Raw genomic sequence first — 69831 nt, 5'->3', positions numbered from 1 at the left:
GATGATGACAAAGGAACAGGGTCTGACCTCTCCCCCTTCCTGAGCTCTGAACTCCTATTGGCTGCCTAACTTGCAAGTCCTTCTGGGGCTGAAGCCTCTCTAGATGCCCCTCCTGAGCCCTGGGGTGTGCCCCGTTCAGCTCTCCATGGTGGCTAAAGCCCCCAGGGCTTCTGTGCTGGCTTGGAGAGGGGGTGGGGCTCCCCAGGCCTGGGGGTTGGCAGTTTTTTCTACCCTCTCCCCAAACTTTCAGACTGGACCACTTAAGAATAATGAGGTCCAGGTGGTCCCACGTGAGCCTGGATCCTTGCTGCCTGCGGGGCCGAGCCTCTCCTGTCTGTCCCACCTCCTGCCGTGAGCAGCTAATGACAGCCAGAGGCTGGAAGGTGAAGCTCCCCTCGGCTGTCAGGCAGGCCGGGCGGGCTGCAGGGCAGGACAGGCCAAGGGCACCCCTGTGCTGCCCGGTTCAGGGCACCCAATCACTGCACCATGCCCCTCATGGCTGTCTGTCCAGCCAGGACCCTGCCATAGGCACTTCCCATGGGACCGTGGGGAGACCAGTCAAGACTTCTGCCTCCTTGGTCCAGCTGGGCTGCCTCCCCATCTCATCTGCCAGCAATGAGGCTGCAAGCCGGTGCGGCACCTTCAGGGAGCTTCAGTCTGGGAAGAGGGAGGAGTGCCGAGGTAGGTGGCTGCACAGCAGTGAGAATGCTCTGAGTGCCACTGATGTGTGTGCTCTGTGGCTTTGTGGCTCAGTGACTCAATGTCTCAATAACTCGATGGCCCAGTGGCTCAATATCTCAATGTCTCAGTGGGTCAAAGTCTCAGTGGCTCAATGTCTCAGTGGCTCAATGTCTCAATGGCTCGGTGGCTCAGTGGCTCAGTGTCTCAATGGCTCAGTGGCTCAGTGTCTCAATGGCTCAGTGGCTCAGTGGATCAATGTCTCAGTGGCTCAGTGGCTCAATGTCTCAGTGACTCAATATCTCAGTGTCTTAATGGTTCAGTGGCTCAGTGGCTTTATGTATCCACGTCCCAGTGGCTCAATGGCTCAGTGACTCAATGTCTCAATGTTTCAGTGGTTCAGTGTCTCAGTGGCTCGATATCTCAGTGGTCAGTGGCTCAGTAGCTCAATGTCTCAATAGTTTGGTGGCTCAATGGCTAAAATGACTAGTTTTGTGATATACTTTCACCAGAATAAAACAAAACATGTCCAAGGTGCTACAGGGAGGGAGGAGACCCGGAGCACCCACCTGCCACTTCCCATCCGCCAGGCAGCACCCCTCCAGCTGGCTCTCTGGGAGGGCTCAAGGCCTCCAGCCTCCCTGGGGCCCCCATCTGCCTCCAGGAGATGCATCCCCTCTCTCCTGCCCCGAAACCCTTGAGGCAGCCCTGCCCTTGGTACCTGCAGAGGAAGTGGCCCAGCCTTGGCCTGCTGTGGCCTCTGGAGGCAAGATGTGAGGGTGCGCAGAGTTCTAAGGCCAAACCCCCCAGGACAGGGGTTCCAGCGACCGAGGGACAGAAACGGCCAGTGTGTGCACACCAGTAGGAGACAAGGCGAGAGCATGCTCCAGAGCAGCTCCCAGGCAGAGGGCGGGCGGAGGACAGCCCAAGAGGCAGGAGAGGGGTCACGGTGCTGGAAGTGCAGGGCGAGGATGGCAGAATGGGAAACATAGAGTGCCTTGTCAGGGACAGGCCCAAGGCCACAAGTTAGGCGGGCCCATTGGCTATGTGGCTCGGGGTCCCACCCTGGCAGGCAGGGGAGAGAATTCTGAATTTTTTTAATGAAAAGGATAGTTGAAGCTGGGTGGGGTGGCTCCCACTTTTAATCCCAACACTTTGGGAGGCCGAGGCAGGCGGATCACCTGAGGTTGGGAGTTCGAGACTAGCCTGACCAACATGGAGAAACTCCATCTCTACTAAAAATACAAAATTTAGAAGGGTGTGGTGGTGCGACCGTAATCCAGCTACTCAGGAGGTGAAGGCAGGAGAATCGCTTAAACCCGGGAGACGGAGGCTGCAGTGAGCTGAGAGAGCTCCAGCCTGGGCAGCAAGAGTGAGACTGTCTGAAAAGAAAAGAGAAAAGGCAAAAGCCTAGCTGAAAACGGGTGCCTGACAGCCGAGTGTCGGGCCCTGGGGAGGAAGGGGCAGGAGTGGACTGGCCAGGTTGTGGGAGGCTGCGGGCAGGCGGCAGGTGGAGGAACAAAGGCCGGCCTGGCGGTGCCGGCCTGGGGGCTTATCGCACAGCTCACCGCTCACCCATGCGGGCAGGCTGCGGCCCCGGGGCCCCGCCCGGCCTCCAGATGCTCACTTCCAGCGATAAAGTGCTGCTTGCACAATCACCGACTGATTGAAATCTGCACAGGCGGGTAGATGTGGCCACCCCAGGAGAGGAGAGGCCTGGGGCCTGCCATCCGGTCTTGCGTCATCGCGCCCCGCCAGGTGGAGAAGGCCCCGCTATCAGCAGCGAGCCTGCGGCTGTTCCTTATCCTCGGGAGCCTGGGGATCATCACTCCTCCTGGACCCAGAGAGGCATGCGTGGGAGGGGGTCATGGCCATCACGCCACTGTGCACACCTGGCTGGGGTTGCCCTCGGGCTCCGACCATCTGCCCTCTTTTGCGTCAGAGCCGCCACCTGGCAAGCAGCCCCACTGGCGCCCCTTCCAGAAGGGCACGGAGCCGTGGGCAGCCCCCTCCCTCCCAGCAGGCTGGGCTTGGGACGTGCAGGATGTGTCTGTGTCTGTGTCTGTGCAGCCCGGGGGCTCTGCGGCACTGGCTCGGCCCCGTGCTGTGCTCTCATGGGTAGGAGTCTGGGCCAATACCTTGGTACACACGCTCCAAGCCAGGTGGCCACAGCATGGCCCAGTGGGCTTTCTTGGCAGAGCCCGGGGCCAGGAGGACTCAAGTGACGCTGCTGGGACCCTCATCTGATTCTCTCCAGGGCTGGAGATCCAGGGAGGGCGTGGAGCAGGGCTGTGGCGGGGGCCCTGGGTGGCCTTCCCTCACCACTTTCCCATGACGCCCCTGTAATCGGGGCTCTTATCCCTGGCTCCCCTGTACCTCACAGCTGCCTAGACACAGCCCCGCCCATGCTTGGGCCTGTGGGGAGGCCCCAGCAGTCCTTTCCCATGGCTGGGCGGGGGCCGGGCTGGGGGGCAAGGAATTTGAGGAGGAAACAGCAGTGGCCTGAGAATTTAGAAAATGCATCCAGCTGCTTGGACTCTGGGGAAGAAGCTGGCAGGAGGATTAGGAGAAGTGGAGGGTGATTGCATGGTCCTGGGTGGGCCGTGACGGATGGGGCAGCCGGGGTCTCCAGCATGAGAAGGGGAGCCTTGTGTGTGCCGGGCTAGCAGCTGTCCCCATCCCTCAGCCTGCGCCCCTCTCCCCTCGGCTGCTAACCAGAGACCTCTGAGCCCCGCTGAAGGCGGGAGCCAGATTTGGCTATAGCGCACCCCCCCCCCCCGCCTGGTAACAGAGACCTGGGCCCCCATGTCAGGATTCTCATCCCCATCTGCAAAACGGGGCTTGAGAACATGTGTTGAGTGGGTGGGGGAAGCCCCAGGCATTCCCAGAACCCACATCTCAGACCAGTTCCACCTCCTCTGCCTGCCACCCGCTTCTGGGGCTCCTAAGTCTCTCCTTCTAGTGAAGGGGAGGCCTGAGAGCAGGGGTGTACAAGCCGAGGGGTCCCCTGCCTCAGGGCTGGAGCTGGCTGTTGGGTCTGCCCACGCCCCTGGCCCAAGCCCCCTGGTTAAGCTGGGGCTAGTCACACGGTTCATCGTGGGCCTGGGCCTGGGTAAGACAAGCAGCTGCTCAGAGGGGCCGGGGGCTTGGGTGCCTCCTCTGTTCCCCACACGGTCCCTCAGTCAGGCCCTGCCCAGCCATGCACAGCTCTGCCGGACTGGCCCCTTCTGGCCCTAACTCCTTAACTCTCCTGTGTTTTTCTCCCCTGTTCTGGGGTCCCTGGGCCTAGAGGGATGGCCACCCCTCCCCGTGGGCCTAGAGGTGCCCTCAGGGCTCCACTGGCGTTAGGTAGATGGAGTCGTGTCCTGGCAGCCCTGTCCCCACCACAGTGCCCAGTGGAGGCACAGCTGAGGGTAATGCGATTACAGCTGGCCCCACCAGCTCCAGGACCACCTGCAGCACCACAGAAGCAGAAAATCACTCTGGTCACGCAGGCGGGCTCTGCTCCGGGGCAGGGTGGGGACAGGAAGGCCCACCAAACCCCTGTGCCCCGGCCCCTGGGAAGCTGGGCACTGTGGGTGCAGTGGCTCTGGGGTGGCTCCCGTGAACTGGGCTGCTAGGCCCCTGGGGGCAAATTGTGAATTGGCTTTGAACCAGGAAAGCAGGGCTTGGTGGGGCAGGCAGAGAGAGTGTGGGGTGGCCCCATGGATGGCGTCGCCTCGACCCTTGGCTCCTGGCGTTTGCTCAGCTAACTTTGCAGAGAGACACCGGCGATAAGGACGGGGTCGTTGGCTTCTGCGCAGCCCCGCAGTGGCCCTCGATGGCCTCATCCTCCTGCCCCCACCAGCCTGGCCCCAGTCTCTTCAGGCCATTGTCTCACTCCTTCTGGAAACTTCTAAGCAGTGCCTGGGAAACGTGGCCATGCCCTTGTTTTTCCACCATTTTAAAGCTTTCCCCACCCACCAAGGAGGGGCAGGCATGCCCGTTTGGCGCCGCTGGGGCTGCCTGCATCCCTTGGCCTCCTCCCTTGGGGTACAGAAGAGCTCTCTGCACAGGTCCTGTGTCCAGCAGCCATCGAGGTGCTTGCTGGGCCTTTAGGCACCGGGGAGGGCAGCTCAGGGGCAGCTGCAGACATGGGTGCCTGCCCCTGCAGGAGCATGCCTCGTGCTGAGACAGCGTGCACAGGGGGCAATCTGGGCCTTGGTCCCCCCGCCCCCCGCCTACAGCAAATGAGGTGCTCTGCAGGGCTGCTTAACTATTCAACCTGGCCTTCCCACGGTCCCTCTGGAGGACAAGGGAGGGCAGGATTGCAGGGAAGCCGATTCCCAGCCCCTCCCCAGCCCATAGCAGAGTGGTCACAAGCGTGGGAAATGCCAGCCACATGCCGCACTTCGCTGAACTCAGCACAAGGAGCTTCCTGGGCCTTTGATGTCCCAGGACCTGCGGCCTTTAGTGCTTTGTGGGCTGGGAGGCAGGAAGCCGGAGCTCTGGGGCTGCCGCAGCCCCTCCCGCTCTACAGCACATCCTTGCTCTGAGGGTGGCAGAGGCAGGTCCAGGCCTTAGGGACCTGGGGCCAGGGCCCCCCAGGGGAAGGGAAGGGCCTGGTGCTCCCATATCCTGCCAAGGGGAGCTGCTGGTGGGACCCCCAGGAGAGGGACTGGGAGGGATGTCCCCGCACCTTTCACCTTTCACCAGTTGGTACCGGTGAAGTATGGCACCCAATGGTGAGCAGAGGAGGGGCCTCTTCCGGGAAGCCCCAAGGGCATGCCAGGGTCAGCAGAAGGGGCCGAGGGGGTCTGGTGAAAGCAGGAGGCAAGATTTGGAAACCAGGTTCCAGGGCAGGGTCAGGGCCAGGGTCAGAGCAGCTCCAGCATGGCTCTGCTGCCCAATCAGAGTGTCCCGCCCAGCCCCTGGGCTGCAGGCAGGGGTCGCACAGAGGATCATGGGTGGCCAGGCAGGAGCAAGGCTCACCGAGCATGTGGCAGGGGACAGGCCTCCAGGAAATCATCTGGGCCAGAGGCCTCAGAGTCGGCTTTCCCCCAGACCCAGGGACCCAGCCTCTGCCTGCAGGGTCTGGGAGGCCAGGGGGCTGAGGACCCTCCACTCAGTCCAGGTGGGGCAGGGGCTGTGGAGCCCGCATGGCTGAAGTCCTCCAGGAAGGCTACCCGGAGGCGGGGGTGTGGAGACTGCTGGGATAGGCCAAGGCAGCCGGCAGCTCCCAGCAGGAGTGGAGGTGAGAGGGTGGCCTGGGGCGCGGCGTGCGCATGGCAGCTTGTGTCTGCTGGACTCAGCGAGGTGCTAGAGCCAGTGAGCCAAGACAAGCTGTCCCTGCGGGTGTCTGACCGGCGGGCCCCCGGCTGGGGGTGCGGCGGCACCCCACTGGGCACACAGTGAGGCCCGAACAGAGCCCAGAGCCTGGCTGCCATGGCCCGACCACCACAGCCAGTGCTTCCCCAGGCTGCACCTCTGGGCCCTGCCCCCTCCAGGGGCTCTGCGGGGTCTGGGAAGGGCACAGCTGTTGGCCTCCCCACATTCCAGACACAGGGTCAAGCAGTGTGGGAGGCTGTTTTTCTTTACAAATGTCATCTGAAAACAAACACTTGCTGGCTCAGCCTGGCTGCACCGACCCCTCAGAGAGTGGGGGCAGGGACCAGGCCTGGCCACCCCCATCCAGGTGGCCAGGGACTCTTCCAGGCCAGAGTGGCCTCTGACCCTCCTTTGCTGCCCGTGCCACGCCGGCCAGACCAGCATCTTCTCTGGCCTACTGGCCACACCCCATTTGCCACCTGGAGCTGGAGAAAGACCTGCCTGGCCCAGCCAGTGGCCAAAGGCTTTCTCTCACTGGCCATCCCTGGCTCAGCCCTATGCCCAGGTCAGGTCCAGTGGGTCTCTCTGTGGAGGGAGGGGGGGGCCTGGGGTATCTGGGGGTGGTGAGGGGAGTCCAGCCCTTCCCCGGGCCCCATGTGGGCACCACTCCTCCCCCTACTCCTCCCCCCACTCCTCCCCCCACCCCTCCCTCTACTCCCCCAACACTAGGCTCTGGGAGTGGGTAGGGCCCTCCTCCTCCAGAGCTGTGAGGTTTGTCTTCCCGAGGGCTCACAGAGGGTCCCCGTCCATGGCCTCGGCCTGGAACCAGAAGGCTCTGAGGCTTCCTGGGGGGCTGTGCGGCCTTGCACTCTGGGTCTCCCCCGAGCGGCAGCCCTCTGCTGAGCCAATGTGGCACTTTGTCCCCTTGGAGCAAAAACCAGCCCCTCCATCCCTCCCAGGGTCCATCTGAGCCCAGACCCCAGGATTTCGAGGGAGTCCAAGGGTGGTGGGGACCACCCTCCCAGAGAAGCTTCTTTGCATCCCTGCTCATGGTCCTCAGCCCCAGGTGCACCAGGGGTCCTGCAGGAAGCCTGTGGGCCGGGACTGGGGGGTGTGTTTGGGGCAGCGGTATCTAGACCCTGACCCGCCTGAGGGCTGGGAGCTTGGACCGCAGGCCTCAGGAGTCAGGAGAGCCGCATCACTCTCCCTTCCCCTTGCCACAGTGGCCCCAGGCGGGAGGGAATGGACACTCGCCCTGTGTGGCTGGGTCTGTGGCTGGGCTGGGGGTCACCCTGAGATGGTTCCCATGGGTGCTCCCCTGGCTTCTCAGCACTGTGTGGAGGGGAATGCCCCATGCTTCCCACCCTGTCTTCATCTGCCCCCACCCCGAGCTCCGCTGGGCAGGGAGGAGAGGGGCGCCTCTGTGGGGCTCAGCTACCCCAACTCCCACAGGACCCTTGGCCCAGAGTCCCCAGGAGGGAGCAGCCGGCAGCGGTTTCCGCCGTGGAGATGGGGTGTCTGGGCTGGAATTCACTCCTCTCCAGGTGGAGCCGCCATGGGACCAGGAGCTCCGAGTCACTTTCTTGGGGTGGCGTGCGGGATGGAAGTAGGGCTGCATTACCTAAGACCTGCAGGGCGGGCCGGCTTCTGGAGGTGAGAACTTGCTGGGGTGTGTCGTGGGTGAAAGAGGAGCACCAGCCTTGAGGGGGCATCTCCCAGTCCCCTCTGTCTCCTGGGCCAGATGAGTGAGGCGTGGTGGAGCCACAGGGTATCGAAACAGGGACCCCCTCAGGTGCATGGGGGCTGGGAGGTGTGTGCAAGTCCCTCCGCTTCACCAAGAAGGGACTTAGAGAGTTAGATGGTGTTTCTGAGTTAGGATGGCAGGCTCAGCTCACCTCGTCCCAGAGGTGCTACCAGCAAGGGCCAGGCATGGCATCCCTGCTGGGCACACGGCATCATCCTTAGAGACGCTGTGCATGGGAGGGAGAAGAAGCCCACTCCCCCCTGAGGCAGCCTTTTCGACGGCCAGGGACCCCTGAGCACCCTGCCCAGCTTTCCCCCGGTGCCCACTTGGGGCCATGCTCTGTCCATCCTTTGAGCGCTGTGGGATCCAGGATCCTGGGACTTGGAGCTCTGTCCTGCCCGTTCTGTGTGTGCTGGGGAGTGGGCAGGAGTGGACAGAGATCTGCCCTTCTCTGTGAGTCCCAGCTGTGGGAGGCTTCACCTTCTAGAAAGTTCCTTCTGTTTCTCTGTGCCTACCATGAGGCTCGCCCTTTCACCTGAGGACTGTCCTCTTGCTGGTAGGCTCACTGCGTGGAGGAAAAAGGGCTTCTGGTTACCTTTCCGGCAAGCACAGATACATACATTGTCACAGGGTAGTTGAGACTGTGTTATTGAGCCCAGCGGGCAGCCTGGGAACAGATCCTGGTTTGTCACCTTACTGGATGCAGGAGCTCAGGGGCAGCTGTGATCACACATGTGCCTCAGTTTCCTCATCTGTAGAATGGGATCAGTTTGCATGAGGCTCCCAGGCAGAGCCTGGAACCCCTGAGCCTGAGAGCAGTTGTCACCAGGCACATGTCCACTCAAGCAAGACCTCTCCCCAAGCCCGGCTTGTGGTCCTATCCCCTTTAGTTCTGGCGGTGGGGACCCAGAAGACAGAGCACATCGACCTCCCGGCAGCTGGAGGCCACAGTGCCCCGAGTTTGGGACATGCCCCACTCTGCATGTCCCGCACTTCCTGCAGGCTACTGCCCAGCCCCTCTCACTCACAGAATCCCATGGAGCCTCCTGAGAGATCTTCAGACCCAGGGTGGGTGGGGGCTGGGGCCGCCCTTCCTCCGGTGCCGCAGGTCTGTAATGGGCCTGGGCTGTGAGCTGGTGCCAAGAAGGACAGAGGCATCAGGCCAGGCCAGACGCCGCAGGCAGAGGGCTGCAGGGCCGTGATCGCCGAGGCCCAGGCCGTCTGACACAGGCTGCCTGCTGCTCGGTCAGTTGAAGCCCTCAAGAATTAAAGTAAAACAAGTTTTTAAAATAAATTTTTCTACTTTTTTGTTTTTTTTTTGAGACAAGGTCTCGCTCTCTTGCCCAGGCTGGAGCGCAGTGGTACGATCACGGCTCACTGTAGCTTCAACCTCCTGGGCTTCGGCGCTCCTCTCACCTCAGCCTCCTGCGTTGCTGGTACTGAGATCCACGCCGCCACACCTGGCTGATTTTTGGCAGAGATGGGGTCTCACTGTGTTGTCCTGGCTGGTCTCCAACTCCTGGACTTAAGCCATCTGCCCACCTTGGCCTCCCAAAATACTGAGATTACAGGTGTCAACCACCACGCCTGGCCCAAAATAAAACGATTTAAAGAGGAAAACGTGTATGTGTGGTGGGAAGAGAGGGGCGAGGGCTGGAAGGAGCTGAAGGAAAGAAACCGTGAGGAACAGACTGTGCCCCTGCCCGCCTGGCCGCTCCCAGCCCTTCACCTCGGAGCTGAGCAGGGGCTGGGGGACGACACGGGGAACCTTTTCCAGGGAAGTGACTCTTTTCAAACCGCGCCCCCGCCAAACACACACACACCAGGCCTTTCCTTCCTTCTTTCTCACAGGCTTCCTTAGCGTTCATCACAAAGTTCCCGGGTAGGGAGGGCGGCGGGCAGCTGCCGTTTGGGACACACAGGGGGCCTCCTGCCGCTGGGCAGACTCTCTCCCTGGCTTTCGGAGAGGCCAAGGGGAGCCCAGGCCTCCTTCTCATACTGCATGGGAGTGGGGGATCCCAGCTGGCAGCAGACACCCCTGGGAAGGTGGCGGGCCAATAGCTGTTTGCAGAAGGATGGGGCCGTTGGGGCCAGCACGGGGACACGGACTCAGCAGACAGTGCCTGGCCAGCAGGATTGTGGGCTCCCCTTCCTTGCTGAGATTCCATGAAACGCACGGGGCGGCTTATGGGGGTGCAGGCAGCAGGGGTGGGACCACTCAGATGTGGGCATGGCACAGGGTTCATGGATGCCTACAAGGGGGTGGCCTCGGTAGATGGGGCGACGTCCCTGCGGCCATGCACATCCACAGCATGTTGTTGGTGACAGCCCTGACAGGTGGCAGGGGAGCAGGCTCTGGGCCCATCTGACCCATGAGCACAGGGTGGCTTTGTGGCCTCAGTCCTTGTGAGCGTCTTTCTAAAGTCAAGGATGTGCTCCCCAGCCAGAGAAGGCATGCTGGGCTGGGCTGGGCTGAGCTGGACAGGGCAGGGCAGGGCTGGACTGGGCATGGCTCAGCTGGGCAGGGCTGGGCAGGGCTGGGCAGGGCTGGGCAGGGCTGGGCAGGGCAGGGCTGAGCTGGGTAGGGCAGGGCAGGGCTGGACTGGGCATGGCTCAGCTGGGCAGGGCTGGACTGAGCTGGGCAGGGCAGGGCTGAGCTGGGTAGGGCAGGGCTGGGCTTAGCTGGGCAGGGCTGGGCAGGGCAGGGCTGGGCTGGGCTGAGCTGGACAGGGCTGAGCTGGGCAAGGTTGGACTGGGCAAGGCTGGACTGGACAGGACTGGGAGGGGCTGGGTGGAGTGGGAGACAGTATTCATCCCGCTTAGTGGCTTCCTCCCACAGGAAGTCTGGGTGGCTTTTTCTGACCATCCCTCAATGCTGGGGGTTTAGGCTGGGCAGGTGAAGGTAGGGGCCTACTTCTAGGCTCCAGACCCAAAGCCTTCCTGCTGCTCAGCAGAGAGGATGGGGGTGGAAGATCTGAAATTCCATGTCCTTGGGATCCCATCTGCCCGTTCTGTCTGCTCCCCAGCCTGCGTTGGCGTGCACAGGTGACACATGTGACGTGCACATCTTCCATCCTGTTGTCCATCTCCGTCACCCGCCACCCACGTCGTCCCCACTGTCTGAGGCTGGCAGCCTCTTTGGGCAGGGCTGTGTCTGGCCAAGTCCCAGGACACATGAAATTCAGCCTTAATTGGGTTGGTGGGTGATGGAGTCCCAGATATGGGAGGCTCAGCCGGACCCTCTGGAGCTGCCCCCGCGGAGAGGGATGGGGGCAGGGAACCTTGCCTGGGGCCGTAGTGCAGCTGCCACCTCCCGCCTCATGCAAAGGCCTGGGAGTGGGGCCCAAGGCAGCTGCAGCCCCACAGCCTGGCCTTGACCCTGAGCTGCCCCACAGCCCCCCTGCTGGCTCCGTGCCCACTGGGAAAACAAGCTCCTTATCTCCAAAGCTTCCTGTGAACTGCAAACAGCCACGTGTCCCTAGGGAGCCACTCTTGGTGAATGTGCCCTCTGTCCCACGACCCAGGGTGAGGCCGTTCACCCTCAGGCGGGCGGGGGGCCACCGGGACTGGAGACTCTAGGACTGGGATGAGGGGAGGGGACCCGTGGTGGGGCAGAGCCAGGCTGCTGCTCTGACCCATGGAGACCACTGCATAGGGAGGGCGAGGGAGAGGAGGGGACGGGAGAGGAGGGGACAGGGTCTGAAGCCAGCCTGCACAGGAGGGCTGGGGTCGGGGTGGGGGATGGGGAGGCCCAGGCCAGGAAGGCCGGAGCTGTGGGGGATAGCTAAGAGGAGAGGTTTCTGGGTGGCGGCAGTAGGCAGGGACCCTCCCAGAGGCCCCAGGTGTTCCTCCCTCCCTCTCAGACCCCTTTCTGCCTCCTCGGGCCTAGAGCTTCCTCCACTTCCTTCTCCCCACCCCTGTCTTTCCCCTCTCTCTCACCCGCTCAAACATGCTGTGACCCTTCCAGGGCCCCCGGACATCACTCACTAGGTGACAGAGGTTGACAGGCAGGGAGTTGAGGAATGGGAGGCAGGGCGGGGGCGGCCAAGCCTTTCCAGCCGCCCCCCTCCGCTTGCCCACAGACTCGGGCCTCCCTGGGTGTCCCGGGTCAGCACACACATCCCAGGCGTTTCCTTCCCACCAGGAGACAGTCCCCAGCCCCCGGGCGGCCCAGATCCTCCTGCTCAGGCTGATGCATCCCACCTGGGCCCCAGAAACCTCTTTGGAAAGAGGCAGTCACCTCGGTGGCAAGCACTTAAAGGGACCCCAACAGGCCGATGTGTCATGGTGACGGTGGGGTGTGCCTGGAGAGAAAAGGGAAGTCTCCCCAGCTGGGCCCGGGGGCTGCTCTGTGGGAAAGTCCCATGTGGTCCCAGCCCCAGGGCTCCAGCCTTCAGACTCCTGGGGGTCTTGGTGGCCTGACAGAGGTTGGTGGCCCCTCAGTGGAGGCGAGACCCGTCCTGGGTCACCACTGCACACCGCCCTGCTGGGAAGCTGGGGTTCCCAGCCACATCCTGACTCGGAGCAGGCATCAGGCCACACCCTGCTCCAGGAGGCCTCGGCAACCTCAAGGCGCCCCCAGCCCTCAGAAGGGTGGTCCCTACTTCGAGGGGACCACACAGCCAGGTGGGCAGGAACAGACACCACGGCATCTCTTCCCTGTCCTCCCTCTCACCAGTGGCCCACAGTGCAGTCCCAGTGACGCGGGCAGAACTGGGGGCAGGGAGGGGAGGCCCTCGCTGGCTTCACAGAGGTCTGGGAGGGGCCCGCCCTGTGCAGAGAGGCCCCTGAAGCCCTCCAGAGCCATCAGCCCACCCGAGGTCCCTCCCAGAAGCCATTCTGGGCCCCCTGACCCCATGAGTCTGTGCCACAGAGGTGTGAGTGCCCCCAGCCACAGGACCTCCAAGATTCTTTCTAGAGGGATGAGGAGGGGGAGGGCAGGCCTGTGGGCCCCACAGTGTCTGGCTGGGGACGCTCAGAGGGGGCAGCCACCATGGCGGGAAGTCAGGGTGGGCAGAGGAGCAGTGGCGCCAGGACCCCGGGGCCGTGCCGCCACCCCAGACCCTGAACAGTGGGCTAGTGTGTGGGCCTGGGGCTGAGGGCCCCGGCTGGGCTGGGTCTCGCTCCATAAACCCTGGCTGGCCGGAGCTGCAGACATCACAGTGTTGACACAGGGGTGACGTCACTGCCAGCCAATGGGGAGCCCCTCGGGGGCCCTGCATGAGCCTTTCCGTGCTCCTAGGCCCCTGCCACACACGCCACATGCTCTGAATGCAGCCTGCGTAAACCGGTTTTTCTAAATGTCCTTTGGGGCCCTGCTTCCCCCCGGGGCCCCATCTCCTGCTCATCCCACCCCACCCTTGGGCCCAGCCTGTGAGCCAAGTGGGAATAGGGAGTGGCAGAGAGCCCTGGGCCTGCCTGCTGTCACAGGCATGTGGGCCCCAGACCCCTGCACATCCACCCCACCAGCCTCTCCTCCATCTGCTACAGCCCTAGCTGCCACCATGGCTCCCCGTGCTCACCCCCCAGGCTGTCTCTTCCGGAAAACGTTCCTCCTGGGGGTGCCTGGAGCCCCCTCTCTGCTCCTTGTCGACCTGTCCGTCTTCGCCGTCCTTCCCCATCCTTCCCTGGCTCCCTGGTCCATGCTCTGAGAGCTGCCTACGCATCCTGCACATGCGGCTACCCCAGGCAGGGCTGGACCCCCGCACCTCTGTGCCCCCAGGGCAGGCCCCCCTCTCTGTTGAAGGTCAGTGTTCCCAGGCCTCCCAGCCACCTTTCTGCTCTTCTATGCCTGGGCCCAGCCTCCGCTCCCCGGGCTCCAGGGTGCCCGCTGCTGTGCAGCCTCCCCGGGCCAGGCCTCCATGAAGCCTCAGAGCCTTGTGTCTCCCCAGACTTCCCCAGGCAGCCGGGTTTCTGCAGTGAGGGCCCCACCGTCAACGTCCCCTACAGCCCTGCCAGTTCTTCTCCCTGGGGGTCCACATGGCACTCCCTTCCCGGGGGCTTGCTCTGCACCCACTGCTGGGCCGCCCTGCCCAGGGGCTCGGCCCTCCCAGAAGCCATTCTGGGCCCCCTGAGCCTGTGCCACAGAGGTGTGCCTGCTAGCAGAGGCCCCGGCAGGAGGGAGGAGGAGCCTGCAGCTCCCAGCGCCCCTGTGTGTTTCCTGGTCCAGCCCCAGCCCCGCGCCGCTCCCTGTGGACCCGGCCTCCCGCCTGTGTCCAGCCAGGTGTTGGGTGATGGAGCAGGGCTCCCTAAGGACAAGGAGCACAGTGTCTGCTTTCTTTGCAAGCACAGTGCTGACAAGGAACAGAATACCCACAGCGACTGCTTCCAGGAAACGGCCGCAGGGCGGGCGGGAGCCTGCGCGGAGAGCAGCCCCTTCCCAGCAAGCCGGCCTGCAGGTGGGCTTCCAGGAAGGGGCCCTGCTGGCTTCCCTCAGCCCTGGAAAGTGGCCAAGCATGTCACTAGGAGCGGGCCGGGGAGCGGGGCGAAGGGGGGAGAAGGAGAAAAGAGAGGCCCGGAGGAGGGAAGGAGGGATGGGGGGCAGGCCTGGGCTTCGCAGCCTTAGGGGAGAGCAAGGCCAACCACAGCTCCTTCCTGAACCTTCCAGGCCCCCTTTCAGGAAGTCACAGATCTCCACTCAGGTCTTTGGCTCTGTGGGGCTTGGCAGGCATCACACACACACACGTGCACATGCACACGCACACACGTACACATGTGCACACACACACACACATGCACACCCACAGGCACCTCTGTCTGGGGAGGCCATTCCCTGAGACCCAGCTGGGGTCCAGGTTGAGGTGCTGGCGGCCTGCCTCCTCTGTTGGGAGGGCCGAGGAGGACACCCACCTGGACCCACCGTGCCCTTAGCTCTGAGTGGCCAGATACCACCCCCATCTCTAGAAAGAAGAAAACCATTTGTCTTTCTGGGAGCTGGGGGTGGGGTAGGGGCTGCCCTCCTCTTCTTTGAGGCTTCCCAGGGTGCATGGTAGTCAGACCCCAAAGTCACTTTCCCCTGTTTAAGGGACTTCACTCCCTTTGTCAAGTTGGAATTTTCTGCCTCATCAGTGGTGTACCATGTGCCCTGACTCTACCCACCCCAGCTGCCTCTACTCCCTGCCAGAAAACGTGCTCCTAGGTCATGGAGTTCATGCTGAGCCACAATCCCACCCAAAGGCACAAGACACACGCGGCCAGGCTCGGGGTCCATTCTCCAGGGAACATCACCCCGCAATGAGGCCACCATCACACCATGCCCCGAGGAGTGTCTCCGGGCTGGATGGGCGGCCGCAGCACGCGAGCAGCACCTCGAAGCCCCTTCTCTAGCGGGGTGACTTGGCTTTCACTCAGCATAAACTTGCCACCGAAATGTGGGTGGGTGGAAGGTTCAGGAGTGAAGACCCGGCGCCTGGCAGGGCGGGGAACGTGGCAGCAGCCTGGGCACCCTCAGGGTCTCCCCTAATGTTGGAAGTTCCTCCCTCCCCAGATTTCCCCCCACCTTTGCAGCCAGCCACTGCCCCCACCCACCACCCCCATGTCGGGGTTCCGGAGTGAAATTCAAGCCCCGGTTGGCTTCTCTGCACTGACGTCAGCACGGGCATTTCAAAAGCGCCCTTGGGTGTCAGGACGCCTGGAGCCTGTCTAACAACCTTCTCTAAGCCCCTTTTCTAAAAAGCAGGAAATCGGGTTAGGGCAAAGATAAACACACATTCCAACCTGGCAGCTCAGAGCTGGGGGCTCGGCAGCCCCTCCAGGGTGCGGCAGGAGGCTCCCAGACAGAGCACTGCTGCAGGGTCCTGGGCCTGGGGCTCCCTGCCTGCTGCCTCACCCTGAGGTTTGGCCCAGAACGCTGCTCCCCTACCTCCTTGTCTCAGGGCCCAGGGCCCAGACCCCCTCCGGCACTCGGGCTACCCTGGTGGCATCACCCAGGAACTGCCCTAGGAGACCTGTTCTGAAGCAGGGAGCATAGAAACGCCGGCCGCCTGGAGGTAGGCAGTACCCCCGCGTGCACGTCCTGCTCTCCGAGGGCGGCCAGCCTGGATGCAGCCATGGGCAGTGCTGGGAGATGGTGGGGCCGCCAAGAGGCCTGTGTCTTCCCCAGCGGTGTGAGAAGGAGCAGCCCCGTTCCTATACAACTCCCAGGTGGAAACCCCAGAGTGAACATGTGTCCTTCTCACACCCCTGGGCTCAACTGTGGATGTGAGCAGTGTGCCTGTCCTCTCCAAGTGACCAGGAGTAGACAGCCCCTAGGAGCTGCCGCAGGTGACAAATGCCGGGATGGCCTGCCTTTCCCATGGCCCCAGTTCCCAATCGTCCTTCCCCAGGTGGGGATTTGAAGTGGGCAGGTAGGGTTTTCTGGGTGCCCTCTCCCCCTCCCTGCAGGTCTCCTGCCCGGCCACCTGGGGAAGCCGGCTGTAATCTCTTGAGCCCCCCTTTGCAAACCTGCAGAGCTGGGTGTTTATAGTAAAGGCCGTTTATAGACCTAAGTCTTGACATGTGATGGACGTGTTCCTTCATCCTGCCGGCAGAAACCCACTTGGGTTAGTCAAATTGGCCTGTAGGGTCAGGAAGATGAATGTGGCCTCACCCTGGGCTGGCCCCAGCGACCTCTGACCTCCTCTGTGAGATGGCGGCAGCCCGAGGGGCACCATCCCAGAGGCTTCGAGCACTCCCTCTCCAGACGCCTGCGTGCCTCCGAGGGGGCGACCGCACCCAGGTTTTGTACACAAGTGTGTACCTGGAAACCCTGGGTCTCTGACAGACCCCAGGGCCCACAGCCGGGTGGGGAGGGTACAAGAGAGGGTGCAGGGGGGAGACCAGACCCAAGGGGTGTGGGGAACCACCCTGCTCTTCCGCCCAGGACACTGAGACCCCAAGGCCGGCGGGCCGGCAGGGGAGGGGCGTCCCTAACCGCCTTCCTGTCTGTTCTTTGTCAGTCGGGGAGGAATTTTCCTGACAGCTCTGAGCACTGGGAATGGGGGTGGAGGGGAGGGGGGAGGGGGAAGGAATGGGGAGGTTGGGACCCCAGCCTTATTTCCTAAGGCTGCCCCGCGTTCCCAGCGCCTGTGCAGCGAGGGCCCAGGAGCTGGGAGGCCTGGCTGAGGCAGCTCCTGGCCTCTGGCCGCTGTGGGGACGCTGTCCCCAAACCCTGAGTGGGATGTCTTGGCACCCGGGGGCAAACCCCTGCACACCGGGGTTCTTGGGGCTCCAGCAGCTGGACCCCCGTGAAAGACCCCGTGCGCCCCTCACCCTGGGCCCTCCCACTCCTCCTCCCCGTGGCCATGGTCAACTCCTTCCTTCTTCCTCCCACTCCCCGGCCCCCTGAGCACCTCCGCCCCCAGGCCACCTGCATACTGAGAAGCCCACCAGCTCCCATCCCCACCCACTGGCTCCCTGTGGGGGTCCGTCCCTCTGGGGAGACACCCCACAGCCAAAGGGCAGTGGAAAGGGGACAATGAATGTCTGCATGGGCTGGGGGTTCGGGACCTGAGGGGTGGGGTCACCCAGAGCACCTTGTGGGCCTCCCAGAGCAGGCACAGCCAGCCCTTCCCCAGTCACCTAGCCCACGCCTCAGGGGTCTGGGCCAGCACCAAGGTTCATTCTGATGGGACTTTGGGGTGGCAGGAGGAACTCACTGGGGGTGCCTGATCCCTGCCTCAGAACCCAGGACCCCTCTGCCAGCCCAGGCCCCACTCTCTCTGTGGAGCCCCTGGCCCCTCCCCCACTGCCCTGCCTGGTGCCCGCCTGCCTTGCACCCCTGATGTCCACACCCCCTCTGCTCCCCCCACCTCAGGAGGCCTTCCCTGTGTGTGCTGTGCTGCACTCATCCCAGAATCCCTTACCCTGAAACCCCCACCCCCTTTTCATGTGCTTCCCCTCCTCCTCCCCCAACCCCCCCCATCCCACTCCAAGGCTGGCCTCCCCCACATTGGGCCCACAGCCCGGATTTCAAAGACCCCGAGACAAGTTGCTGTAACTGAGTTTATTGATGATGAGTCCAGGGCTCCTGCTGAAGCCCTGGTGGGGAGGGGCACAGAGCGAGATGGGGCCTAATGGAATGCTTCAAGGCTGCTCCTTGACGTGGGAGCCTGCAGACTAGGCGAGGGTGGGCAAGGCCTCACGCACACGACCCGCACACAGTCACCCGGCCCAGTTGGAGGGTGGCCGGGCCCCGGGCGGGCGCTCACCAAGGTGGCTCTCACTCACACACACTCGCACGGAGACTCAAAGCCATCTACACAACTCCAACCAGTGCAAATGACTTAGTGCAAATTAATTCAGAAGGGACAGGGGAACAGAGTTGTGGAGGCTTTGAATCTCTCAGGAAGAAAGACAGGAAGATTGGAAGCAGAGAGACAGAAGGATGAAAAAGAAGAAGAGGGAGGTGGTGGGACGGGGTCATCCCGCTGGAGGAGCTCAGAGCTGGGATGACGTGTTGGCTGGTGGTCAACCGTCCACGGCAGGGCGTGGCCACAAAGATGGAGTCGCTGGTGGGGGGTGGGTGCTGCGGGTGCCGCTGTTCTGATGGCATCTTTGGTGTTGGGTTGATGAGGTCTCGTTCCTTCAGCTTCACCTGCAGATTGCGACATGTGGGTCAGGGGGGCAGGGTGCTGGGGGCCTGAGGCTTTCAGGAGTGCGGGGCTCACCTTCCGAAGCCGATTCCTGAGTGAGGGTGTGCAGTGGTTTAAAGTGCGGTGTCCCGTTATCAGAGGTACTTGCAGACGTTTCCAGATTCAAAGGCCCAGGCGTGAGCTGGGTGGCACCATTTCTGTGGGTGGGGGAAGAGTGAGGTCCCACTGAGTTCCTGCAGCATGACCCCCAACCCCCCCAACAGGTGTGGCAGGAGGCCCCGCACCTTGCATTGTGTGGGTTCTGGGAGTCCAAAGACCGGCAGTAGTGCCGACCCCGTCGGGGAAGTCGAGGAAGAGACCCGTTTTTTGCCGCAGCCTGCTCCGCCAGCCCAAGATGTTCTGTAGAAGACAGAGGTGGGGGCAGTGAGATGGCAGCTCGGCCAGGCGGTCAGGGCAGGGCTGAGTCCCGAGCAGGGAGGGCGAACATGCTCACCAGGAAGGCCGGACGCGCCTCCTCTGTCCTCGCCGTCACTCCGGACCATGTCATGTCCCTCTCCACACGTCCGCCGGACCTGGCGTCCTGGCCTTCGGCGGCCGGTGGGCTCGTCCACCCCAGCTGGAGACCTGGCTGTGGGGAGGACAAGGAATGTGATGGCGGTGTGGGAAGGGCTGGGTGGAGGCTGAGGGTGGCAGGAGGAAAAACTCACCCTTGTCTCCAGCCCGAACGCCGAGGCACCGATCCCTGCTCCATTGCCGCCCGCGAGGCCCGCCTTGGCCACGGGCTCTGGAGGCCAGTGCCCCACGATCGCCGCCCGCTGTGCTCCTCACCCTGCCTGTGCCCGCCTCCCTCCTGAGAACACTCATTCACTCCCCCCCCGCCCGCCTCGCCTAGTCTGGTCTCGCCCCATGCCCTTGACTCCCCTGGATGCTGTACTGTCTGTCACGCCAGTCCCAGGGGCTGGGCGGTGAGGGCATACAGTGTCACCAAGTCCACTGTGGACCCTCTCCGCACCAGACCCTGGGCCGCAGTGCCTCATGGGAACGGCGCCCACGGGCGGGGCCCCTGCAGCCTCCTCGCTGCGTAATGTCCCGGGACCCCCCTCCCACGGCCGCTTCGCCCTCCTGGTGACATCCTGCTGCGGCTCCCCGAGCACTGCCTGCCTTCCCTCTCTCTCTCCAGCCCTCGAGGCTCTGGCATTGGCCTGAGAAGACCCTGCCGGAGCTGCCCCTGTGCCCTCTACTAAATGAATTACAGTGGGTGAGTGTGGCAGCTGGGGACCCCTCTGTCCTGTGTCCTCCACTTCGCTCCTGTCTGACCCCGGGCTGGGGTGCCACCCCACCTGCTGGACTCCTCGCTGGCTGCCTCTGTGCTCCCTCCTGCCCTCATGCTCTTTCTGCCTGGGATGGGCCCGCAGCCCCCCAGCCTCGTGCAACCTCGGCTCCCCCCGAGAAGATGTCACCTTTGCTAACTCTCCTGCCCCCTTTCTGCCCCTCTGCCGGGCGGGCATCTACTTCTCCTCGTTGGCCCTCGATCCCCTAAACCTCCTTCTTTCAGAAGGTCGGGGACACGAGGCCCGGGGAGGGGAAGGGACTCACCTGCCCGGCAGACAGGGCTCTCACCTGCCCGCTGCTGCCAGCTACGCCTCCGCTGCCCAGGCCCTGGGATCAAACCCTGCCCACCAGTTCCCCTCGTCCAACCAGCTGCCACGTCCTGAAAACCAAAAGTGACCGGGATGAATGTCTGGCTCCCCCTTCTCTCCAGCCCTAGCTCGGACCCATCACCCCCAGCCGATGTTGCCCTGTCTCCAGGACCCACCAGCCCTCCCCCGAGCTAGCCCTCCACCCATCACGCCTGCCAGACTCCAGATCCAAGGTGCTCCTTGGCTCCCACACACTCTCCTCCAGCGCCCCATCTTCCCTGGTTGCCCCTCGGTTCCCCGCTTCCCCAGTTTCCCCCGTTACCCCCCACCCCTCCCACCCTTCCCACCCCCTCCCTCACCCTGCTCCTCGGCCCTAGCCCGGGCTTTTTCTAACTGGGGTGGCCCCGCCCAGAATTCCCGCCCCTGCCCTACCGACCAATCAGAGCAGGGCCCTCCCGAGGGCCCCCGCGGGGCCCACCTCCGCCCTGGACAGTTCCAGCACACGTCTCCCTCACCCTGCACCCATCCTGGAATTCTCCAAAGACGGCCTCCCCACACCCCTACTTTGGCATCCGGAAACAAGGCCTGGCATCGCCCCTATCGGCTCCCTCTGGGTCAAGGACTTCTCCTTCCAAGACTGCGGCTCCCTCTCCCTGCACCCTGCACACACTTTGCACAGGACTGGGGGCCAGCAGTGTGTCCCTGAGGACTCAGATGGCACCTTCCTGCTACCACCACAGCTCAGACCTCAAGTTCACCCTAGGGGTCCTGGAAGTCCACGAGGTGTGGTTCCTGGGGAGTGGGGGGTGTTGAGGGGCAGAGGGAAGCTGTGGGCGCGGTGCCAGCCCCTCGCCCGATTCCGGTCCAGTGGTTCAGTTGTGCGTCACTGCGGCATCCGCAGGACAGAGTCCCCATAGCCCGCTGCGCACCCAGGTTTCCTTCGCTGCCACTTTCCCGTCTGAAGACCGCACGCTGCCCTGCCGGGCTCACAGCTCGTGGGCGCACTCTACTGACAAGTGGCCAGAGGCCTCACAGCCTCTCCCGGGCCCCCCGCGGGCACCACTGCTGGGAATGGAGTGAAGACCAGAGAGCTTTGACTCCCCCAACCACCCCGCTGAGGGTCCGGGGGTGACCACCTTGGCCTCTGGGGAGGGTTGTTGGGACCCTGCGGTCCATGGGGCTCACCTGAGTCTAGAGTATTGAAGCCATGGTGGCGGGGGGAACCAGAGCCAAGGGACCCAGAGTTCATGGTCCAACCACCCAGAAGGGCCTCTGGGATGTGGAAGGGCTGGCTGTGCCTTCAGCAAACCCTCTGCTCCTACGGCCCTCCCGGGAGGGGCTGGGTGCTGGCTTGCTGAGAACTGACTGCCAGGCTCTGTCGTGGGTGAATCCCAGCTTCAGGGTATGAAAATTCTCAGGCTTTCCCATGTATTTGACCCCTGTGTTAGGAGACCGAGGCAGACCCCTACATTTTGCCAAAAGTGGAGTCCAGCCTTGGTCACCTTCAGACTGTGATGTGAGTCACCACTGCCGCCTCCCGGCCACTTCTGTCTCCTCAGCTGCAATCGACTCTGCGCCATTGCTGGCAGATGGGTTGGTTGGGGATGGCACGCTAAACCCTGGGGAGACTCTGGAAATACAAATGTGCCAGTCAAGGCAGCTCCCCAGAGCCCTTGCTCCTGCTCCGGGTACTGCCCTGGAATCTCACTCCCAGCAATGCGCAGGCACAGGGAACACCAGTAGGGAAATGCACCTCTTCGCGGGACACTAGTGCCAGCCGGCAGGACGATCCCTGAGTGTGGAGCAGAGAAGCACACCCGCACCACAGAGCATGCTAACCCCATCAGGGTCCCTGCCCTGTCCCGATTCCACAAACCACGGGGTGTCTGCTGCACCCACGTTAGCGGATTATCTCCAGAAACACAAGGACCCTGGACCCCAGAGCTAAGCAGCAGTGGCACTCCCCACTCCTTAGCATCTGAAGCTTCTTAATTAGCATCTCAAACCTGCATTGAATGGGAATGTTAATGTCTGGCCACTAAGGGCTGAGGAGCTCAGAGTGTTCACTGGGGAAGCAGATGCCAGTTTAGTAAAAGGCTTGGATTTGGAGCTTAGAGCAGGATATGTGCTCTGGGATGGATGTAAGATTTCGGCAGAACATGCTGTGATCATCACGTTAGCAGGCATGACTTGAGTCCCATGACACTGAAGGGCTCAGAGTGTGACCTGTGGACACAAGGCTGCAGATACGGGGCTGCGGATGTGCGCCAACCTGAAGGCCTGGTGCAGCTCACATGAGTGTCCTATTCCCAGATGACCCCCATGAACTCTGCGGCGCCTGGCTTGGGTGACCCGGAACATTTCCACGGGCGAAACCCAGCTGGGGTGGGCTCGAGCTGTAATGTGTGAGTCTGCACTGCCGACGCACAGCCACTTCCAATTCCACACTTAGAACAAATTCCACGCCATCTCACGGGTGAGACCAAAGGGGAAGCCTCCAGAAATGCCCATATGCTACACAGGAGCCCCCCGGCTCTTGTGCCGGCCAAAGACCTTGTGAGAAGGGTCTCAGGTTGAGTCTGAGAGCCCCGTCATCCATGGAACAGGGTCACCTCATTGTTCCCCAAGTATCTCCTCCCATCTCCCCAATCTTCAACAGTGCACCCTGGGGTGAATCAGACACACAGTGCGATATGGCTCCCACGAGTGTCCTATCCCTGATGACCCCTCTGAACCCTGCGACGCCTGGCTTGGGTGACCCGGGACGTTTCCGCGGGCGAACCCCGGCTGGGGTGGGCTCAGGCTGTGATGTGTGAGCTTGTACTGCCGCCGCGCGGCCGATTCCACACTTACAACCAATTCTGCACCATCAGAGCGGTGAAACCGGAGGGGGAGTCTCTGGAAATGCCCACGTGCTACACAGGAGCCTCCCGGCTCTTGTGCCGGCCAAAGACCTTGCGAGAAGGGTCTCAGGCTGAGGCCGAGAGCCCCATCATCCATGGAACAGGGGCACCTCATTGTCCCCCAAGTATCTCCTCCCATCTCCCCAACCTTCAACAGTGCACCCTGGGGTGAATCAGACACACAGCACGATATGGCTCCCACGAGTGTCCTATCCCTGATAACCCCTCTGAACCCTGCGACGCCTGCCTTAAGTGACCCGGGACATTTCCGCGGGCGAACCCCGGCTGGGGTGGGCTTGTGCTGTGATGTGTGAGCCTGCACTGCCGCCGCGCGGCCGATTCCACACTTACAACCAATTCCGCACCATCAGAGCGGAGAGACCGGAGGGGGAGTCTCTGGAAATGCCCACGTGCTACACAGGAGCCCCCAGGCCCTTGTTCCTGCCAAAGACCTTGCGAGAAGGGTCTCAGGCTGAGGCCGAGAGCCCCGTCATCCATGGAACAGGGGCACCTCATTGTCCCCCAAGTATCTCCTCCCATCTCCCCAACCTTCAACAGTGCACCCTGGGGTGAATCAGACACACAGCACGATATGGCTCCCACGAGTGTCCTATCCCTGATAACCCCTGTGAACCCTGCGACGCCTGCCTTAAGTGACCCGGGACATTTCCGCGGGCGAACCCCGGCTCGGGTGGGCTTGTGCTGTGATGTGTGAGCCTGCACTGCCGCCGCGCGGCCGATTCCACACTTACAACCAATTCCGCACCATCAGAGCGGAGAGACCGGAGGGGGAGTCTCTGGAAATGCCCACGTGCTACACAGGAGCCTCCAGGCCCTTGTGCCGGCCAAAGACCCTGCAAGAAGGGTCTCAGGCTGAGGCCGAGAGCCCCGTCATCCATGGAACAGGGGCACCTCATTGTCCCCCAAGTATCTCCTCCCATCTCCCCAACCTTCAACAGTGCACCCTGGGGTGAATCAGACACACAGCACGATATGGCTCCCACGAGTGTCCTATCCCTGATAACCCCTGTGAACCCTGCGACGCCTGCCTTAAGTGACCCGGGACGTTTCCGCGGGCGAACCCCGGCTGGGGTGGGCTTGTGCTGTGATGTGTGAGCCTGCACTGCCGCCGCGCGGCCGATTCCACACTTACAACCAATTCCGCACCATCAGAGCGGAGAGACTGGAGGGGGAGTCTCTGGAAATGCCCACGTGCTACACAGGAGCCTCCAGGCCCTTGTGCCGGCCAAAGACCCTGCAAGAAGGGTCTCAGGCTGAGGCCGAGAGCCCCGTCATCCATGGAACAGGGGCACCTCATTGTCCCCCAAGTATCTCCTCCCATCTCCCCAACCTTCAACAGTGCACCCTGGGGTGAATCAGACACACAGCACGATATGGCTCCCATGAGTGTCCTATCCCTGATGACCCTTAGGAACCAATGTGGTGCCTGGCCTGGGTGACCCAGGACGTTTCTGCAGGTGAACCCCAGGCAGCCAGGCTCAGGCTGTGATGCATGAGCCTTCCCTGTGCCACGCGGTCACTTGTTTCCATACCTTCAACTGATTCCATGGCCTCCGGGCAGCGAGACTCCAGGAACACTGGGGCACTATGCCTGGCAGCCTCCCGCAATCCCTGTTCCTGCTGAAGGCCTTGTGGGAAATGATTCCCCCTGGAGCAGTCCCTGGGTCCCAGTGATGACCACCTCAGAACACAGGGGTCCTTTATTTCTGACGTCTCTGCTCTCCTGTCCCAACTTCAATCCCTGACCCAGCAGATATGGGGCCGTGGTCCCCTGGTGAGGTCCTTGACTGTGATTCCAGCAGCACAAGGCGGGCAATTGGGCGCAGACCACGCAAACCCTCTGATTTCAGCCTCTGGAAAATGCACCATCAGGCTCACATGAGCACAAGTTGGCCAGGTGTAAAGATTCCACAGCACAAGGCGGGTAATTGGGCGCAGACCGCGCAAACCCCGGCGATCACCATCCTTTACCAATTCCACAAATGGCACGGTGTCGGCTGCATTCAAGTTAGTAGATTGTCTCCGGCAACACAAGGACCGTGGACCTCAGAACCAAGCAGCAGTGGCACTCCCAGCTCTTTAGCATCTCAAGCTCCCGAATTAGCATCTGAAACCTGCATTGAATGGGAATGCTGATGTCTGGCCCCTTAGGGCTAAGTAGCTCCAAGTGTTCACTAGGGAGGCAATTGTCAGTTCAGTGAAAGGCTGGGGATTTGGGGGCTGTCCTTAGTCAGATCTATGCTCTGGGATGGATGTGGAAAGTGTAAGGTTTTGGCGTTATGATCCTCACGCAGGTAGGCATGACTTGAGTCCCTGGCTGTGACACTGAGGCCTCTGAATATGACCCGTGCCCACGGGGCTGTGGATATGGCCCGACCTGAAGACTGGGTGCAGCTCACATGAGTGTCCTCTTCCCAGATGACCCCCGGGAAGCCTGTGGTGCCTGGCCTGGGTGACCTGGGATGCTTCCGCGGGTGAACCCCAGCCAGGGCACGCTCGGTCTATGATGAGTGAACCTGCACTGCTGCTGCGCGGCCTCTTCTGATTCCACACCTAGAACCAATTCTGCGTCATCTGGGTGGTGGGAGCAAAGGGGAAGCCTCCAGAAATGCCCACATGCTACCCAAGAGCCCCAGTCTCCTGTGCCTGCCAAAGACCCTGTGGGAAGGGCCTCAAACCAAAGCTGAGATCCCCATCATCCATGGAACAGGGGCACCTCATTGTCCCCCAAGTATCTCCTCCCATCTCCCCAACCTTCAACAGTGCACCCTGGGGTGGATCAGACATGTAGCCTGATGTGGGTTACATGAGTGTCTTACTCCTGACGACCCCCGTGAACCCTGCGATACCTGACTTAGGTGACCCGGGACATTTCCACGGGCGAACCCCAGCTGGGGGGGTGTGCTCGAGCTGTGATGTGTGAGTCTGCACTGCCGCCGCGCGGCCACTTTGGATTCCACACCTAGAGCCAATTCCGCACCATCCAGGCAGTGAGACCGAAGGGAAAGCCTCCAGAAATACCCATGTGCTACTCAAGGCCGTCCCCGGACTCCTGTGCTTGCTAAAGACCCTGTGGGAAGGGTCTCGCGCTGAGGCCGAGATCCACATCGGCCAAGGAACAGGGACACCTCATTTTCCTCCAAGTTTCTCCTCCCATCTCCCCAACCTTCCACAGTGCACGCTGTGGTGATCAGACACGCAGCCCGATGTGGCTTGCATGAGTGTTCTATCTCTGATGACCCTTGGGAATCAATGCGGCACCTGGCCTGGGTGACCCGGGATATTTCCGCGGGCGAACCCTAGCAGGGGCGAGCTCCCGCTGTGATGTGTGAGCCTGCACTGCCGCCTCGCGGTCACTTCCGATTCCACACCTACAGCCAGTTCTGTGCCATCAGGGCAGTGAGACCGGCCGCCCTTGGCGAGGTTGGCATCCAGGACTGAACAGGAAGACTCTAGAGATACCCGTGCCCTATGCTTGGCAGGCTCCCTGGATCCCTGTTCCTGCTGAAGGCCCTATGGGAAGGGTCTCCCTCTGGACCTTGGGCTCAAGTTCTTTGGGATCCAAGTTATGGCCGCTCCAGAATGTAGATTCCTCTTTGCCTCCAACTGTCCAGCGTCCTACGTGCTGGGAGAGCTGTCATCAGCGGTGTTCCTGGGACTAGGCTCCCAGCCGAGCACGGGCTCCCGGAGAGCCCCAGGGCTCTTCTATTGGGAAACGCCCCTCTACTACACATCAGCCCCAGCGCTGTGATGCTTGGTCCTCCTGGTGAAAGTGCCTTTGCAGAAAATGATGACAGTGAAAGAGGTCTGATGTCACCAACTCCGTCTTGCCTCCTGTTCATTCCTCAGTGCCAGCTGGACTGTCTTTGGGAGGAACTTAGTTTATCTTTTAATTCTGAAACAAAGACAGTAACAGCCTTTCCAGGACAAACGCTCTTCCTGCCTGGGGACTAGACTTTCAGAACTAAATTAGCCACAAGATTTGGGAGTCATGGAGTCACGCATCTGGAGGCCGCAAGATTCTGAGCCTCCTCAGATTGCTCCTGGGTTGGCATCACTATTGTAAAATCTAAGATCAGTGATTGAGACAGTTTTGCAGACCCTGTACTGGATGGATCAGCGGGCCCCACCCAGATTGATAATCTGGCTCATCTGGTCTTGTGGCCCCCACCCAGGAACTGACTCAGCACAAAAGACAGCTTCAACTCCTCATGATTTCATCTCTGACCCAACCAATCAGCACTCCCAACTCCCTGGCCCCCTACCCACCAAATGATCCTGGAAAACATTGATCTTCATTGGGAGGCCGAGGTGGGCAGATCACGAGGTCAGGAGATCGAGACCATCCTGGCTAGCATAGTGAAACCCCGTCTCTACTGAAAATACAAAAACTTAGGCAGTCATGGTGGCACATGCCTGTAATCCCAGCTACTCTGGAGGCTAAGGCAGGAGAGTTGCTTGAACTCGGGAGGCGGAGGTTGCAGTGAGCCGAGAACACGCCATTGTACTCCAGCCTGGGCAACAGAACCAGACTGTCTCAAAAACAGAACAAAAAAACAAACTTTGATCCCCAAATTTCCTGGGAGACTGATTTGATTAATAATAAAACTCTAGCCTCCTGCATATCCCACTCTGTGTGAATTAAGCTTTCTTGCAATGTCCCTGTCGTGATAAATCAGCTCTGTCTGGACAGGCATCAGGGAGGACCCGCTGGGTGGCTAAGCTGGTAGGGACGCGGCTCTCCTGGGTGGTGATGCACATCTCTTCTGTTCACTGATTGCTGGAGAAGATTTGGGAGATTTTGCCTGGGAGCAGGCAGACACCTGGGGCCATTTGCTTTCTAATGGGGCATTTGCATGTATATAAGGCAGACTGGGAGCTTCAGAGGTTCTGCTTCCAGGGAGTGATCTCGCCAGTGAAGGGACTGCCAGGGGGACAGCAGCACAGGGGACCTAACTTCGAAAACTACTGGGGTCAGATGTGGTGTGTACTGGCTGCGGTAACAGTGAGTGCCTGGGCCCCAGCCCCAGCCGAGGTGCCCAGAGCACTTGGATGGGGATGTGGGTGCAGCGTTGTCACTTGGAAGCAGATGTGGGCACAGTGATGTCATTTGGACAGGGATGTGGGCATAGTGTATCTCCTGGATGGAATGTGGGCACAATGATGTCACGTGACAGGTATATAACCACAGAGCTGTCACCTGGATGGGGATGTGGGCAGAGTGTGTCAACTAAATAGGGACATGGGCACAGTGTGTCACCTGGATGGGGATGTGGGCAGAGTGTGTCAACTAAATAGGGACATGGGCACAGTGTGTCACCTGAATGGGACCTGGACACAGTACTGACATCTGGATAGGAACATGGGTACAGTGTGTCACTGGATAGGGACATTGGTACAGTGTTGTCACCTGAATAGGGAGGTGGGCACCATGTGTCACCTGGATAGGGACATGGGCACAGTGTTGTCACCCGGATAGGGATGTGGGCACAGTGTGTCACCTGGATAGGGACGTGGGCACAGTGTGTCACTGGTTGGGACCTGGACACGGTACTGACATCTGGATAGGAACATGGGTACAGTGTGTCACTGGATAGGGACATAGCACAGCATGTCACCTGACAGAGGGGTCTTCCCTTCTCTCTCCCCTGTGGCTGGGGCCTCCCCAGACGCAAGGATGGGGTTGCCCACTTGGGCTTTGAGCCAGTTTCCTGAGGCTGCCATAAGGAAGTCCTCGAAACTGGGCTGATTGGAGCAACCACATGGAATGCGTCTCTCCCTGCTTCGATGCTAGACGCCAGAGCCGGGGGTCGTCAGGGCTGGTTCCTTCTTCGAGCTCTAAGGGAGAATCTGGTGCTGGCTGACTTTCCCAGGTTCCCCAGCTCCCATACCTGTGGCCCCCACTGCGCCCGGCCTCCAGGATGCTCCCACCCTGCGTCTTCATGCGGCGCTGCTCTGGTGGCTCTCCTCTACCTGTGAGGACACCATGACGTTGGATCAGGGCCCCGTCCTGCTGCATCTTATCGATTGCTTCAAGAATGATCCTATTTCCAAATGAGGCTGTGCTCTGAGATGCTGGTGGTCAGGGCTTCGATTTGTCTTTTCTGGAGAGGCATTAAACAGACTCCATGAGGAAATAGAGGCCGCAGCAGTGAGATGGGAGAAGGCTGGGCCCTGACCCTGGGCGCTGGCGATCTTCACCCTCATGACCCTCTGACAGAGAAGAGCCAGCTCGGGGCCCCTCCAGGACCGTGCTGGGCTTTCCTGGCTGTGGCAGCTACACCCCCTTTCTCCTGTGCCCGCCACTCCAGAGCTGGTGTGTGGGCTCACGCTTGTGGCTGAGTCCTGATAGTGGGGCAGCCAAGGGAGAGGCACCTGAGATGAAGACACAAGAGAGGACACAGGACCGTCCTCCTGAGGTGAGCAGGGTGATCACAGTCCCATAGGACTGCCCTTATGGGAAGAGGAGAGGAGGACACACACACACACACACACACACACACACACACACACACACGGAGAAGGACGTGTCTATAAGCCTCGGGGGACCCAGCCCCGCAGCAGCCCTGATCCCGGACTCCAGCCTCCAGGACTGGGAGAGGATACATTTCCCTCATTTCAGCCTCCTGGTCTGTGGCGCTTTGTGGCAGCAGCCCTGGCAGACTCACCTGCTTCAGTGTGACCGGTGGGTGGAAGTGTGACCAGTTTGCAGCTACAGAGGGTGCTGGCTGGGTGCTGCGGCTACTGCGCATGCCTGGTGTCACTGTCCCCGGCTCAGCCTGCTGGCCCTGGGCCCCAAGCTTGTAGCACCTCTGAGTCCTGGGCCAGGGGTGTCTGTGGCCCCCTGGAGAGGGGTGCTTGCCCCTCTGGGTGTCCCCTGGTGAGGGGTGCTTGCTCCTCCAGGGTCCCCTGTGTTTTTGGATTGGAGGAGTTTGATTCCTGGGGCTTCCGTAACAAAGTGATTACACACCGGGTGGCTGTCACCATAGGAACAGACTTTCCACAGCTCTGGAGCCCAGAGGTTCGCCGTCTACGGGAGGGCAAGGCCGCGCTCTTTTCCAAGGCTCTAACATGGCCCCGCCTTGCCCCTTCTGGCTTGTGGGGGCTCCAGGCATCCCGTGGTGTGGGGCTGCATTGCTGCCATTTCTGCCTCTGTCTGCGCTCGGCCTCCTCCACTACGACTGTTCTCTGCGTGCAAATGTCCCTCTTATTACCGGGACGGTCCTCACCAGACGGATGTCCCACCCCAGCCTCAATTCAGGGGGACTCTGTCTTTATTTGGCTGCGTCCAGGGAACATTGTTCAGGGCCGTACAAGTGGACTGTCCACATGGCTTCATGCATGTCCTCACGAAGTCCACGTGGCCCTTTCCCCTCCTACTTCGGGCCCATCTTCTTTGCTGACTGCCTGTCCTGGCTGCAGGCCCAGCCCCGAGCCAGGCAGTAGCATCTCGCAGATGGCCTGGCGCTCCATCTCAGCAGAAGATCGGTTCCTTCCAACAAACCCCTGCCCTCTGACCGTGAGGAGGCGCGGCTTCTCTGACTGCACCTTGACGGAGCCACTTCATCTCAGCAATCACAAAATGGAGCAAAATCCGTTGTTCAGCCCAGGAGGAAATGAAGTGAAATGTCTCGGGGCTGACGGTTCGACGCGAACTCTGTCTGCTTCCATTTCTCTGACACTGGTGCACTGACAGCCTCGGCTGCCCCAGTGGCACCCCTGCACGCCGCTTACGGGGATGCTGAAACTGTCTTTTCCCCATTCCGTGTTCCTTTTGCAAGGAAGCCTCACCCCTGCTCACACCGGGAGGATGGATCTGTTTCTACTCCCCTGAAATCTGGGTGCTTTTTGGCCAATAAAATGCAGTGGGCGTTGCTCTGGGACCTCACAGCTGACCGGTAGGAAGCCTTAGGGCTTTTTCCTTGTGCAAAGTCGTGTACGACATCCCACTGTCATGAGACTGCCATGCTGTGAGGAAGCCCAAGCTAGCCGTGTAGAGAGAGGCCCCAGAGAGGGCACGAGAGTGCCGGATTCAAAGGGCAAGGCTGTGTGGACCAGCCAGCCGAGCCCAGCTTCCTGCAGACGGCAGCCGCATGGTGGAGCCTGGCTGGTCACCCACGGGCAGAAGATCTACCCGGCCAAGCTGGGCCCTTCCTCCTGGATGGCAGAACTGAGAGAGCTCACATCACAGCTCGTCTCAGTCACCCCGCCTGGGAGTGGCTGCTCTTGGAGCAAGGCCTGATGAGAAGGCCAGGCCCCTCTGCTTCTTCGAGCCTCACTCTTCTGCTCCAGGGAGTTCCCCTGGGACTCAGCCATGACTATTGGGCAAGCCCAAGCTGCCATTCACGCAACTCCTCACCCGCAGGCAGGCCCAGGGAAGGGAGGCAAGGTTGGGCCTCCCCTCTAGGGGAGGTGGAAGGGAGACAGTCCTGCAAACCTTCACCTGGGGAAATTCAGGTGTGGAGGAAATTCAGAGGCCGGTCCTGGCTGTCACCCATGCTGAGGACATTGTAAATGGGCTGGGCCTGCTGTGGAGTTTTCCTTCTGGCCTGAGCTCCCAGTGTAGGGTGCAGCCTGGCGAGGTCTTAGGTGCTCAGAGTTCAGAGTTGGAAAGGGGCAGGGTGAGGCAGCCTGCCGAGGTGGGCCCCGGAATGCACACGTGGGAGGCCCTGGGGGTCCCTGCCGGGCAGCTCGGGCTTATCCTTGTACCTGGCTGTGCCTGCCTTTGCCCCTGGACCTCTGGGTGAGTCTGAGGGCCTTGGCCTGTCTTCAGAAGCCTGAAGTTTTTGTGGGGCCAGTCCTGGCTGTCACCCACGTTGAGGGTCTTGGCAGTACGTGGGTGGCTCCTGGCCTCTCTGCTGCCGACCCTGCAGCCCTCCTCCCCTCCCAGTCCCTGCCGGCCTCCCCACCAGCACATCTTGCCATCCAGGGCCTGTGGATCCAGCTATTCCTTCGGGGTGAGGACGGTCACTGTCTCCCACGCACCCTGAGCTCTCACTCAGGGACCCCACTGGTTTATGAGGGTCTGTTGGGCTGAACACAGTTCCTGCTTCCAAGCTGGGAATGCAGGGCCCCTCTGGGCCTCTGTCCCTCCCCGCCTTGTTTTCTGCCTGCTGCTCTCTTCTTTTCGGGTGCGCGCTCTCTCTCTCATTCTCCGTACTAACAGTTCTTAGAGACTCTTCAGGGGACTTCTCCTCCTGACTCTGCAGTCCTCGTGTCTCCCCAGCTTCCTGCCCCGGCTCATGCTGTTATCAGCAAGGTGGCCCCAGCGCACCCCGCCCCGTCTCCAGGGCTCCCTTCTGGCCGTTCCCAAAACACTCACAGTCCTCCAGAGCCAGACCCTCCCCCATTAAAGACAAGCCAAGATCTCTTCAGGGACTCTTTGTCCCGCACGTGGACAGGCCCTAGGCAGGCTGGCCTGGGCCGTCTTCTTCCCCAGGACCCCATCCTCCACCCACAGGAGCTGCCAACATCAGTGGGATCTGAGCCAGAAGGCTGGAGAACTCTCCCGGTAGGAAACGAGGCTGGCCCTCCTCTTCCTCGACAGGCTCCTTGGGGTGTGGACAGAGGGGACACATGACCCAGGCTTTGTCTGGAGCTGACAGTTCCCAGAGAATAGGCACCACGTGGGAGGGGCGTACATGTCGGAGTGGCTGTGTGGAGACCAGGGCCGGGGCCGGGCAGGGCGTGCCCACGGAGGAGGTCACCTTGCTCCATGCTCAGGGAGGAAGGGCTATCTGACCCGGTGGGGTTTTAAGCCCCTGGCCCCAGGTCTAGTTCAGAGCAGGAGCCTGAGGGATGTTTGTTGGAAGAGGGAAGGTTCAGTGGAGAAAGGAGGGTGTGGCCTGGGCTTTTCACAGCACAGAGGAGGCCTTCCTGGTCCCGATTCAAGAGGGAAAGAGGGCCTCCTTCCTCCCTCCACGCCAATCGTTCCTGGCCCCTTCCAGAATCATCTGGAAGCTAATCCTTTAGAAAACAAATATTTCAGACATCTCAGCAACACAGGCCCTCCAAGTGGGAGCCTGGGCAGATGGGCCGGGGCCTGGACACTCTCCCACAGCCCCAGACTCTGGAGCCCACCAAACAGCCCAGCAACATCCGTGGGGGTTGCAGTCCTCAGCCAGGAAAGTGTCAGAGCCGCCGGCCACCTGCCTGGGCCCCCCGCTCCTGGGCCCTGTCCATTCCCCTTGGCAGCTCGAGCCATGGACAGGACATTCCTGAAGGCTGAGGCTGCACATCGGGGGGTTTGGGGCTGGAAAGGCTGGGACAAGGTCCACAGTCCCCTGCGGCTGGGCCATGCGGCTGCCTCCCCTGACTCCCTCCCCTGTGCACCTTCCTGAGTGGGGCTGGCTGGGAAATGGGGCGCTTGTCTCTGTTGCCCTTCCTGCTGCCCGTGCTGGGCTGCCCATCTGGTCTTTACCACTATAGGTCCCTTTCTGCCCAATGTCCACTGTGCACAGGCTCAGGCTGGCCACTGAGGCTGCCCTCGGGGTTCTGGGGGCTGCGTCCACATGGGCCCCTGTGGTGGGGTCGCCTCCTGCTCGCCAGGCTCTGGGGACGGTCTGCAATGGCACCTCACTGCTCCCGGTGGAGCCCCTTCTTCCACCCAGCCCAGAAACTCCCTGACCATGGAGACTCTGTCTCCTTTCGACGTCTTCTGTCCCCAGCAGCAGAGCCAGGCCCTGTTCTGGAACTCAGAGCCCACAGGGCACATAGTGATGGGCTGAGAGAGCACTCATGAGCTCCAAGACAGGAGTGCCCAGAGCCACGCTCCCCTGGGCCTTCCCCCTCCCACCAGCCTGCCTGGAAAGGCCATCGTCACGGGGAACAGTAGAAGGGCTGGCAGAGAGACGAGGACAAGGGCTTGGAGGTGGGAGGGGGAAGGCACTGACACCAGGGCCACTGGGGCCAGCGAGGGCCACTCTCTAAGCACGTGTCCTCCGCCCTGTGCCTGAAGCGCCCCCCGCCCCCCCGCCCCGCTCAGTGGGAGCAGAAGCGATTGCATTGTTCTTAGATCTGGTCCATAACAGTCTCCAGAAAGATCCTCCACCTTCTCTTCCTGCTACCCCCAGCAGCTTCAGGAGTGCAGAGCCACAAGGCCACAGGAGCCAGGGTCCCCAGTCACCTGGAGGAGACCCTGCCCATGCTACACTTGGACAGCCCTCCCAGAACAGTGGCTGCACAGAGATGCTCACGCATCGTTTGCGCCCCACCATCTCAGGGCGAGTACGGTGAGGTGGGACCACTCGGGCAGGAGGGCAGGGGGCACCTCTCCACACCCAGTGCCAGCCCTGTCCTGACACACGTGCTGCCTCGTGGACAAATCATTTCCTCTCTCCCAACCCTAGTGTCTCAGTCCATAAATAGGGGTGGGGCAGAGCTACATCTAAGCACTTTTCCACCACTGAGCACTGTAGGCGCATGCGGCGTGCACAGGGCGTCTTCAGATGAAGCCCAGGGAGACTCCCCTTCCGTGTAGATGGGGTGTGGCAGGTGCCAGGCTGGAAGAGTGAGGGCGGCTTCGGGGAGGACCCTGAGTGCGGAAGGTCCCAGCCTTTATGGCCCTGTTGATCTGGGGAGGAGCTCGCCTCTAGGCAGAGGCCGCATCTCCCCTTTGGACTGTGGACGTTGACCAGGGGGCCGGCTGGCAGGACCCTCCATCTAAGGGGATGTGAGGGGGGTGAAGGAAGGGGCTGAGGCAGCCCTGGGGAGGGGGCTCACGGTGTGTGGAGCCAGCAGTCTCCGTCCTGAGAAACATGTAGGCCCTGTCCTTTCCCTCACCCCTCAGGCTACATATTTCCAGAAAGAAATCACTTCCAATTCCAAAGGCTCCATGGAGGCGGATTTTTCCATCTGGGCTTTTCTGATGAGCTTTCTTGGAGGAATCTTCTGCGTGAACTCACTTCCCTCCTCTGTGCCTCATGCGGGGACAGTTAGGGGAGGCAGGGAGACCCAAAGCCGGGATCCGGCCACCGGGAGCCTGTCCGTCCACACACGCATTTGGAAACCTGGAGGGAGCCCCCCAGTTCCTGTCTCTTCCCTGGGCGGTCCCCACCTGGCTCGTGAGTCAGGGGTCTGGATCCCCCAAGGCCCACAGGATCCGGGTGGACGGGCCACGTCTCCGCACGTGCAGGCTCTCCTGGGTCCCCTCTCACATCCGGCTCTGGCCAGGCCATTTCCCACGCTGTGGCTTCCAACTGCTCAGCCCCACCGCATCTGCACCGTCCCAGGCCGGCTGAGGGAAACCGCCTCTGCCTTCCCAGCCAGGACCCCGGGCCCACTTCGTATTTCCGGACCTCACTCTTGGGGGCCACCCTTCGCCCTCAGGCACATTCTCCCTCTGAGTCCTCGTGGCCCAGCACACTTGGCTCTGGGCTGCTGTTTCCCAGACCCATGGGGCAGGTGACCTGGCTGCCCAGAGCCATGCTCCCCTGGGTCTTGCCCCTCCTGCCCTTCTAGCCACCTGCAGATGTCTGTTCCCTCTACAGGTGCCTGCCTGGCCTTCTCCCGGCCCCACGGTGAGGCTTCTGGGTGTACGGGCTGCCAGGGGCTGCATCGTGTCTCTGCCCAGTCTAGGCACTGAAGTCCTGACCCCCACGAACTCAGAGTGGGCCTGTCCGGAGGTGGTTCTTTCCGGAGGTCCCAGATTAAGACGGAATTGTTACGATGACCCTGAGCCCATCTGACTCATGTTTGTTTTTTTTTTTTGAGACTGAGTCTTGCTCTGTCGCCCAGGCTTCAGCTTCCCAAGTAGTTGCAATTTCAAGCACCACCACACCTGGCTAATTTTTATAATTTCAGTAGAGACAGGGTTTCACCATGTTGCCCAGGCTGGTCTCGAACTCCTGACCTCAAGTGACGTGCTCGTCTGGCCTCCTAAAGTGCTGGGATCATGAGCCACCACACCTGGCCACCGACTGGTGTTTTTATAAGAGGAGATCAGAGCACAGATGCTCACAGGACAACAGCTGCGCGAGGACACAGGGAGATAGTGGCCTCTGCAAGCCCGGGAGAGGCCTCAGGAGGAGCCAGCCCTGTGGCATCTGGGCCTCGGACGCTCTCTCACGCTGTGAGACAGAAATCGTCACCTCCCACTAGCTCTTTTTCCCACCACCTTTACCTGCCTGCCCTGTTTTCTCCGCCCCTCACCATCCCCAGCAAGTTGAAAATGTCCCTCTTCCCAGGACTCGCCTCTCCATGAGCACCCCTGCTCTCCAAAGGGGCTCCCACGAAGCCTGGAGTTGGGGGTAACCAGCATCGGCTCTCGGCCTCTCAGGCCCCTCCCTGCCCCTGGGTGCAGGCTGCCTCGGATACCTTTCACAGGCCCCAGCTGGTCGTGAGCGGATGCCATCTCCACAGCCTGAGGTCTTCAGAGGGGCCAGGCCCTCTGTTGTGGGAACAAGGACCCTAAGGACCAGGAGGGGAGGCTCCTGGTGCCATCCTGTGGCACATGGATGGGCTGGGGACTCGGGCATGGGCAGCTGGGCATGAACTCTGTCTGCTTTGTTCCCTGGGGAGCCCAGCCTGAAGAGCATTAGCTCAGCAGGGTCTCCTTGATGGGATTGGAAGCCCAGCTCTGTCTGGGAAGGCACCTGTGGGCTGCTGGGGATGGGGTGGCAGGTCCGGGGGCCGCTGGGGATCGGGTGGCCGGGTTGTGGGCTAGTGGAAATGGGATGGCTGGGCCCTGGGCTTCCAGGATGCATGAGGCCCCTACCCACTCAGGGAGCCCCTTTGGAGGGCAGGGGTGCTCATGGATGTTCCAGGAAGGGCTGTCTTGGGGTCTGCTGACTCCAGTGTGCAACCCCACTGCACTGCCATGCCCTACACAGGCGAGGCTCTGGGTCCCACGTGGGCAGGGGATCTGGCATGGACGCGTCCTCTCAGGGGCCTGTGGCGTGGCTGGTGGTGGGCTGGAGAGGGGTTGCTGCCCTCCTTCTGGTCTTCAGCCCTACAAGGGTGGCCTGGAAGGCGGGCGGTGCACCCTGGCGTGAAGGCCATGGGAGCCAGCCCTCTTTAGAGAGGCCCCCCATCCCTGCCCATCAGCATCCATGGCCTAGTAGCAGGGAAGGAGGCCCAGGTCATGAGACTCCCAACCAACCCAGCCAGCTCTGGAGCTCCCGAAGGGGATGTCCCTCTATCCCTAGGAGCCCCACTTTAGGGCTGTTTGCTGGGCTGACTCAGGGCCCTCAAGACCCCAGACGGCTCACTCAGCCCAAACGCCACCCGTGCCGCTGACCGCCCCAGCCCTCGGCTCCCTGTGCCCTCTGGAACACTGGCCTCCTCCCACAAGGAGAGCTGGGTCCCAAGGGTGACCCTGGCCTCCCCATCCTGCTCCCGGCCGTTTCTGTGTCCTGCAGGACTTCCTCCAGCTGTATTGTTTTGAGTTGGTGGTTGGGCCAACAGCCAGCTTCAACTACACTCTCACCTCCTCCTCCTCCTCCCCTTTTCGTCCCCTCCTCCACCTCTTCCAGACTGTTTCCACCCTAGGCCCAGGCGTGGGCCCTGGGCTCGAGCTGACCGAGGTGCCCAGGTAATATGGCCCAGGAAAATGATAATAAAAATATTTCTCTCTCTCAGTCTCTCTCTTCCCCCACCCTCCCCCCATCATAAAACAAGGAATTTATTTTTTGCGTGGCGCTCTGGGTCGCAGGCAACCACTCCGGTTTTCCCGCTGTGCTGAGCAGGCTGGCGGAGTTCTTGGTTTATTTTGGGGGTGGGAGGTGGGGGGGCAGGGGAGCGGGCTGTTTTCCATTGCTTTTGCAAAAATAGGGGAGGGGAGAGAGGGCTGGCGTGGAGCCTGCAGCTTTGGAAAGACACACTGGGACCCTCTCTCTCTCCCTCTCTGCAGAGAGCCAGGAAGAAGGACCAGAGGAGGGAGAGGGGCCGGGACTGCTGCTTCCCCTTCAGTTCCCTGTTCCCTTTTAGGGCTGAGGTTAAACAGAGGGCAGGTGGGCCCCGAGACCTTTGCCCTCTGACATCTTTGAACTCAGAACTCTTTGATGTTTTTACATGTCTACCCAAACTGCAGCGAGGATACCCTCTCCCGAAGTGCCAGTGGCTGCCGAGGGGTAGGCCTGGGCAATGCCCCTCCCAAAGGGCTGGGGTCTCCGGGCTGAGGCAGGAGTGAGGCCCCCTAAAGCTGCCCTTCGTCCAGGGAAAGACCATCTCCCCCAGCTGGCCTGCTGGACGCCCCCACCCTCTTCCGTCCAGCTGCCCGCTGTCCCGGGGGCCCACAGCTCGGTCCCCGAGCCCTCTGTGTAAGCCCACCTGAGCTGCTTTTGGGAGCTGTCTCCTCTCTGGGCCTGCAGACAGGGAGGAGAGGCTGAGCCAGGAGGGCACGACTGCCCTCCTCTCCTGTAGCTCCAGGAGCTGCTCTGGCCCATCCCAGGACCAGCCCTCAGGACGAGCCTCTGTCAGCCCTGTGTGGGATGCCTACGGGCCACCGGCTCCCCTGGGCACTAACACCGCTCTCCAGAGCCACAGCTTCCTCTCAGGCCGTGGGTGTCTGGTGGTCTCACTGGCCAGAAGCCTCCTAGGCCCACACCGATGGAGGTTGAGGGGCTGGGCTGGCTCCTCTCGGTCACCCGTGCTGGCCGACCTTCTGCTGTCACCATGGGATACAGGGCAGGTCCTGCTCAGCTGTCCACAGGCTCTCAAGGGGCCTGAGCGATGCTGGAGTCTCCTTCTGCTCCTATGTGTCTGCCTTGGCCCTTCGACAGAGGTGAAAACAGGTGCCCTCCAATAAAAGGCTAGAATTCCTACCCTACAATAGACACCCATCTGCCATGTCCCCATGTCCCTCCCCATAGACACACATCTTCCACGTCACCCCATGGATACACACCTTCCACGTCACCCTATGGATACACACCTTCCATGTCACCCTGTGGATACACACCTTCCACGTCACCCTATGGATACACACCTTCCACGTCACCCCATGGATACACACCTTCCACGTCACCCCATGGATACACACCTTCCACGTCACCCCCATGGATACACACCTTCCACGTCACCCCATGGATACACACCTTCCACGTCACCCTATGGATACACACCTTCCACATCACCCCCATGGATACACACCTTCCACGTCATCCCATGGATACACACCTTCCATGTCACCCTATGGATACACACCTTCCACATCACCCTATGGATACACACCTTCCACGTCACCCCATGGATACACACCTTCCACGTCACCCCATGGATACACACCTTCCACGTCACCCTATGGATACACACCTTCCATGTCACCCTATGGATACACACCTTCCACGTCACCCTATGGATACACACCTTCCACGTCACCCTATGGATACACACCTTCCATGTCACCCTATGGATACACACCTTCCACGTCACCCCCATGGATACACACCTTCCACGTCACCCCCATGGATACACACCTTCCACATCACCCTATGGATACACACCTTCCACGTCACCCCCATGGATACACACCTTCCACGTCACCCTATGGATACACACCTTCCATGTCACCCTATGGATACACACCTTCCACGTCACCCCCATGGATACACACCTTCCACGTCACCCCCATGGATACACACCTTCCACATCACCCTATGGATACACACCTTCCACGTCACCCCCATGGATACACACCTTCCACGTCACCCTATGGATACACACCTTCCATGTCACCCTATGGATACACACCTTCCACGTCACCCTATGGATACACACCTTCCATGTCACCCTATGGATACACACCTTCCACGTCACCCCATGGATACACACCTTCCACGTCACCCTATGGATACACACCTTCCACATCACCCCCATGGATACACACCTTCCACGTCACCCCATGGATACACACCTTCCACGTCACCCTATGGATACACACCTTCCACGTCACCCTATGGATACACACCTTCCACGTCACCCTATGGATACACACCTTCCACGTCACCCCCATGGATACACACCTTCCACGTCACCCTATGGATACACACCTTCCACATCACCCTATGGATACACACCTTCCATGTCACCCTATGGATACACACCTTCCACGTCACCCTATGGATACACACCTTCCACGTCACCCCCATGGATACACACCTTCCACGTCACCCTATGGATACACACCTTCCACGTCACCCCCATGGATACACACCTTCCACGTCACCCTATGGATACACACCTTCCATGTCACCCTATGGATACACACCTTCCACGTCACCCTATGGATACACACCTTCCACGTCACCCCCATGGATACACACCTTCCACATCACCCCTATGGACACACACCTTCCATGTCACCCCCATGGACACACACCTTCCACGTCACCCTATGGATACACACCTTCCACGTCACCCCATGGTTACACACCTTCCACGTCACCCTATGGACACACACCTCCCACGTCACCCCATGGATACACACTTTCCACGTCACCCCCATGGACACACACCTTCCATGTCACCCTATGGATACAGACCTTCCACGTCACCCCCATGGACACACACCTTCCACGTCACCCTATGGATACACACCTTCCACGTCACCCCCATGGACACACACCTTCCACGTCACCCTATGGATACAGACCTTCCACGTCACCCCCATGGACACACACCTTCCACGTCACCCTATGGATACACACCTTCCACGTCACCCCCATGGACACACACCTTCCCCGTCACCCTATGGATACAGACCTTGGATCCTGTCTGCCGGCTCAACTTCATCCCAGAAGCGGAGCTCGGTCAGGGCCCCTGGGGTCCCCTGCAGTTTCACAGAGTGCAGATAGCAACAGGGCAGGTCCCACGAGATGAGCACTCGGTTTCCATGCTGGGTCTCAGCGCTGTGGGAGGAGGGGTCCTGGAGAAGTCGGGGGGCCGCATCTGCACCCAGACCCTCGGTCCCTGCTCCACCCCTCTGCCCTGCACCTCCTCTTTCTCTCCACACTCTCCTTTCTGTTCTCCTCATGGTCTCAACCCTGCCCCCTGTCCCCACAGCCTTGTCCTATCCACTCTGGTCAGGGGGTCTCTGGGGGTCCTCGGAGCTTCCACGGCTTCCCCTGCATGCGTGCTGGTGTGAGTGGGTTCCAGGTCCCAGCATGGCCCCGCCATGGCCAGGAGTCCCCGGGTAGGAGACACCTGGGATGCCCTGAGCCAGGAGGCAGGGCCAGGCTGGTGGGTAGGCAGGGGTTGGGGGCAGAGCCTCCGCCTCTGCCCCCTCCGCCCTGAGACCCCAGCCTGGGCTGCTTTTCTGAGGGGCATTGTTATGAATATTGTTTTTGCACCCTCTGCAAAAGCACAGCTTTAAGCCACTGGAGTGATGTATTCAGCCCACAGTCAAATTGATCAGGGCCAGCTTGCCAGGAGGTGGGGGAGGCAGCGCCTTGGCCTCCAGGAATCTCTGGTCTAGGGACCCAGCCGCCTGCTGGACGCCTCTGGGCAGACACTGAGGACTTGGCCATCCCACCCCCATCTGAGACTCCTCTGTGAGGCAGTCACCACCCCATGGGAGGCACAGGTCTGCTGGGGGTTGTTGGGGGTCAGCCCCTGCCCCAAGGAGACCGACCAGAGCCCGGGGCAGCCACCGCACCTCTGAAGCTGGTCCCGCTGCCCCCGTGGCCCGAGGGTCTGTGCTGTGAGTCTGGCTGGGCAGGGAAGATGCAGGCTCTGGGCCTGGGGGATCTGGACTCCCTCTCCCTGGCCCATGCTTTGTGTGTAGGAGTCAGGACTCGGGACCTGTAGAGACATTGAAGGGGTAGCCCTGGGGACTTGGTGGCCTCTGTGCTGCCTGGGGCTTGGGGGACATGGCCCACACCAACACCCCGGCCATGTGACCCCCATTTTAGCCCTTCTTCATGCATTCAGTGATTGGGCATTCTTGGATAGTGCCATGGAGGGTGGTGAGGCCTGGATGTCCACCTGAAGTTCCGTCCCGGGCCTGTGTGTGGCCCCTGGCAGGGCTGACCTCTCTCCTGGCTCCTGGATTACAAGGCAGTCCCCACTGAGAGCCGCCTCCTTTTGCAACCCATACCCCAGTGGGTCTGGGGGGCCTCCCACCTTCCTATCCTGGATCAGGTAAAGGGCGGAGGAGGAAGGGAAGCCAGGCTGGGCCCTGGGCATAGTGGGGATGCCCTGGCTGCCGTAGGCTGGCACACCCCTCCCTGTGCTCTGGCAGGCCCCCATGCCCTCCACAGTGTTAGAAACATTCCTTTCCTCCGTTGTGTGAGTGCTAATTGCCAGGGGCGCTGATCACAGGCCCCCGAGAAGCATGTTGGCTTGGCCTCCCCAGGCATCTGAAGCCTGCACGAGGGGCCACCGTCACTGCTGGGGTGTCTCGGCCTCAGCCAGCTGGGTGCAGCCCCTGCCTCCTGCGCTCCAGGAGAGGTTGCCCAGGACCCCCACCCTCCAGTCCCCTCATGGCCTCTGGAATCCAAAGAAGTCAGAGGGACCAGACAGGAGAGAACTATAGACTCTATTCTGGGGAGTGGGGTGGGGGGACAATGTGAAGGAGCCCCCAGGTGAGCCAAGGCCAGGGTTCTCACCAGGGTGTCTGAGGCCGGGGCTGCCCTCCGATTCCAGGCCCCGAGGGTGGAGAGTGAGTCCTGTTTGCGCTGCCCCAGACCTGCCTGCTCCCATGCCACTTGCTTGTAGATCAGGGCTCAGGGAGGGGGGGCTGCACCAGCCCCTGGCTGAGTCAGGGCACAGGAAGTTGATTTCTGAGTCGGCAGCTGAGGCCGCTTCAAGGGTCAGGGGCTCCCAACAGGGCTGGAGAGAGGGGCTTGGGAGGTGGGTTCGGCCCCCACTTGGATCTGGGATGCAGGCTAGTGGGGGCACAGAAGACCTGAGGGATGAGGGCCTGAATGGGGGGGATGGCTGGTGCCATGTACCTGAGAGAGGTGCGTTGGGCAATGAGGGGCAGGAGGGGCTGGAGGGGGAGGAGGAGGAGGGGGACAGGAGGGGCAAGAGGAGCAAGAGGGGGACGAGGGACAGGAGGGGAAGTTGAGGGAGGAGAGGCCCAGGGGCGTGGGGCAGGTATCCGAGAGAAGGCAGGCCTGGGCAGCATGGGGCATCCATGGGCTGGGAAGAGGGCTCAGAAGAGGCGACACGTCAGGGAGACAGTGCAGACTCACTGCCCCAGCCCTCAACAGCCGCCTTACCTCTCGCTCCAGAAAACCTGAGCTCATGGGGCTCTTTGGGACCCCTGGTCATCCTGCACCCAGAGGGACCCTGTCACATCTCCATGTCCATCACCTGCCCCCAGGTCCCCTCTGAGCAGGGCCTGCCAGAGTGGCATGGCAAAGGGGCCTACACCATGCCAGCCCCTCCTGCTCCCCAGCGGGTGCAGCCCGGCGTGGGGCCCCACACATGGGGCTTTGCTCCTTCCCGTTTTATGAGGAATAAAAGGGGCTGTAAACCCTGTGTGTGGACAGAGTGCACCCTATAAACGGCTCCTGGTAGTAATGACATTAGCAGTGGTGCCCCTCGGTGAGGCATGTTCCTGGAGAGGGGGAGCTGGCCCTGGACACCTGCAGTGTCTGGCTCCACCATGGATGGAGGGCAGGCACTAGAGGAACGACCTTCAACAGGACCTATGGAGGCTGGACCAAGGGAGGCTGCCAGAGAGGCAGTAACAGCCACCCTCCAAGAATTGGCCAGGATTCCTCTGCCACCATGACCCTCCCCTACCAAAGTCCCTCCCCCATGGACACACACCTTCCATGTCCCCCCCACGGACACACACCTTCCATGTCCCCCATGGACACACACCTTCCATGTCCCACACATAGACACACACCTTCCATGTCCCACACATAGACACACACCTTCCATGTCCCCCATAGACACACACCTTCCGTGTCCCCCATGGACACACACCTTCCATGTCCCCCCCATAGACACATACCGTACATGTCCCCCCATAGACACACACCTTCCGTGTCCCCCATGGACACACACCTTCCATGTCCACCCCATAGACACACACCTTCCATGTCCCCCCATAGACACACACCTTCCATGTCCCCCATGGACACACACCTTCCATGTCCCCCATAGACACACACCTTCCATGTCCCCCCCATGGACACACACCTTCCATGTCCCCCATAGACACACACCTTCCATGTCCCTTCCATAGACACACACCTTCCATGTCCCCCCCATAGACACACACCTTCTGGCACATGGCACTTGGTTTTGGATGACAGTGGCTTGTGTTGCCAACCTTCTGAGGAGAAACAAGACAGGGCCATGGCTGTTTCCCCATTTCCCTCCATGTACCATGCCCTTGAGCCATGGGACTTAGTTTCCCCATCTGATTCTTAGATGTCACACTGAGCCTCTCAGAACTGATGATGTGGCCGGGGAAAGCCTGTGGCCAAGGCTGTGCCCGTTCTCTTCCTCTTGCAGCTCTGCAGGTGCAGCCGTGGCCCTGTGCCATCCCCCACCAAGCCAGAGCAGAGTGGGGGTGCCAGGCCCCAGGGCTGACGGTGTTGTAGGTGGGAGTTGCAGGCTGCGTCAGGAGCTGTGACCACCTCCTCTGCAAAGCCCCACAGGAAGGTTTGGGGAGACCCATGTTTCCCTTCCCTCCACATGCTCTGCTCGCAGAAGGTGGCGCGGGAGGGGAGGACACCTGTCACCTTTTAACGTGAATTTTCTATTAAGATGCTTCTGTTCAGAAAATGCCCCATGGAATGTGCTGTTCCTTAATTTCACCCTGCAGAGCCTGCAGGCGCCGCCTTGAGCAGTGAGACTGACAGGTAGCAGGGACCTGCCTGGGGATGGGGACCTTGTGTTCAGTGTCCTGATCCGTCTGTGGAGGGGCAGAAGGCCCTGGCTTGTCAGATCTCTTACCCGCATTTAAACAGAATGGAATATTTTCCCTCAATAAACCTCTTGGGAAGAATTACCCATTTCTGCTTTTAAGGAACATGACCTTTCACAGAAGAGCCCCGACCCTGAGTCATTCTGTAAAAATGGAATTTGCTGCCAGTGCAGGGATGTGCTGGAAAGCAGCAACAATGGGCTCTCCTGCCGAAAACACGTGCTTGGCTTTGGAGCATTTGCCAGTGAGCGTGGTATAAAAACTCCCACCTAGGCTGAGTACCAAGCTCCTCAAAACGCTGGGAGAGGATTGGCCATTTCGAGGTGGGGGATAAGAACTGACTGCAGTGCCCAAGAGAGACCTCGACCACGGAGAAAATTCTTAGTGGGACCTCAGGGGCTCTCCTGCCTCCCCACGGGGTCCAGACCCTCCAAGCAGCAATTCGCATCTCTTGCTGCCCTCTTCACCCCCATCACCACTCCTAGGGCCCACCTGGCTCACTCCCTGACTCCCCTCCCACCTGCTGCCTGTCCTGAGTGAGCCTCCTTCCTGGGCCCTCAGAGGTCGCATGAGTCCAAACAAGGACAGGGATCACAGTGGGATTTGTCTTTGGTGATCTGGGGTGGCCTGCAGTGGTCTGTGGTGGTCTGGGGTGGCCTATAGTGGTCTGTGGTGATCTGGGGTGGCCTGCAGTGGTCTGTGGTGGTCTGGGGTGGCCTGCAGTGGTCTGTGGTGGTCTGGGGTGGCCTGCAGTGGTCTGTGGTGGTCTGGGGTGGCCTGCAGTGGTCTGTGGTGGTCTGGGGTGGCCTGCAGTGGTCTGGGGTGGTCTGGGGTGGCCTGCAGTGGTCTGTGGTGATCTGGGGTGGCCTATAGTGGTCTGTGGTGGTCTGGGGTGGCCTATAGTGGTCTGTGGTGATCTGGGGTGGCCTGCAGTGGTCTGTGGTGGTCTGGGGTGGCCTGCAGTGGTCTGTGGTGGTCTGGGGTGGCCTGCAGTGGTCTGTGGTGGTCTGGGGTGGCCTGCAGTGGTCTGAGGTGGTCTGGGGTGGTCTGGGGTAGTCTGTAGTGGTCTGGGGTGGCCTGCACGGTCTATGATGGTCTGTGGTGATCTGGGGTGGCCCACAGTGGTCTGTGGTGGCCTGCAGTGGTCTGGGGTCAGATGGACTTTTGCCTGCTGCTTGGTGCCCAGCACATGCCCACAGGTTAGTGGCCAGTCTGGTCTGTCTACCTCCTGGGGGTGGAGGTGTTAGGTCTGGATGGAGCGCTGGGGTGAGGGGGACTCTGAGCTAGGGGTGACTGGAAGAAGGCTGGGCCACCCCCACGCTGGCAGGATTCCAACTTGGCCCCAAGCTTCTCCCTCCTTCCTGCTGCCACCCCCACACCCGGCTCTCATCACCTCACACCTGGGCTCTTGCAGCAGCCTGGCCTCCCACTGGGCTCTGTGCCCTGCGCACAGTAGGCACCCTCTGCACACGGTAGGCACCCTCTGCACACAGTAGGCACCCTCTGCACATGGTAGGCACCCTCTGCACACGGTAGGCACCCTCTGCACACAGTAGGCACCCTCTGCACACAGCAAGCCCTTGACTTGGGAGTGTTGGCAGTGAGGACCCCAGAGAGCACCCCCATGGGTGCTGGCCAGTGCCCACTCCTAGAGGACAGTATGCAGGCCCAGCAGCCTCCCCTCCTCTCCTCTCCCCGTGACAAGAGAGAATCTGTGGGAGAGGCCTGGGGAGCAGTGGCTGGATGGCCCTGGACAGCTCTGCTGACCAGCCCTTGGCCAGAGGCTGTGCCCCAGCAGAGCCTACCTTACTGGGACTCAGCTGTGAGGCTTGCAGCTCAGGCTGGTGGGGACCGTTGGGCCATGCTAGGTGAGTAGCTCCCCTGTGGGGTGGGCATTGGGAGGAGGCCAGGGAGGGGAGCTGAGGGTCTACTGGCAACACGATTGCCTCAGGCCCCTGGCCGCGAGACCTTCCCCCAGCCAGGATGTTGGGAATAGATGCTGGGTGCCACAAATCAAAATCAGCGCTGAGACAAAGGCTCTTTCAGCAACACAAGTTTTACTTCCTGGACTGCAGGAAGGGGACCCTCGCTGGCCATCTTGCCACGAGAGTACAATGAACAAAGGAAAACACACAGATTTATCCCTCACGCATTTGGGGTCGTCCTTACTGCTGTCTCTGATCTCCGTTGGCTGCAGCCAGACCTCACAATCTAAACTAAAACCTGATTGGCTAATAACTTAAAACTTTTCTAAACAGGTAAAAGCAACGGAGGGCTGGGACATGCCTGTGAGCACGTCCAGCACAGATACCCTGGTGAAAGTACAAGGACACAGAATGTACCACGTGCCTGTCAGCATGGCATGTCTGACAGATACATAGGATAGGGCTTCACAAAGTTATTAGCTCACTTACTCTTTAACAAGAAATGAAACTTGGAAAAGGAACTTTTCTACTTCCCACAGAGGGCGAGGCATGGGTGTCAGGCCCAGGGCTGAGCAGGATGGTGTCCGGCCTTGGGTGCAGGGTAGCTCCTGGTCAAAAGGCCTGGCATGAGAAGTCAGACCTGCTGGTCCATCCAGGCCAAGGCACCTGGAGGAAGCTCTGCTGGACCCTGCGGGTTTCAGCAGAGCTTCCTCCAGCAATGGGAGCGTTTGGGTCTTCCCAGTCCAGCCGGGAGCCCCAGCCACATGTGGCTCTGGAGGCCCAGGAGCACGGCTGAAGCTGTTTTAACGACCGCGGTGTAAACAGCCCCTGCTGGATGGTGCGGACTGAGGCCGGTCTTAGAAGCGGAGTGGGCAGCGGGGCCTACGCAGCGTTGCCCCAGCCTGCGGTTAGGGCCGCCAGGAAAAGTGCAGGAGGCCCAGCTGCACCCAAACTGCAGGTAAACTGTGACTGTTCTTGGTGTGGGTATGTGCCATGTGACATTTGGGACACTGTTGGGGATAAATACTAAAGAAACCTCTGATCTTTACCTGAAATTTGAGGTTTGACAGGCGCCCCGTCTTTCTGTCGGTGGATCCGGCTGCCCTGTTGATTGCCCTCCTACAGGACTCCAGGAGCTGCCTGTGGTCCTGAGCCTGGAGCTGAAGCCCCCGCATGGCACCAGTCATTGCAATGGCCACATGTGCCCCTGCGGAAGAAAGGGAAAAAAGATCTCTTCCAAGTGACACCCAGGTTGGTGGAACCAGAGCGTTTGGGAGGCGCAGGTGCAGGGTCCCAGCCATGCCCAGCCCTGTCACCAGGCAGAGCTCCCTGGGGCATAGGTGTGCCCAGTGGCTGGAGGTCCCTGGCTGCTCCCTTTGCCCAGGGAGCCCAGTCCTCTCAGCCTCTGTGTGGGCCATCGCCGAGTGTCTAGGCCTGAGCAGGTGTAGGCGATTCTGCGGGTGCTGGTCCATCCTGTCTGGGCTGGGTGCCTCCAGGGCTTTCCAAATTCCACCCCCCGTGTGACCTGAGCCAGGGACGGACTATGACCTGAGGGTGGGCACGACAACCCTGACCCCTCTCCCTCTGTCTCATCTACTCGCTCTTATTGGTATAAATAACCCGATGGCCATGGAGATCCCAGGAGAACCCCCAGAAGAGCCTTGGGCACCCCCCACCCACGACGGCCATGGAGGGCCAGGAGAACCCGGATGAGTCTCAGGTACCCCCCAACCCACAACAGCCATGGAAGGCCAGGAGAACCCCCCAGAGGAGCCTTGGGTACCTCCTCCCCAAGACAGCCTCGGAGAGCCAGGAGAACCAAGAGGAACCTTGAGCACCCCCCATCCCAAGATGAACATGGAGGGCCAGGGGAGTCTCAGGTACCCCCCAACCCACAATGGCCATGGAGGGCCAGGAGAACCCCCAGAGGAGCCTCGGGCACCCTGTCCCCAGCAGCAGCATCCTGACCCCTGGCTTCTTGAGGACCACCTTCCCATCCTCTGGCGGATGCTAAAAGTGGGGACGCTGGCTGACAGAGCCCCTGCCCTCTCCTGCCTGACTGGGTGGCTGTCCTGGGAAGTGTAGGCTGAGGGGCTGGCAGCATAGCCTGTGGCCTTGGGAAGGTCTCCCTGCCAGGTGTGAATGCCACTGCTGCTGCCACTGCCACCCCACTGGGCCCGATAGCCAAGGACCAGGTGCATGTCTGCTCAGCACAGGTGGGCAGTGGAGGGTCGGCCCATGGTCATGGCACAGTCTTTGCCAAGTGTCCTCTGTGTGCCCACCTCAAGAGACAGTCCGGGAGGGGCCAGCAGGAAGAGAATGGCTCCAGCCTTGGCTGTGGGCTCTTGGTCTCAGAGGACTGTGAGTGGCGGAGAACAGAGGCCCAGCTGAAGGCAGGTTCCCACACAGTGCCACTGGTGGGTGGGCACTGGGCCCCCAGGCTTGAGGGTCTTCAAAGGGGAGAATGCCCTAGGCAGGATCTGGGGATGAGAGGAGAAAGGCCTGCACTGGGGAACTTCAGCCTGGCGGGGCTGGTCCCACCCCCTTGCTTCACACATGGGGAAGCAGGCTGGAGTGGGAGCTGGGCTTGCCTGAGGTCCGGGCCTTGAAGCCCTGTGTTGTCTTTGTTTCTTCCCGATGCCCCTGCCTGGGGGGGTCTCTGGGCTGAGCAGCAGGTGCTGGGTCCCAAGCCTTTGTCCCCAGCCGCACTCACTGTCACGGTCAGCCCTGACAATCCCCTCAAGCTGTGTCCCCGTGGGCAGCAGCATAAGGATGGGACTGCAGCCGAGGCAGGGGCCGTGGCTCCTGGGGCGAGAAGCTTCCAGGAAGCGGATCTCAGAAGAAGCCAAGTCGCAGCGAGAGGGCGGCCTGGCTGCCCGGACTGAGGGACGCAGTAGAGAGAAAGACTTCAGTGAAGGGGCTAGAGCAGGCCAAGACCTCCGGGAGGGAAACGCCGCACGCGAGACATGGTCGGACTGCTGCCCGTGTGGTGCCCCCCACCGCCCTGTTCTTAACATGAGCTGCAGCTCCCCTTGCCCCCAGCCCTCACACAGGGCTCCCCTCGCCCTGCCCACCAGCCTTGCTCCCCACCTGAAGCCCCCCACCCGGCCCACCCAGCCATGGCTGTTGGTTGAGAAACCAAGGCCCACAGACCCTGGGCAGAGGGAGATGGGGCAGGGCCAGGGCCAGCATGGGGGTTGCACAGAGACCTACATGGGGTGATCTTGGGCCATCCTGGCCTCAGGGGGGCAGTGGTCCCTGACTGCCCAGGTGTCCCTGGGGCCTCTTCAGGGCATGGCTACTTCCAGCTCCAGAGCTCAGCCTCCATTGCCCGAAGAGGCAGGGATTGTGGCCTCAGAGATAGCTGGGCACTAGGGCGCTGTGACCCCTGGAGGGCCTAAGCTGCTGAGGCGACACCAGTGGAAATGGGGCACAGCTGCTGCTCGATGCCCTCACACGCCCGCCTGCCGCCTGTCCACTGCCAGGCTCATGGGCTTCACCCTCTCCCAGGCCCCTGACTTCCAGGCCTGTTAGGGGAAGGGGCTCTCAGACACCAAGCATGTGGCCTGATGGGGTTGCGCCCTTGCCCACTGGGCCCTCGGCTGTGCAGCAGACACCCGGGGCTCCTCCTTCTGAGAACGCACAGGCTCATTCAACCTGGGACCGGACTGGCAGGGGCCACTAACACACATCCCAGGGCTCAGGGCCAGACGGGGACTGGCGGGCAAGATGCAGGTTGGGGCAGCATGGACTTGGCGACATCTCGCCACTACCCACGCCAGCACCCCCCTTTGCCACCCCAAGGCCTGCCCTCTTGAGGCTGTGCCCTCACCGGCCCTGCTGGCTCAGCTGCCCCTCCCAGCCCACTGGTCTCCACTGGCTGTGAATGGCAGTCCCAGCTGCCATGCCAGCCGGGCCCAGGCCCCCAAGCAGGGGCAGAAATCACTGCCAGCCTCACCCCCACCTCCCAGGCACCAGCCGTGGGGGCACAAGAAGGCCCAGGAGGCTGTTGGCCTTTTTTGGGCCTGTCCACTGCAGGGGCCCCTGTGCCCACCAAGGGGGGCCGATCAGCACAGCCGTCTGCACAGGCGCGCAGGCCGGAGGGCAAGGCTATTTCAGGGCCTGGCGTCCGTTTCCCCGTCCTCTTCCCAAAGAGGAAGGGAATGCAGACGCCCAGCCCGGAGAGACGCCAGCCAGGCACTTGGAGACCCCAAAAAGGGCAGCAAGGAAAGGGGCAGAGAGGCACCCGTGGTCCATCCACCTCCCCTTTCTGCTCATGAGCTCACGGGTTCTGGCCCTCGGACAGTTTTGAGGCCCCCATTTCACTGCCTCCCCACACCCTGGCTCCTGGAGAGGGTAGGGGAAGTGGGCCTTCCTCCGGAGCATGCAGGGTGGGCAGGGTGGCCCTGGTGTTCCCTTCTGCTTTCGAAGCCTCTCCCTGCCCCAGGGCCGGAGAGAACCTCAGCCCCCTCTGAGGACACCTCAGGGTCCCAGACCCCTTGGGAGGCCACTCTGGTGCCTCCATTGTGAAGGCTTGGCTTTGGGGCTGGGCTCTGCAGCTCTTGGACAAATGAGATCCCTCCTCACTTGCCAGCTAGTAAGGCGGTGGGGATGGCAGAGCATGAGAGGGAGCTACAGAGTGTTTTAGAGGGAGGCTAGGCCCTCCTCAGGCTGTCAGGATGGTGGGGAGGGGCGGCCTCTATGACGAATGGGTGGCAGGCAGTTCAGCACACATGGCGCTCCCCAAGCCCCTGCAGGCGCAAGTCGCCGTCAGCAGTGTTCCCTCTGCCCTGCCTCGTGCCCCTGCCTCGTGCCCCTGCTCTGTCTCTTCCACTCCAGGAGAGCCCAGGGGAGCCAGTGCTTGCCCTGGCAGTGGTTCCTCTCTCCAGCAGGCCCCCTGTTGAGGAGGCCCTCAAGCCTCAGAGTGAATACTTACACCCCTCACGACACCCTGGAGAGCGGGTGGCTGGGGGAGGGTGGAGGGTGCTGGGGGAGGGTGGAGGGTGCTGGGGGAGGGTGGAGGGTGCTGGGAGAAGCCATGGCACAAGCAGGGCGAGTGAGATGGAGCCGGAGGGAGGGCGCCAACTTGGCTGGCTTCCTAGTCCTGCCAGGGTGAGCTGGGGCTGGCTCTGTGTCTTCTGGGGGAGATACCTGGTCAGTGCTTCCCGGGGCTGAAAACGCCCAGAGAGCTCACCATATGCCTGGCTTGTTTTCTTCCTGGACTGTGGGAAATGGGTGCGGGATTCGCAGAGGTGGCCAAACTACCCCAGCCCCAGGGGGAGGAGGGTGGTTGGCACCAGTGCCCGGGAGCCCGGGTGCTCTGGAAGCAGGTGACCCAGGCTGGCTTGAGCTCCCAAAGGCAGAGCTGGCACTACCCAGCCACCTAGGGGCAGAGCCCCTGCCCTAACTCAGAGCTGTCCCAGCCCGGCTCCTCTTGAGGTGGGGACAGAAGCCAGTAGACCTCCCTGAGCTAGTGGGCTACCGACTCCACCTGCTTGGCGTTGGGGCTGGGAGAGGAAGGGCCGCTGAGCACAGAAAAGCTAAAGCCTGGCCAAAGCATGTTCTGAAGGCTCAGGCCTGTTCTGTTTGACCATAGACCTTTGAGCTGGGGTCCATGGTCTTCCCCTCAGAGCTCAAGGGTGAGCCTGGATGCGGGCACTGGGGTCTTAGAGGGTTCTGCACGCCCAGAGCTGGGTGTCAGGCGGGAGTGCCGGCCAGCCCTTGGGAGCAGTGGTCCAGGGGCCATGGGTCCTGCCTTCAGAGAGCTTGCGGTCTCCCTGGGCAAACACCAGGCCTGAAAAGCACGTGCGGCTGAGCTGCGCTGGACAGCAAGCGGGGAGTGTGTGCTTCTCGGGGAGTGGGGCCCAGGTTGGGCTCCCACGCTGCCTCTAGGATGGATGCCCAGCTTCACATTCGACTCAACACAGCAAGGAGGGGCCAGGGGTCTCAGGCAGTCTGGGCTCCAATCTCAGTCCTGGCACCACTGCCACTGCACGCAGGCCCCGTGCAAGGACAGGCACAGACCACAGCGCTGACGGTGCCCGGAGGAAGGCGTGTGTGTGCTGGAGGTGCCCGGAGGAAGGCGTGTGTGCGCTGGAGGTGCCCGGAGGAGGGTATAAGTGCTGGCAGTTGTAGGCATCCTGGGGGCTACCAGGACTCTTGACTTCCCCTCCCCTTCAGGGCGGCATGGAAGTTTTGGGATTTGACCATCATCCATTTCCAGATCCTTCCAGGGCTCCCCTGGCAGCTCCTGCTGCTCCCCGCTGTGCCAGGCCCCGGGTGGGGAGAGCTCCCACCTGTCCAGGGCCATGGTGTGGGCTGTGGGGATGGCACTGGATGGGTCATGGCCTACTGCTTGAGGGACACTGGCCGTCGAGCCACAGTCCCTTGGCCTGCCCGAGCAGGTGAGAGCCAGGCCTGGAGGGGCAGGCAGGAGAGGGGTATGGCGCAGGCCTCAGTGTCAGAGGCAGGGCCCCTGGGGCCACCCGAGCTCTCTTGAGCTCCACAAGCCCAGGACCACACAGTGCCCAGACACTTCCCCACCAGGCATTGGCGGCTGTGCCAGAGGCCTCTGGGCTGGGGCTCCCCTGGCAGCTGCTGAAACTGTCCACCGTGTCCGCACCTGTGCCCCAATAGGGCATCCACTCCCATGCCTCCCTGCGTCCACTCCTGAAATGCTGTGTCAATAAAAGCTCATCTGCAATGCACTAGGATGCCAGGTGGCTCTCCAGGTGGGCAGGGGGCTCTTCAGGATGCCAGGGGGCTCTCCAGGTGGGCAGGGGGCTCTCTGGGTGGGCAGGGGGCTCTTCGGGTGGGCAGGGGGCTCTTCAGGATGCCAGGGGGCTCTCCAGGTGGGCAGGGGGCTCTCCAGGCGGGCAAAGGGCTCTCCAGGTGGGCAGGGGCTCTCCAGGTGGCCAGGGTGCTCTCCAGCATGCCAGGGGGCTCTCCAGGTGGGCAGGGGGCTCTCCAGGTGGCCTCGGGCTGGGATTTCTTCAAGCGGGACCCTTAGCCTTTGACTTCTCGTCCTCCAGGCTCAGTGAAGAGCTGGAGGGAAAGGTGGGCGGGTTTGGGAAGCTGCAGTTTGAACAGAGGGGCTGGGGTCCTTCTGGAGCTGGGAAGGTCGGCCCAGCAGAAAGCGCAGGCCGAGGGTGGTGAAGGGAATCCCTGGCCAAGGGGCTGCTTGGCAGAGGGGTGGGCGGGCAGGCGCCTGGGAGTGATAAATGGCTTCCCCCGGAGCCAGGCGGCTCTGCCAGGGTCTTCCCAGTCCTCTGAATTCAGTCTTGTTGACCCTGAGGCCCAGTAGGGCCCCTTCAAACAGGGCTGCTTTGTGGCCGAGGGGGGTGTGGCTCGCAGTGGGGTTTGTACGTGCAGGGCTGGCACGGGGGGCACAGGGAGTGTCAAGGAGGCCCTGGCAGCCCAGGGGGAAGCTTAGTTGTGGGAACCAACAGTAGCAGCTTGGACCCTGGTGCCCACAGGCCCTGAATTGGGGGCTCGGAGGGTGCGGCAGGACCCCATGTTGAGGTTCAGCTCCAAACCTCCACTTGGCCAGCCTGGTCTTCACCGCCTTGTGTGCCCATGAAAGCCAGGGCTCCCGGGTGCCCGTGCGGCAGGGTACACACAGGCAGCCGTGACCCCGATCTGCCATGAGGGAGACACCGTCCCCGTCGTCAAGGCCCAGGGCCCAGGAGGGGGTATTGAGGGCAGAGCACGGCCCAGCACCTCCAGCACAGCCTACCTGCCCACCCCCGCCCACTCCCAGGCCCACCTCCAGGGAACCCCACATGGAGGAGGCTTTAGAAGACCGGCCCCTCAGCCACCACCATGTCACCAGTCCTTGCCCAAAGTCCATGCAGCCCATCCTTCCCCCTCCGCGTGCCCTGCTCACCCCGCTGTTCAGGGAAACCCTCGCGCAGCACCCCAGCGAGGCTTTGGGTAGGCTGGCTTCCCTCGCACACTTTGGCATGGTCTTGCCCTTCTCCCACCTACTCTAGGAAGCCCTCCTGGTCCCTTTGGCCCTGGGATATATCCCATGCCGGTCTCTGCTGCCCAGCCGAAGGCCCCATGCCTTGGTTCCCAGGACTAAAGCTGGCATTCCTGGTGGCCTGTCCCAGGGAGGACCCATCTGCTGACAAGGCCAGCAGGTTGTGGTCCACTGATGGCACGGCTGCCCCAAAGCCCTTCCCCTCCAGGCTGGCAGACCAGGGCCTCGGCCCCCACCACGGTGCCCTCACACCAGAGGGGAAGGAGGCTCCAGCTTCTGGGTGGCTGGCGCTCAGGCAGGCTGGCCACCTGTGTGTCTTTGGCCTCCAGGTCCTTTGGCACTGCAGGCCGGGGAGGAAGCGGGAGGGACCTGCCATGGAGCCTCTTGGATTTCCCAGGCCTTGAACCTCTTTCTAATGGCTCTTTCTAAGAAACCCCTCAGAACCTTCTGCAGGAAGAGAAGGCCTGGGAGGAGTGGGCCGGGCCTCGATGGTGCAACAGGTGGGTTTGGGGAAGCAGAAGGGCCTCCCGCCCTGTGCCACTCAGTTCGGCTACCTAGAAATGAGTTTCCTGGGACCCTAAACTCTGGCTCTGGGCACAGGGTGTCCAAACCATGCCTCAGTGTGGCAGCTCCAGACACCACCTCTGAGGGCTCCTTCTTCCTTTGCCCCCTGCCTGGATCCCCAGCCAGAGTGGGCTCACTGGGCTGGAGCGGCCCGGCTGGGATTAGAGGAGGAGAAAAAGGTGATGTTGGCAGTGGGAGCCAGGGTGGCCCCATGCACACATCCACCACGCCTCAACATGTGCGTTTGCCCTCCAGTGCCACAGGCTGGCCTTGGGGGCCAGTAGACGCCATGAGTCGGTCTGCGTGGAACTGCGCCCACACCAGCCTCAGAACTTGGTGCCTGGAGCTCCCCAGAACCTGCTTGCTGGGTTGGGAGGCCTGTGAGGCCTTGGGGAAATCGAGGCATAGGCCCACAGGGGGTCAGGGGGGCTAGGCCCTTCAGGGAGCCCTAGCAGCCCGAGGGGCAGCCCAGGGAGGTACCAGGGCTGGAGGTTGCTGGGCACTGGGACAGCGCTGGGGTATGCTACGTGCTGTGTGAGCTGCGCTGTTCGGACTCTTGAGGCTCCAGCCTTGGAGCCTGGGGGGGCCGATGCTGGCCCTGGTGAGCCTTAGAGTCCGTGTTGCTCAGACAGTCTGTGATCTGCTGTGTCACTCATCTGTGGCTGGGCCGGCAAGGCCTCCTCAGCCCGGGCCCCTCCATACCTACTCCACTGTCAAAGACCCCCCGAGTGCCACCTTCTCCGGGAAGCCAGGTCACTGGAGCCAGCAACATCTTCCTCATCTAAGACCTGGCGCTGACATGTGACCCTCGCTGTGGGACCTAGGGCCCCCCCCCATTTTGTGGGTCAGGGGCACAGCTTCCAGCTTGCTGGTGAAGGGAGGCTGGGCAGGGGGTCTCTTGGGGGCTGCAGAGGGTCCTCTATGGGACAGCGACGTGTGGGCAGCTGCAAAGGGCCCCTCCCATCTTGGGGCAGCTGTAGCAGGAGAGCCCAGGCGTGTCATGAAAACACAGTGAAGCCGTGCGGGGCTTTGCGACCAGGCCGGGAGCCTCTGTCCGTGGGCTGGGGCCTAGCTCCGTGGCATCCTGGAGCTGTTCCACTCTGGTCGCCAGCCCGTGGCTTCCCAGGCCTCCCTTCCTACCTGCCTGAAGCCTCTAGAAGCCCCTGGGCCCCTGCCTCCACCAAGCTGGCTCTGGCCTGGTGTTCTAAAACCCAGCCCTGCCCTTCCCCGAGGAAGCCTCTGCTTTCTGTCTGTGCCTTCCTCCTCCAGCTGAAGCCCAGGCTCCGCACCCCTCCCACCCTCTGCTGCAGGCGGGGCTGTGTCTACAGCGCCTGGCACCCCCTCCGCTTCCTACAGCCCGCGGTGGCCTGGGTGCTCAGAGAACATGGCCATGGCCTGTACCAGGGTTCCATACACACTCAGGCCTCAGCGAAGCAACGGGGTCCCCAGCCAGCTCAGCGGCGTCCCGGCATCCTCTCTGTCCCAGCCCCCTACATTCCCTCAGTGCCCCCCCAACCCGGTCCCTCGGTCCTGCTGCAAGCTGCTCACAGCAGGACAGGCAAACCTTGGCCTAACCCCGGATTCCAGCCTCTCGGCTGTCCGCGGGCTGCAGAGATAAAGCGAGGCGCTCTCTCCCGGCCCTGGCCCCGGCCAGCCCCCTGCAGTGGACAGGCAAGGGAAAGGAGAGACCCCAGAGGCCTGTTTGCTGTCCCAGCTGGGCTCACTGCACGCCCCTTCCTCTGCCCCAGCCCTGGCCCCGGCAGTCTGAGGACACAGCTCTCTCCGCTCAGAGGCTGTTCACCGGAGCCTGTCTGCTCAGCCCGGGGGGAGAGAGGATTTCAATAGAGAGCTGCTCTTCTGGGAAGGGGAGGTGGCTCCCAACGCCCAGCTGCTCAGGGTGGGACCCGGGGTACCCCTGGAGAAGCTCGGGATATGCCCCCAACCCGCACAATGCGGTCTGCACATCCATACCCCAGATCCCCAGCTCCTCAGCCTGGCCTGGGGGCTCGTCCTGACTGGAACCTCCCACCGACAGCTTCTCTGGAAGGGGCCTTGGTGACGGGGCTATTTCAACCCCTCCTTTTCTGAAGGGCAACTGAAGACCCCTACAATCCAGCCAGGAGGTGGGGCAACTTTGCCTTGCTCCCCTCACCCGCAGGGCCTTCTGCGCCTCCCCGTGGGACCCCTCCTGCTCCTCAGGGCACCTTGCTGGTGGGGGTAACACACTGCAGCCCAACCCCTCACCGCAAGTGGCTGAGTTGGGGGTGGCCTCTATGGCCCGCACCTCCGCCAGACCCAGCGCCTACAGCAGGCAGCAGCCCCGGTCCCTGTCTGCCCCACTTCGATTTGTCCTGTGAGGCCTGCCTCTGGCCTCGGGTTGCTCAGAAAGCCTTCCTGACCCATTGGGCCTGCCAGCCAGCTGCAGGTGGGAGGCTGGGAACCCTCCTAGGGTGCCCTGTGATGGAGGTCGGGAGTGCTGGAGCCTCGGGCCCGGGCTGGGCTGGCAGGAAGGCGGTGGCTAGGCAGCACTCCTTCCTGGCAGCCACTGTCAGTGGCAGAAGCGTCTGGCTGCCTGGGCTCTAAAGGGAGGGCCTCGGCTCATTCCAAAGGATGCTGTAGGCTGGAGTCCTTGAAGACCCCTTCTCTCTGGTCATGTGCTGAGGGGTGAGGCCTCAGGCTCTGTCTCCAGCTGGGCCAGGGGTAGCACCCTGGGGCCCCAGCACTCATAGCAAGCATGGGAGTCAGGGCCAGGCGGGGGGCTGCTGGGTCCCAGGCTGTGGCTGGAGTTAGGGCCTCTGTGACCAGGCTGGGAGCTCAGCATGAGGCCAGATTTAGGGCCAAGACGGCTGGATGCCCCTCTCCACGAAGCGATGGGTTTGGGTGAGCCTAGGATTCCAAGGACCCCATCTTCTGGGATGAGGGTCTCCATGCCTTAGGCAAGGGAAAGGAGTCTGGGGCTCGGGGCTTGGCAGCCCCTCCCTGCTGCCCAGGAGGCGAAATCAGATCTGGAAAGGCCCACCCTCCTCAGGCCCTGGGAATCCAGGGACAATGGCTGGCAGGAAGGGTCCAGCTTTGCTGGTAGCGGGAGGGGGCTGGGGTCGCTTCCCACCTGCACCCCACCCCCAAACCCTACCTCAGTGGCCATGTGGGTGTCATGCTGCCCACTGACCTCACGGGGGCGCAGGAGACAACAAAATTTCACCCAGTTCCAGGGAAGGTCCCTTCGTGGCTGGGCCTCTGGGCTGAGCCACTCAGTGGGGGGCTCAGCAGGGGCTCCCCATGATCTCTCAAAGACGAGCTACCCTGCCTGACTCCCACTTGCCTGCTGCCCTGAGCAATGTCCCTTAACCCTGCAGCTCCTCTGCCTCTGTCCTCCTCCCTGTCCCCCTCCCAAGGCCATTCTCCTTTCTCTCCTCGGCCTCCTGGGGCCTGAGGGAAAGAGCCCAGGCCCGCCCCAGACCAGGCTGGGGCAGGAGGCTCCCTGGGGAGGTGCGGGTGGGAGGAAGGGGCCTGAGGGGCCACAGGTCCCAGGCAACTCTGGGAAGGGCTTGGGAGCCAGGTGTGGACCCTGCCCAGGAGCTTGGGGGAGGTGGCAAAGGGCCCCAAAGCTGGGCGGAGGCCCTGGATGGGAGTGAGCTGGGGAGAGGAGATGAAGAATGGAGGCACAGAGGGGCCGGGGACAGGCAGAGGGGCAGGGGACAGGCAGTGGGTGGGCCAGGGACAGGAGGGTAGCCTAGGGATTTGGGTGTGGAATTCCAGGGACACTGAGGAAGTGGGACGGGGAGGGAGAGGGGAGGAGACCCAGCTTCAGGCAGCAGCAGTGAGGGGCACACTGGGATCCTCACTGCCAGACCCAGACTCCCGGGAGTCAGCAGGGGTGCTCCTCTCAGGGGACCCACGGGAGTAGCCAGGACGACAGACTCAGGGGCGGCTGCGGGAGGTGATCTCAGTCTGAGGCTCACAGTGCTGGGAGCAGACACTCAACCTTCCCCTGCAGGATTGGGACCATGGAAGGTTACTGGGCAAGGTCAAGCCTGCCAGAAGCTGGATGGGAAGGTGGATGGTCCCTCCTGACCCCCACCCCCACCCCCAGCTCTACCAAGGAGGCCCACGCCCAGGCCTGGCCAGCTCCCAGAGTCCAGGGCTGTCAGGGTTGGGGGCCGCTCACTCCCACTCCGGGGCTCGGCTGTCGGAGGCAGCACACTTCCCGAGTTTCTAAGCAAACGTTCTTCCTCCCGGCCCTGGTCTGGCTCTGGGCCCAGAGGACATATTCCTACAGGGGTCTTCCCAGCACACCCTGGAGGCTAGAGCTGTGGTGCGTGGAGCAGCATGGGACAGGGGGTTCCTTCCCCCTTCCAGCCTGGATGCCAGGATTCTGGGCAGAGAGAAACTCTGGCCAGGGGTGGCAGCGACGGGGTGGGGAGTGGGAGGGAGGCTCAGCTGCCAGGATCCAAACAAGCTGGGAAAGAGTTGAGCAGGGAACCCTCAGCACCTGAGAAGGGTGAGCAGGGAACCCTCAGCACCTGAGAAGGGTGAGCAGGGAACCCTCAGCACCTGAGAAGGGTGAGCAGCTGAGAAGAGTGAGCGGCTGGCACTTCTCCAGGCACTGGGGAGCCATGGAAGGTGGCACCGCAGGAGGTGGGGGGTCCCAGGGGAGGAGCTTTAAGGGCCTGGGCCAGACAGGGTTCCCCAAGGGCTTGGCCCACCCCAGACCTCCCCCCGTATCTTACAGCCCCCAGCAGACCGCCTTAACATTCCATTCTCCACCTCAACAGCTCCCTCCCTTCTAGAAAGACCAGGCCTGCAGCAGATGAGCCCCTTGACATGCATGTGGCATTCCTCAGCTGCTGCTGCTGGGCACCACCACCTGCAGGGAGGGCACAGAAGAGAGAAACTGAGGCTCAGAGGACCCCAGCTGGCCACTGCCGGGCCAGACCCACACTTAGGTCTCTGGGGCCTGAAGACACCTCCCGGTCCTATCCCCAGGGCAAGGAGCACACCTCGTTCCTCTCATGCTTGTCCTCTCCCAGGCCTCAGTTTCCCCATTTGTTCTCAGCTTCTGGTCAGCTGGAAGGTACCATGCTATGATCTTAGCAATGCGTGGAACTGAGGGTCCCCAAGAGGAGCACTCCCGTGGCAGAGGGGCAGCACGGAGGTCACAGGGAAGAGGGTCTTCCCTTTACTGTGTGGGTCCCTCGGGGCCCCCAGCCTCTGCATGTCACCCTTCATTGAGAGGCAGATGGCTCAGGCCTAGTCCCAATGCAGCCCGGAGAGGTGGAGGGGCTTGCGTGCGAGGTCCCAGGCCTTTGCCTCTGTGCCTCTCCCTAAGTAGGGGCTCTCTGTTGCGTGGTGCCGCGGCCTGGGAGGGTGAGGTGGTTGGGCAGGGAAACCCAGAGAGAGTGGGCAAAGGGGAAAGGCTCCGAGAGCCGGGAGCTGGGGCCCTGTGGCAGGTCAGGGGACAGGCAGGGATCTGATGGGTGTGGGTGAGCCAGCTTGGCGGCCTTCCCTGCTGGCCATGAGGCCTGGGGACCAGGAGGGGGCCTTTTCATGGAAAACGGATCAAAACCTGGCTTATTGAATTTGCTTTTCTCCAACCTTTGCTTCCTGGCTTGTGCAACCGCCATCCCGTGGCCTTCGCCTTTGCCTGAGGGTGACAGCCCCCAGGTTCCCAGGGTGCAGGCACCGCCAGTGGTGGCAGCTGGTGGTGGCAGCTCGGGGGGCGCTTGAGCCCTGGCTATGTGGGGCTGTGGGGAGGAGGCTGCAGCACCGCCTGCCCTGTCAATCAGCCCAGCTCCCTTCCCAGCCCCAGGCTCAGGCCAGGCGGGTGAGGGGCCTCCTGGATTTCTTTGCGGGCTTAGCTCCTTGGATCTGGGGCTGGGGCTGGGTGGGCCATGTTTGTGAGCTGGGGTGCGGAATTGCGCCTGAGGTCACAGCTAGCTGGGGCCTTGCAGGTCTTTGTGTATGGGGGGAGGTCTTAGGAGTGTCTGTGGGTCTGTGTGTGTTTGGGGAAGTTTTAGGAGGTGCTGTGGGTCTGTGTGTTTTTGGGGAGGTCTCAGGAGGGGCTACAGGTCTGTGAGTGGGGGGGCAGTCTCGGGAGGGGCTGCAGGTCTGTGAGTGTGGGGGGCAGTCTCAGGAGGGGCTGCAGGTCTGTGAGTGTGGGGGGAGGTCTCAGGAGGGGCTGCAGGTCTGTGAGTGTGGGGGGAGGTCTCAGGAGGGGCTGCAGGTCTGTGAGTGTGGGGGGAGGTCTCAGGAGGGGCTGCAGGGCTGTGAGTGTGGGGGGAGGTCTCAGGAGGGGCTGCAGGTCTGTGAGTGTGGGGGGAGGTCTCAGGAGGGGCTGCAGGACTGTGAGTGTGGGGGGAGGTCTCAGGAGGGGCTGCAGGTCTGTGAGTGTGGGGGGAGGTCTCAGGAGGGGATGTAGGTCTGTGAGTGTGGGGGGCGGTCTCAGGAGGGGCTGCAGGACTGTGAGTGTGTGGGGAGGTCTCAGGAGGGGCTGCAGGACTGTGAGTGTGTGGGGAGGTCTCAGGAGGGGCTGCAGGTCTGTGAGTGTGTGGGGAGGTCTCAGGAGGGGCTGCAGGTCTGTGAGTGTGTGGGGAGGTCTCAGGAGGGGCTGCAGGTCTGTGAGTGTGTGGGGAGGTCTCAGGAGGGGCTGCAGGTCTGTGAGTGTGGGGGGAGGTCTCAGGAGGGGCTGCAGGACTGTGAGTGTGTGGGGAGGTCTCAGGAGGGGCTGCAGGACTGTGAGTGTGTGGGGAGGTCTCAGGAGGGGCTGCAGGTCTGTGAGTGTGTGGGGAGGTCTCAGGAGGGGCTGCAGGTCTGTGAGTGTGGGGGGTGGTCTCAGGAGGGGCTGCAGGTCTGTGAGTGTGTGGGGAGGTCTCAGGAGGGGCTGCAGGTCTGTGAGTGTGGGGGGCGGTCTCAGGAGGGGCTGCAGGTCTGTGAGTGTGGGGGGCGGTCTCAGGAGGGGCTGCAGGACTGTGAGTGTGGGGGGAGGTCTCAGGAGGGGCTGCAGGACTGTGAGTGTGTGGGGAGGTCTCAGGAGGGGCTGCAGGTCTGTGAGTGTGTGGGGAGGTCTCAGGAGGGGCTGCAGGTCTGTGAGTGTGTGGGGAGGTCTCAGGAGGGGCTGCAGGTCTGTGAGTGTGTGGGGAGGTCTCAGGAGGGGCTGCAGGACTGTGAGTGTGTGGGGAGGTCTCAGGAGGGGCTGCAGGACTGTGAGTGTGTGGGGAGGTCTCAGGAGGGGCTGCAGGTCTGTGAGTGTGTGGGGAGGTCTCAGGAGGGGCTGCAGGTCTGTGAGTGTGTGGGGAGGTCTCAGGAGGGGCTGCAGGTCTGTGAGTGTGTGGGGAGGTCTCAGGAGGGGCTGCAGGACTGTGAGTGTGTGGGGAGGTCTCAGGAGGGGCTGCAGGACTGTGAGTGTGTGGGGAGGTCTCAGGAGGGGCTGCAGGACTGTGAGTGTGGGGGGAGGTCTCAGGAGGGGCTGCAGGACTGTGAGTGTGTGGGGAGGTCTCAGGAGGGGCTGGTGAGGGTCCTCCATTTCTTTGCTACCTGGAACCACTTCTGAGCCTTCTGAAACAGGCCAGTCTTCATCCTCCTCTGACAGGGTTTGGCTTGTGGAAACCTTCCAGGGGCTCTGGGAGCCACATATGGGGAGATCCAAGGTAGAGGGAGGCCTGGGAGCAGTGGGGAGGCCTGTGGATGGAGCGGCTGAGGTGTGAGGAAGGCCGGGTTGGGGCTATCGGGACAGCAGAGATGGTTCTGGGTGAGGAGTGGGGCAAGCAGGAGGCAGTCCCACTGCTCCTCAAGGGCAACTGCACAGTCCTAAAGGACCTCCAGGAGAGGCCATTGTGGGATGAAGGCTGGGCCAGCTGGGCTGGCTGGAAGGTTCACATGTGAGTCCACTCCAGGGCAGCTGCCAGAGAGTCCGGTAGTGGAAGCGTAGCCCAGAAAGCCCCTGACACCCCCACGGCTCCTGTGAAGGCTTCTAGAGGGAGGTGCGTAGCTCCTCCCTCTAGAATCCTCGGGGATTCCTGGTGTCCAGCCCCCGAGGGCGTCAGCCTTGGACAGGCCTGCCCTTCTCTTGGCATTTCTTGCCTTGCATGGCCTTGTGCTGGGGGCTCTCCTGGGTTTCAGAGTGTCCTGGGAAGATGGCATGTCAGCCCCGTGAACAGATGGGGAAATGGAAGGCTGGTTTGTTCATCACCCACAGACACGTGGATGTTCCTAGGACAGCATGTGACACAGAACAGGTGCTTTGTCACAAAGGTAAAGAGCCTGTGAGAGCATTCAGCCTCCAAGACGTGCTCAGAATACAAGTGAGACAGCCAGCACGGAGCCCAGAATGTGGGGTAAGTAAATCCCACAGCCTGATGTGGGCGTGGCCTGATGTGTGTGGCAATGCTCCCACAGAGCCCAGCAGGCCGTGGGGGTGCGGTAAGGAGCTTCGCAGAGTATCTGTCACAAGAGGTGCTAAATAATCAGTCTGAAGAGCCCACGAGTATGGTTTTCAGTAGATGCTCACTAACATATATAAAGAAGGTGCTCTAGAGGTACAGTCTAAACCATGCCTGGCATACTGCAGGCGCTCAATAATGAGCACACAGAGCTTAGTTGGAGTGAAGCCCATCAAAGCCCATGATGTAAGTAGAGCTGTCAGAAAGCCACATAGAGCTGCGCATGGTGACAGCACACAGCAGGCGCTTAATAACGTGTATCCAGTCCCTGGCAGTGTTCAACCCCCAGTGGACAGAGAGCTGGCAGGCCAAACTGCTGGCATCCTGTCCACACCCAGAGGACAAATGTGACTTCCGACAGAAGCGGCCAGCATGTGGCTTGGAGGGAGCAAGGCAGGCAAAGTGCCACCACAGTGGGCACAGTCCAGAGCTGGGGTTCCGGGCAGCACAGGAGCGGCTTCCATCATATCTGTGCAACGTGTGCTGCACGTGTCCCCAGAGCACTTGGCACAATGCATGGCCCATGGTGGGGGCAGGAATGAAGCAGTGCCTGGTCCATGACAGGAGTTGTCAGAAGAGAAGGTAATGCAGATGGCACTGGGTCTGCACGGAGCAGAGGGCACTAGCCACCGTGCAGACTCATTCTCCATTCTCCACACTCGACTCCGTTCTCCACTCTCCTTTCTCCACAGTCCACTCTACTTACTCCACACACTATCCTTCATTGTCCATGCTTCACACACAACCTCCCTTCTCCTTGTTCCGTCCTCCACACTCCAGCCTGCATTCTCCACAGTCCACTCTACATACTCCACACTCTAACCTTCATTCTCCATGCTTCACACGCAACCTCCGTTCTTGTTCCGTTCTCCACACCCCACTCTCCGTTCTCCACAGTCCACTCTTCATTTGCTTTTCTTCACGCTCCGTTCTCCTCTTTCTCCTCTCTATGTGCCATTCTCCACGATTTTCTGTCGGGGTCCGGCACGTCTGCCTCTGCCGGGGGACTACCGACCTGCAGGAGTCCCCAAGACCGCCAACGTAGATGTCTCGTTCAACCTGAGGGAGAGAGTGCGCGGAAGTGAAAGAAAATAGAAAAGCGGAGTCTGGAGGGCTGGCTTAGGCTATGTCCAAGCAGCAGCTTTATTTTTGCAATATGTTTCCTTATATACTTTTCTGAAGTCAAGTTGTTTACACCAGATCAACGTACTTAAGTTACAGTAAGCAAGTTACGCCTACTAAGTAAGTTAATCCCATTAAGTAGGTTACGCCCAATAAGTAGGTTATGCCCAGTAAGTAGGTTACTTTCAGTAATTAGGTTACACCCAATGGATCAATGTAAGTAAGTTACAGTCACGCCCTGTAAGCTATGGGAAGTAAGTTACAGTTACACCCAGTAAGTTACGGTAAGTAAGTTACCAAGTGTAAATACTTAAGTTAATATTTTACAATGAAGGTAACAAGGGTCCAAAATGAACACAATCAAGCAATAAACCATAAGGAGCCGAAAGTGGACACATTGCCTCCCAAGTCCTCATATCCATAAAGTAATGTCTGTTAATTATTTAGAATAACATAGTTCCTCTCTCGGTTCATGCTTTCCCTCAGCTCGACTCCCCCAACCAGGGATCTGTGTCTGGGCTCAAGCTCACCATATGGCGAGGCCCATTTCCCAGGGGCTTCACACGGGAGCGATCCCCACAGATTCCCTCAGTTTTCCATTCTCCATAGTCTGTAATCCAGAATTCATTCTCCTTCCTCCCTTTCTCAGACTCCATCCTCAAGACACCATTCCCTGTTCTCCTTCCTCCACGCTCCATACATGATTTTTCACTATTTGTGCTCTGCACTACGCTCGTCATTCTTATTTCTTCACATCCCACACTCTGTTCTCTGCTCATTCCTGCTCTCCATTTTCATCTTCCGTCCTTCATCACTCACACTCTCTGCGCACCATTCTTTATTCTCCATACTCGACATTTCATTCTTCATTCCCCATGTGCCATGCTCATCCTCCACAGTCCACACCGTGCATCAATTCTCTACCCTCCATTCTCCACCTTCCAATCTTATTCTCCTTCATCCACCCCTCATTCTCCACCAACATTCTCCGTTTCTTATACGTAATTCTTTGGTCTCAGTCTCCACGCTCCACTCGCTGCTTTCCATTGTGCGCACTGCACTCTCCCTTCTGTGGGCTGCACGCTGCACTCTCCCTTCTGCGGGCTGCACGCTGCACTCTCCCTTCTGCGGGCTGCACGCTGCACTCTCCCTTCTGTGGGCTGCACGCTGCACTCTCCCTTCTGCGGGCTGCACGCTGCACGCTGCACTCTCCCTTCTGCGGGCTGCACACTGCACTCTCCCTTCTGGTGGCTCCAGGCCGTGCCCTCCCTTCTGCGGGCTCCACGCTGCACTCTCCCTTCCGCAGGCTCCACGCCGCTCCACGCTGCACACTCCCTTGGTGTTCTCTGTTCGCCAAACATCATTCTCCATCCTTCCTTCTTCACTATCAATACTCCATTCTCTAGTCTCCATTCTTAATTATCTGCACTGTGCACCCCAGAATCTACGCTCCATTCTCCGTTTTTCACATTCCATTCTCCAAACACCACTCTTCATGCTTTTTTCTCTCAGTAATCCATTCTCTATACTCTATTCTCAGTTCTTCATTCTCCATATTCCATAGTCTGTTCTTCTTTCTCCATTTCCCCTTCCTTCTCTCCCTCCCTCCCTCCTTCTCTCCCTCCTCCCCTCCCTCCCTCCTTGCTTCCTTCCTTTCTTCCTTCCTTATTTCCTCTCCTTCTTCCTCTTCTTCCTTTTTGTTTTTTTTTGAGGCAGAGTCTCCCTCTGTCTCCCAGGCTGGAGTGCAGTGGCAAGAACTATTTGCAGTGGTTCAAACTATTCTCCTGCCTCAGCCTCCCAAGTAGCTGGGACTACAGGTGTGCACCAATTGTTACATTTTTTAATAGAGACAAGGTTTCATCATGTTGGCCAGGCTGGTCTCCAACTCCTGGCCTCAAATGATCCACCTGCCTCAGGCTCCCAAAGTGCTGGGATTACAGGCGTGAGCCACCGTGCCCAGCTCCTCCCTCCATTTCTGTGCTCCATTCTTCATTCGTAATGCTTTGTTTGACGCCATACTTTGTTTTCCAAATGTATTATTTACACCTCATTCCACGTACTTCATGTTTCAGATTCCATTTTCCATTGTGTCTTCTCCATTCTCCAAACTCCAAACTTCCGATTCCATTCCCAAATCTCCTTTCTCACCCTCCATGCTTCACTGTGACACCCCTTCCCTGACCTCCGTTTTTCATTTTCCACAGTGCGCTCTGCATACCCCATGGCGCATTCTCCATTCTTCGTTTTCCAGTCTCCATTCTGCATTCTCCGTCCTCCACGTGCTGTTCACTGTTCTTTGCTTTTCCATCCTCCATCCTGAATTCGACATTCTTTCGTCTCTACCCTCCATTCTCTGCACACCTTCTGCTTTCTCCAGTTTCTGTTCTGTACCCTCCGTATTTGATACTCGGCCATCCACTGTGTCTTCCATGCTACTTACTCCATTCTACATACTCTGTAATGGATACTGTTTTCCATCCTCCTGTCTTTATAGCCCGTCCACCGTGCACATTCTCTATTCTCCATGCTCTTCCTTATTTTCCATCTTCCATTCGCTTACCTCCACACTCCATACCTCACTCTCCATTCTCCTTCCTCCGTTTTCATTCTCCACGTGTCATTCCTCATTCTGCACATGCCATCTGCTTCTTCATATGCCATTCTTCATATGCAGTGTTTCTATTCTCTATACACCGTTCTCTGTCCTTCATACACCGTTCTCCGTCCTTCATACACCGTTCTCCATCCTTCATGCACAGTTCTCCATCCTTCATGCACCGTTCTACATCTTTCATACACCGTTCTCCGTCCTTCATACACCGTTCTCCATCCTTCATGCACAGTTCTCCATCCTTCATGCACCGTTCTCCGTCCTTCATACACTGTTCTCCATCCTTCTTCATACGCTGTTCTCCATCCTTCTTCATACACCGTTCTCCATCCTTCTTCATACACCGTTCTCTGTCCTTCATGCACCGTTCTCCGTCCTTCATACACCGTTCTCTGTCCTTCATGCACCATTCTCCATCCTTCATACACCGTTCTCCATCCTTCATACACCGTTCTCCATCCTTCATACACCGTTCTCCATCCTTCATACAACATTCTCCATCCTTCATACACCGTTCTCCGTCCTTCATGCACCGTTCTCCATCCTTCATACACCGTTCTCCATCCTTCATACAACGTTCTCCGTCCTTCATGCACCGTTCTCCATCCTTCATACACCGTTCTCCGTCCTTCATGCACCGTTCTCCGTCCTTCATACACCGTTCTCCATCCTTCATACACCGTTCTCCATCCTTCATACACCATTCTCCATCCTTCATACAACATTCTCCATCCTTCATACACCGTTCTCCATCCTTCATGCACCGTTCTCCATCCTTCATACACCGTTCTCCGTCCTTCATACACCGTTCTCTGTCCTTCATGCACCATTCTCCATCCTTCATACACCGTTCTCCATCCTTCATACACCGTTCTCCATCCTTCATACAACATTCTCCATCCTTCATACACCGTTCTCCGTCCTTCATGCACCGTTCTCCATCCTTCATACACCGTTCTCCATCCTTCATACACCGTTCTCCGTCCTTCATGCACCGTTCTCCATCCTTCATACACCGTTCTCCGTCCTTCATGCACCGTTCTCCGTCCTTCATACACCGTTCTCCATCCTTCATACAACATTCTCCATCCTTCATACACCGTTCTCCGTCCTTCATGCACCATTCTCCATCCTTCATACACCGTTCTCTGTCCTTCATACACCGTTCTCCATCCTTCATGCACCGTTCTCTGTCCTTCATACACCGTTCTCCATCCTTCATGCACCGTTCTCCATCCTTCATGCACCGTTCTCTGTCCTTCATACACCGTTCTCCATCCTTCATGCACCGTTCTCTGTCCTTCATACACCGTTCTCCATCCTTCATACACCGTTCTCCATCCTTCATACAACATTCTCCATCCTTCATGCACCGTTCTCCATCCTTCATACACCGTTCTCTGTCCTTCATACACCGTTCTCCATCCTTCATGCACCGTTCTCTGTCCTTCATACACCGTTCTCCATCCTTCATACACCATTCTCCATCCTTCATACAACATTCTCCATCCTTCATGCACCGTTCTCCATCCTTCATGCACCGTTCTCTGTCCTTCATACACCGTTCTCCATGCACCAGTCCCTCCCCCATTTTTTCATTCTCCTTAATTTGTGCTCTATAGATGACTGTTCATTCTTCATTCTTTTTTCCATACTCCATTCTTTATTATTCTTTATGTTCCATTCTCTCTATACATTATTTTTGTCCATTCTCCATTTTCCTTTTTTTCTCCTTCCTACTCCAGTCTCCACACACCATTCTCCATTTTTCTACCCTGTATACTTTATACATTGTGCTGAATACCTCTTTCTTCATTCTGTCTTCACCTTAATCAATTCTCCACACACCCTTCTTCATTCTCCACACTTCAAGCTTTATCCTTTCTTTCTCTGTACTCTATTCTTTGTATCATTTTGCATTCTCAAGTTTTCATTCTCCTCTCTCTCTCTCTCTCATTTTCTTTGAGACAAAGTCTTGCTCTGTCACCCAGCTGGAGTGCAGTGATGTGACCTTGGCTCATTTCAACCTTGACCTCCTGGGTTCAAGCAGTTTTCCTGCCTCAGGCTACTGAGTAGCTGGGATTACACGTATGCGCCAGCATGCCTGGCTAATTTTTGTATTTTTAGTAGAGATGGGGTGCATTAAGGTTCTCTAGAGGGACAGAACTAATGGAAAAATATATATATATATTCCCTATATATATTCTGTACATATATATTCATATATATATTCCACAATAGGCCGTCTGCAGGCTGAGGAACAAGGAGAGCCAGTCTGATTCCAAAGCTGAAGAACTTGAAGTCCAATGTTCAAAGCAGGAAGCATCCAGCACATGAGAAAGATGCAGAATGGGAGGCTGGGCCAGTCTCTCTTTTCACGTTTTCTGCCTGGTTATATTCTAGCTGTGCTGACAGCCGATTAGATGGTGCCCATGCAGATTGAGGGGGGTCTGCCTTTCCCAGCCACCGACTCAAATATGAATGTCCTTTGGCAGCACCC

General features: G+C 60.5%; 1 pseudogene across 1 annotated transcript; it reads right to left on the bottom strand.

Annotated features, from left to right (window-relative positions):
- Positions 1-17696: 17696 nt before the first annotated feature.
- Positions 17697-19831, bottom strand: LOC128929018 (uncharacterized; annotated as a pseudogene). The gene is made up of 5 exons (XR_013523609.1): positions 19008-19831; positions 18794-18928; positions 18585-18699; positions 18376-18497; positions 17697-18302 (listed from the first exon to the last, which is right to left on the bottom strand). The product of XR_013523609.1 is annotated as an uncharacterized LOC128929018 (transcript).
- Between the last annotated feature and the right edge of the window lie 50000 nt (positions 19832-69831).

The sequence above is a fragment of the Callithrix jacchus genome, chromosome 10 (genome assembly GCF_049354715.1).
Source record: "Callithrix jacchus isolate 240 chromosome 10, calJac240_pri, whole genome shotgun sequence".
NCBI lineage: Eukaryota > Metazoa > Chordata > Mammalia > Primates > Cebidae > Callithrix > Callithrix jacchus.
This window is presented reverse-complemented; position numbering and strand designations above follow the sequence as displayed.